The sequence below is a fragment of the Nesoenas mayeri genome (genome assembly GCF_963082525.1).
Source record: "Nesoenas mayeri genome assembly, chromosome: 5".
In the NCBI taxonomy this organism is placed as follows: Eukaryota; Metazoa; Chordata; class Aves; order Columbiformes; family Columbidae; genus Nesoenas; species Nesoenas mayeri.
Window position 1 is genome coordinate 48,094,211 of NC_137548.1, and position 61,759 is coordinate 48,155,969.

At 44.5% G+C, this 61,759-nt stretch overlaps 1 protein-coding gene across 1 annotated transcript; it reads right to left on the reverse strand.

Annotated features, from left to right (window-relative positions):
• Window positions 1–44,216: 44,216 nt before the first annotated feature.
• Window positions 44,217–45,503, reverse strand: FJX1 (four-jointed box kinase 1; the record flags this gene model as incomplete). The annotated part of the gene is made up of 1 exon (XM_080346059.1): window positions 44,217–45,503. The coding sequence occupies one exon, from the start codon at window positions 45,501–45,503 to the stop codon at window positions 44,217–44,219; it is 1,287 nt and encodes a 428-aa protein (XP_080202185.1).
• Window positions 45,504–61,759: the final 16,256 nt, after the last annotated feature.

Below are 61,759 nucleotides of genomic sequence, written 5' to 3' on the forward strand. Positions count from 1 at the left end.
ATGGCTGCCATTTCCTTGGAATGCCAGGTAGATCAGCCAGTAAAAGGAAGGTTAATGAACAGTCTTTTTTCAACACAGCTGAACAAAACCTTCTGTACATATTTAGCAAACACTTTGTGCCTTGCTAGAGCATATCTATTTATTTTAAATTCTAAGCCAGCTGCTAGTTTCTCTGCTGTGAAATAATAAACCCCTATAAAGAAGTGCTAAAGAAACATATGGCCTAAGAGCAAGTCTGCCCAGCAGGCTTGCAGTGTGATGTTGCCCAGCCATCTTAAAGTTAACACTTGAAACGCTGAAGTGCACATGTCAAACCCAGGCAGTTTAACAATCTAGAGTTCAGTGTTGGTTTAGCTGTACCTAATCCTTCCTGCTCTGCTGTACAGTAGCTGCAGCAAAAGCATGGGCTCCTGGGCTAGCAGTGAGAGACTCTCCAGCATCTTTTCCACAGTACCTATACTTCTGTGCTCTCAGCACCTCCCCACAACTACTTTCTTATCTCCTGCTTCCTTGGACATGCTTTCAGTGTATTTATCATTCTGTGACACTTAACTTTTGTTCTCCAAATTCCAGTTTATTTTCATGTACCGTTTACCCTTAGCTTCACTAAAAAGTGAGCTGCTTTCCCCCCAGTCCGTTATTTGGGAGCTACAACCTCATATGGACTCCCACTTACTTTTGGGGTTAACATAAAAATGATCAGTTAAAAAAATAAGATAATCTACCCCCATCTCAAACTTCTCAAAGAGGCAGCACTCTGGTAACTTCCCTGAACTTTGATGGTTGGAATAAGGTCCTTTTATGGCTGTGAGGAGATTTATTTTCAGAATAAACAGATCCAGAACACAGATATTGGCTGTTTCAGATTAGAGAACATGCTGAAAAATCCAGACATGGCAGCAAAAGAGATTACAGCGTAACAAGATGGAGTCATAGTTCACAAAGCTGTAAACTCAGCATCTAGCAATGCAGGTGAGTAGACTAGTTTTGGCAGTCGGTTTAACCATCCAGCCTGGGAACAGGCCCAGAATGGTGCATCATCCACTGTTTTGCCTATTAGTGCAGTGGAAGCAGTAGCAAACCAAGGGAATTTGTTTATTATAATGCATTCAGTCCTTGACACAGAATACTTTAGGTCCTGCTAACCAGGTCCAGCTCCAAGTAAGGACATAAACTCTACCATTCATCCCCTTCATTTGCTCCTTCTTTGCCTATTCTCCCCACTAAATAGGGGTTCAAGATTATTCCAAAAGGAATAATAGAAATAAATTTAAGGACTCTCTTTTATTATCATAATTGCTAATATTCAGTCAAGAAAAAGGGAGTGGGGGTGCAAGTTAAGACAGCTGGATGAATCTCTGCAAATGCTGCTGTTAGTAATTTGTTCACACCAGCAGAATTATATAGATCTAGAGCAAAAATTAAAGCATGAGTCATAGCTCCCAAAGGTTGTATCAAGTGGTAAAAGACTCTTCTAGACCTCTTCACTTGATCTTTGGTCTCACTCATTTTTGGCACACCATCCTGGCTGCAGAGCCAGAAATAAGCAAGATATATGTGTATCATCTGCTCTTGACAGTCCCTGACTTCCAGCACAGCACTGTCTTAGCATTCCTGCAGCTCAGAGTTCATGCTAGAGGACTCTTGTAGCGGCAAAAACTCAGTGACCAGCAGGCATCTGAGATAAGGTAACCATCTCAAAACCACCTCTTCCTGCAACTCATCAGCCCCTTCACCTCCTTTTTGCTGTCTCACTCAGGCAATGAAAAATCTTACAGCAGTCTGTGCAATTACACCAACAACTAGCAAATGCCTTCTTTCTGCTTTGCTATTTCATAAATGGCACTATCATGCAGTGTTTCTATGGCCTGACATATTTTCTAACTAATAACATAGCTGATTATTCTAGATCGCTTCAGCCAGATCCCATCAAGCCTCCCTTATTTTACTTAATAATTAATCTGAAATTCATGCCAGAGTTTCTGGTATAAAGCATTTTTGTAAGCAGGAATACTGAACAAGCTCCTTATTAATAAGGAATAAATACTTGGAATAGTTATGCTTAATGAAAAATGGAAGGTAGTAGTGGTAGCAGTGCTCAAGAGCTAATAACAGTGGGTTTAAATTGCAGCAAGGAATATTTAAAACAAACATTAGGAAAAGCTTTCTAATGCTCAGGGTAGTAACAGACTTGCACTGGCTTCCCAAAGAGGCTGTGGAAAACACAGGTTTGCATTACAAGGTTAGAAAAACATCTGTTGGAAACGGCAGATATAAATGATAGTGGCCTGAGGGAAGGGCAGAATTTGATGCTCCTTGGAGCGTCTTTCCATCTACATTTTTTGTGCGTTTTTTGTGTTCTGCTCTGGCAACACCAACAGGTCACTGTGGCAGTGGTTACAACCCATGGCGGATGGCCTCTCCAAGCCCCACCACAACAGCTCCTACTATCACCACAGTTGATTTATCATGTGTAAAAGCCTAAGCTACAGTCAAGAACTACTCCTCCATAGCACTGCAAAGTATGCCATGCAACAGCTTCAGCAAAAATGTGGTGGGTCAAAACCAACTCCTGAGTGAGGTTTGAGCAAGGCAGGGCAAGCCCAGCCAGCCATCCCATGGTCAGCTCTATCTGCTAAGATATGGAAAGCCCTTGAAGCCACGCTAAGCAATCTTGACACAGATTGTACAAAACACAGAAATTGTACAAAAAAGCAGCATCAGCATGGACTCAGATGTTTTACCATATGGACTGGTGGTGGGGGTCATGGGTAGTCCCAACTGTTTTTCTTGGTTCCAAGAATATAGGTATGCACCAGTGCCACATTTCACCAGGGGACTTCTATCCCCTCTGAGTGAGCTACCTCTTCACTGTGCTTTAGCAACACCATAAACAACTACAGACCCTCTCCATCACAGAGGTCCTAAAGTAGCCCTAGGACTCTCCAAGAATAACAGAGCAATTTGGCATTGTGGGTTTTTTTGTTTGGTTTTGGTTTTTGTTTGCTTTGGGGGTTATTATTATTATTATTGTTGTTGTTTATTTTGGTCTTGTTTGTTTTTAAACAGCTGTCTTATCAGCTGCTAAAAGTTGTACACAAACAAGTGCACTCCAGACAATTATAAAGGAAGTAAGAGGTTGGAAGCGACACAAGGAGCCGGGGGCCTTTGTGCAACCAGGCAGTATTTCTAAACTATTTGTTCTGCTCAGAGAATATTCATTCCCCTATACTGTGCCATATCAACTCACTTTAAATGGAATGACTTCAAATACCACTTATCTACTCTTTCTAGTCTCTGCTGTAAGATTGGGTATATAACTTCTTAATGGGAAGCATGTTAGATTCCAAAGACTCTGTAAAACATTTTTTTCTTTCTATAAGAATTTCCCTCCCAGTTCTTTTCTAGCAGCAGTAATACAAGTACTGTCTCCAACACATACTCATGACTAATATTTTAATGTCCACATTAAAAGCATGACTCACCACGGCTTTTTCTCCTCACTCAGCTAACACAAGTGACAAAGGATTGGTGTTGCCTCAGTAACGGGGTATTTTTTAAATGGGGAAAGGCAAGAGGATAAAAAAAATCAGTTCAATTTTCACTGTGTCCCTACACCTGTTGAGACAAGTATGGTCTCTGTGCCACCTTGTCTAGGATCAAAAGATTGCCAGGTGAATCAGCCTGTCTTCTCCAGGACTTGGAGTGCAGTTAGAGGGCAGGACAGATACCATGTGTATGTTAGGCACAAAAACCACTTCATGCATTTAAGATCCTGAGGCATTGACACCATGAGGTCTAACTTCCACTGCTGCGAAGAGGCACAGTGGGATATGCCAGTCTGTGGAAGTGCATCAGAGAGGGGAACTGCATGGATAAAGCACCATTGACTTGATGCAGCCAGGGCCACAGCATTATCACCTCAGGTCTTAACAAGTTTGACACAGACATATTGTCCCTGTCATTTGCTCTTCCATCACACCTTGCAGAAAAGTGCAGCCTGTGTTCCCCAAAAGGGAAAACCTGCCACAGTGTCACTGACCTCTCCTCCCTGGAGCCACCAGCCTGACCTACTTTTGCAAGAGCAGCATCAGCACTGATCCAGCTCACCACGGTTGCAGAAAAATACAGTCATCTCCTCCTCAATACAAGCACAGACTTGTCAATACTAATGGTGCTATTTTTTTCTGTGGTAAATGCATTACTGACTGTCCTAGTTTAGCCCCAGCTCCCCACCAGCCGGCAGGTAAAACCAGGTGCCACTCACTCACCCCTCCCCAACCCACGGTGGGATGGGGTGAAGAATCAGGAAACAAAAGCAAAACTCGTAGGTGGGGACAAGAGGAGTTTAACAGAACAGCAAAGAAAACCAAACAAACAAAAACAAACCCCCAAACAAACAGTAACAACCACAATAATGAAAGAACCTACAAAAGCAATGGGCATGCAGCCCAACCCGATCCGCGTGGCGGTCCCACCATATGGCAGCCCTGCTGCAGCAGCACCCACTCTACCCTGCAGCACTATGTGGACTCCCAATGCAGCTCGCACTGAAACTCTCCTGTTGCCCTATCCACAGCTTGGGCTGAAACCACTTCACCCCCTGCCCCGAGCCACTGACTTGCACCTGAATTACAAAAGCCCCAAGCCCTGTGGTCAAGAAGCTGACCCAACAGCCAGCCAGAGCCAGAAAGCCCGCCCACTGGGTTCATCTGCAATATAAATAAGCATGACCTCATACAGTGTTCAGCACCCCCTTTGTTTATTTCTGGGTCAGCCATGCTGGCAGTGGTGAAATTAACTCTACCTCAGCCATCCCAGCACATTCCACCCCTAGAAATTAATCCCATCTCAGCCAACCCAGTACATTCCACACCTTATTCTATATAATTTATGTCATACTCAGGTCTTACACTTACCCATACGTTTCAGCTAACTACTACCACCTTAAATATACACACAAACTTTTTATCCCTTAGTTCATGGCATAATCGCATTCCTTTGAAATCTTCATTGAGCCCATGACTTTGAATTTCATCTATGAGGACAGTCTCCCAGGCAAGGAAAGATGGCATGTCATTTTGGAGTGTTGTAGTGCTGCATCTGGAACACATAGCTCGTGGTCACTTTTGCAGGTCAAAGGTGTCAACCTTGCTCCAAGTTCTTGCAGCAAGCTTTGGTTCCATCATTGCTGCAATTTGTTGAGTTTTGTTGAAGTTCATTCTTCATTAACCTGAAAGATACTTACTGAATATTGTTAACCTGGTGTATAGTATGCAGCAATTAACATCATACAATTCACATCATAGGAATATTCTCATCCTAAATCAAATCTCCCTAAGGTACATGTTGGACTCTTCCATCCTTCAGCATTACCCACCAAGGGCATCCAGGTCCCTGAGCAAAAGCAATCCCACGGATGGGTTTGCCTTTGCCCAAGGCAGGAGTAACCAAGACTGTTTCCCCAACACATTCTTCATTCATGCCACAGGGATTTTATACCTCTCTACAGTGTGTGAAAACTTCAATTGGGCAGGGCCAGGTGGATTGGTAGATCCTCTGGTGTTAACTAACCAGATGGCCTTTGGTAAATTTGAATCCCAGTGTCTGAAAGTTCCACCACCCATTGCTCGTAGTATAGTCTTATTATACCATTTGATTTTTCTGGAAGCTGGTGCATGAAAGGGGATGTGATATACCCACTCAATGCCATGCTCTTTGGCCCAAGTGTCTACAAGGTTGTTCTGGAAATAAGCACCATTATCTGACTCAGTTCTCTCTGGTGTATCATAAGACTTGCTTCTCAAGGCCCAGAATACTGTTTCAGGCAGTGGCATGGGGCACAGCATATGTTTACAGCCATTTGGTGGTTGCTTCCACCATAGTAAGCATATAACGCTTGCTGTGTCAGCTTTGTGGGACTGTAATATAGTTAATTTGCCAGGCCTCCCAATATTTATACTTCAGCTATTGCCCCACATACAACATAGGCTTTAACCACTTGGCTTGCTTGACTGTAGAGCATGTTTCACAATTGTGAATAGCCTGTGCAATAGTGTTCATGGTCAAGTCCACCCCTTGATCACGAGGCCATCTATATGTTGCATCCCTTCCTCAATGATCTAAGTCATCTTGGGCACAATGAGCTATAAATAATGTGGTTTTGTGCTAGTTTGTGGCTGAGGAAAACATGAAGGCCGACTCAATGTGAGTGATAAAGCATGATTCAACTTTATTGCCCAAGGTAGCGCGTATTTATACCAAATACCATAATTATGCATACTTGTCTCTATCTAATAGGCTAAGCACTAAAAGGTTACATTCACTTACTCCACCTACTTGCAGTTAGCTAACTATGCGCATTCCGCACTCTTCTGACTCCTACTTTCTCAAGTTGTTTATCACCTCTTCAAAGGACATGCTGACCCTGCTTTAATCAGTACTTTTCCATTTCTCCTTTTCCCATGGCCTACTAGTAAAGCAATCTAAGGCCTACTTATGTCAACTAGAATGGGCTCTGCTTGTACAGTTGCTCAGTGGACTCATGTCCATGCTCCTTGAGCCAATTCCTGACAATTCCCCCCTTTTTCTTTTTGTACGAGCAGAGTTTGTCTCAACGTGCACTCAAATATTCTCTTAATACAAGATAAAGCACAGCTTAAACACAAAAGCCCAATAACTGCAATAATCACAATAGCTAACAGACTTTGCAAAAGGTCTTTGACCCATCCTCCCAGTCCCAGTCAGTTCGTCAAACTTTCTAGGCCGAAAAATGCCATATCCTTTTGAATCTTTTGGGAGTGGTCCATAAGTTGTTGAATTTCCTTATGGATTGAAATCTATTTATCTTTTAGGTCCATACAGCAGAGACCATCACATCCCTCACACCCATGTCCTTGAGCTAATAACAAAAGTCTCCTGCGACTGTATTCTGCAGTGTAAGCATGTCTTACAGAATCTACATCTAACAAAAAGTCCACTTAAAGCCTTAGAAGTTCTGTTAGTTTGCTTAACTAGTCAGCATCCTAATTTTTCTAAAGTATTTAAAGCTTTAGTTGTGCCAACACCAGATACAAGAGATCCTAAAACCCTTAACCCTGATCCTCAAAAATCTACATTATCATCACATTTTGACTCATATACACGCAAAAAGTGTTTTTCTCGTTTTCCTCTTCTGTGATCTATTATCATAGATACATTGGGCGTTAAGAGAGTTAATAATCCCAAAATACACAGTCCTCCAACAGCATTAGAAGGAATTCCTGGTCAGGCTCTATCTTCACAGATCAAGAATACACCATACAGGAGGTTTTGGGGTCACTGTCCCACATTATCAATGACATCCCTTGGATTCTTCTGTGAAGCATTACACCATCGAGTTTCATTTCTGTAGTCACCAAGGGTAGCATTAACATTTTGCAGTTTTATCCAGTCATGTTCTTGTATATTGTTCTGACACTTTTCACAAACTGGCTGGATACAAGCATCCATGGGCATAGATGCCAGCAGTTCCAGTTCCTGTGGTTCAATATCTGCTTCCGGGAGGCAATTAATCCAAAGTGCCATGTTGGTATTATTACAGTTTGTTGCAATGCCTTTGCACTGACCACTATTTTGAAACAATTGTGTGATGCTGCTGTAGTCATCAAGCGGGATGCCAACCAAGCATGTGTGGAACGGGTTTTCTGGAGATGCCATAGCTAGGCATATGGAGTCCTGGTCAGTCATGTTGGCTAAAGTACTCCACATGTTAGTCTTTGTCTGTGCAGGCATCCAAAACACAGCAGCTGCAACAATCATTGTCAGGAAGATAGCACAGGTTTCACGTTTCGTGCCAGCAACCATTGCGGCCCTTGATCTGTAAAGACACAAGCATAACCTCTCCCCCAGGTTATCAATTGATGTGGCCTTTTCCATTGACCATTAACTAGTGATTTGGCCATAACTAATGTAGGTTCTTTCTGATTTAGCATGGTTTTGGGTCATACAATACAACTAATAATCATATGGATAGACTAATAATAATAATAACAACTAATAATAATAATAATAATAACAATAACAACTAATAATAATAATAACAACTAATAATAAATACAACTTCATAACTTCATACAATACTAAGTTCACATCCATTATAACATTTAGGTTTTTTTGTTGTTTTGTTTTTGGTTTTGTTTTTTTTCCAAAGCAGAGTTTAACAATTTAAATTCTTTTCTGGTCTCAAAATTGGCAAATTAACTTACAGTACCACACTTCATCAAATTTTTTCCAAAGTTCTGCATAACAACATTAATTGCAATACAGCACTAAACCCCAGAATTCCACATTTAAGCCACATTCAAGTAAAGTATCATTTCAAGTTTTTCTTTTTTTCAGAATATTTCCTCTCAAAGTTACTCTAACCTGTAAGGATGCATCCTAAGGGGAAGCAAGGCAGAATTTTAGCAATGGAACCGGTTCCCATTATAAATATGCAAATTAAAATACTGAGCTCAGATGTGAAAACCAAATACCAAGGTCAAATATGCAGATAGATCACAGTTACACTTATTCAAGACAATATCTCAATTTTTGCATTGCACCTTTGAACCACTTACTGCTCGGCCAGGTAGCGGTGCTGCTGAGTCTCCCTGACAAAACAGGTCAGTGCGCGCTGGAGCACCTGCCGGCACTCACCCCCCCACCGCCACAGCAAGCTGAACTGGGCAAAGCTTTTATTAGTGTCTCATCTGGTGCGCTACAACTGTTATTTTAAAACCAGGATTTTTTACTTGATGTGTATACAAAAAAGCCAAATTTAGTGCACCGAGATGAGAGACAGCCTGTCACAGAGACTGCACACAGCATCTTCACCCACAAATCACTTTGATGATCCCTGGGTGACTAAGGTTCCCCATTCAAGCCTATTGCATGATCAATGTTACCCACTTACTCCATGTGGCATCAGTTGCATAATGAGTGGAGCAGACCTTCTCTTTGGACACCCAGCCCAACAGCGGCAGCTGAGGCGTCAGGAGGAGCTGTGCTTCAGTACTGACCACTTCAGAAGCAGGTCAAACCACTTCATATGCTGCTAGTATCTTTCTTTCAGTTGGAGCATAGAAGGCCTCAGATCTTCTGTATCCCCAACTCCAAAACCCCAGGGGTCGAACTCGAGTCTCCCTTGGTGCTTTCTGCCAAAGGCTCCAGGTAGGGTCATTTTCCCCAGCTGCAGTGTAGAGCACATTTTAAAAATCTTGCCCTGTCCAGGCTACCCCAAGAGCTGCAGCATGGACTATCTCCTGCTTAATTTGTTCAAAGGTTTGCTGTTGCTCAGGGCCCCACTCAAAGTCATTCTTCTTCCGGTTTACTTGATAGAGAGGGCTCACAATCTGACTGTAGCTTGGAATGTGCATTCTCCAAAAGCCCACAACCCCCAAGAAGGTCTTAGTTTCTTTTTTATTAGTTGGTGCAGACATAGCTGATATTTTTTTGACCATATCCATCAAAATTTGACAACATCTGTCCTGCCATCTTACTCCTAAAATCTGATCTCCTGTGCAGGTCCCTTGACTGTGCTTTGGTTTATAGCAAAACAGGCTTGCAGAAGAATCTGGATTGTCCTCTCACCTTTCTCAAAAACTTCCTCTGCTGTGTTGCCCAACACAGTGATGTCATCCATGTACTGCAGGTGTTCCAGAGCTTTGCTCTGCTCCAGTACAGTCTGGATCAGTCCATGGCAAATGGTGGATCTGTGTTTTCACCCCATGGGGCAATCAATTCCATGTGTGCTTGGCGCCCCTCCAGGTGAAAGCAAATGTGCTCTGCAGTCTGCTGCTAAAGGAATAGAGAAAGGTGCATTAGCAATGTCGGTTGTGGCATACCACTTGGCTGCCTTCGACTCAGTTCGTATCACAGCTCTAGCATGTCTGGCACGGCAGCACTTAATGGTGGTGTGATTTCATTCAGGCCACGGTAGTCTACTGTTAATCTCCACTCTCCACTGGACTTCCACACTGGCCATATGGGACTGTTAAAGGGTGAGTGAGTCTTACAGATCACTCCTTGGCTCTCCAGTTGACAAATCAACTTACGGATGGGAACCAGAGAGTTTCAGTTAGTGCAACATTGCTGCTGGTGCACTGTTGTGGTAGCAATTGGCACCTGCCGTTCTTTGACCCTCAGCAGTCCTACAACAGAAGAGTCTTCCGAGAGACTGGGCAAGGTATACAGCTGTTTAATGCCCTCTGTCTCCATGACTGCTATGCCAAAATCCTACCGGTACCCTTTTGGGTCCTTAAAATGTCCTCTTATGAGGCAATCTATATCAAGGATGCACAGAGCATCTGCACCAGTTACAATGGGGTGCTTTTGCCACTCCTTTCCAATCAGACTCACCTCAGCGACTAATACAGTCAAGTGTTGGGATCCCTCAGTCACTTCAGAAATGCTGATGGGTTCTGCCCCTTCATATTTTGATGGATTTAGAGTACATTGGGTCCTGGTGTCCACTAGAGCCCTGTACTTCTGTGAACCTTGTATCCCAGGCCATCAAATCCACACAGTTCAAAAAACCTGGTTATCCCTCTCCTCCATCTGGCTGGAGGCAGGTCCCCTCTAGTCCTCCTAGTCCTTGCTTCCTTTTTGCAAGAATGAATCAGAAAGCCCCTCAAGAGGGTCAGAAGCAAGATCAGCTCTTCTGCTTTATCTGGGGAACTGCCCACTGGGAACTGGGGTAACATTTTTTCCTGGCAGAATCTCCCCTTCTGGTTGTCTTTCTTTGCAACTCACATACCAGTGTCTCTAGGACTGAGGTGGGTTTCCCATCCCACCTCCTTATGTCTTCTCCATGGTCATGCTGAGAAAACTGCAGTGTGCCCTGTTTTGTGTACTCTTTAAATTCTCTCTCTTGATCAGAGGGATGCTCATTCTGAGTAGCTGAGACCCTAAGCCACACAGGTGGGGAGCAGAAATTGTCTTTGAAATGCTGGAACTCTTGGGCTAATTTTTCAGCTAACATGTCTGGCAGTTTCTCCACAGCAGAGATGCAGGCCCAAAGGGAGGAAGATAGACTTGCTTCATATTGCCAGAGCTGGCCAGCCAATTCATCCACCGTTTGTCCCTCACTTTCTTTCCAGGACATTACTGCCAATGAGCTGGCATAAGATACTGATGCACTCCACAGGACTTCCGCCACATCGGTTGTGTACACCAGATTTCATTGGAATTTGTGGGTAAATCCTTGTTATTTGGATTATTATAAATCACCTCCAGAACAGCTAATTCTCTCAAGTACTGGATACCTTTTTCCCTGGTGGTCCACTTGCCTGGGTGACAGATAACATCTTCTTTGAAGAGGTACGTTTCCTTCACACGTGACAGAAGTTGCCTCCAGAGACTGAGGGTTTGTGTCTTTCTTCCAACTGCCTTGTCAATGCCCCCTAGACAGGAATCCTAGTTGCTTGGCTTCCCTACCCTTTAATTCCAAGCTACTGGCCCTGTTATCCTATCCCAGCATCAGAGCAGCCAAGTACGATGTGCTCATTCTCCTGGCAGCTGAAATCCTTTTGCATATCCTGCAGCTCCCCCGGTGTTTGGGGAACTACACTGAAAGCAAGAGGAAGACACAGGGACAAAACAGCAGCTCCCAAGTGGCACAGCTGGGCACACCTACATGCCTAAGCACATCTTGGAAAATACATAGTAATTACAGCTGTTTTCCTGATACATTACATTAGGTGTGGTTTTGACATGTGAACTGGAAACTAGGCTTAGGTGCACTAGGAAACAGCTATGGTATATGGCACACCTGGCTTGGGGAAAAAATAAATAATCTGTGGGAACAACTGCATCCTGGTCAGACTGTAGCAGCACAGTCATGCTTTGATGTGCAGAGCCCAGGAAGGAGAGTAACGCATGAAACAGAAGTGCAGATCCAAATCTGTTCTTGACATTTCTTACTGAGAAATATTATTTCCCTGTGCTCTCACAGTGGCAATCTTGGTGCCTACTGAAGTCAAGCATGGATATGTTAGCTGCAGGAGGAAAGAGTGGATTAAAACATTAAAGCAGAAAATAAAGCAAGTTTCCACCTTGAAAATTCTGTTTGAGTGCTCAGATGTTTAAGCAAACTTTCTTCTCCCAGCTTGCAACAGAAAATGCTAAAAAGGCTCCTTCCAGGTTGAAGATTTACAAAGTTGTAATGACCACAAAGAAAAGCAGAAATTCTAGATGTGCTGAACTCCAGAAGAGATGCAGGACCCACTCTGCCCCATGGTCATAAGGTAAGACTGCTGTCCCTTGCAGATCTTTCATTAAAGAAATAAAAGGCAATATTGTTCATTGGTGGGGAGGGTTGTTAGAATCCATCCAAGTTGTAGCAGAGAAAGGAAAGTCTATGAGATTTGTAGGAAACAAAATCATAAATCTTTAGCCACCCTTTGCAGAGCTCTAATGTTAATGCTAAAAATAACTACAGTGCTTGAGACACTTCAGTATTTGGATTAATCAAGTCTTGTTGTATTAGAAGGGGGAAAAAAGCAACAGAGGAACAAAGGGGAGAAGGATTTCAGGACCTGAGCACACCAACAAGGACATGGCATCCAGAGGACAAGCTGCTATTTGTTCCTGGCTGGGGCAGGTTTTGAATAAGGATTACAGCAGGGAAAGGAAGGGGGGAAAATCAAGCAGTCACAAAAGCACATTGAGAAATGGGCCAGGCTAGGGCAGAGCTGTCAGCCTTTCTTACCCACAATATTAAATCTTAATTTGTCTAAGATCTCTTATTAAGGTCCACAAGCCAGGATAGACTATCTAGGAACTGCATGTCTTCAGTCACAACTTTCCTCTACAGCCTTTCAGATGTCTAGTGTTGCCTCACTGCTGCTGCTATACAACTTCTGCACTTGATGCAAACTGCACAAGCACTAAAGTATGTGACTCAGCAGCTCAGAAGGGCAGAAATCATCATTGCACTCCACAGAAACATGGATGCCGAAGGTTAGAGCTGGGAAAGACCTCTTGAGGTACCTTTGCCAGTCACTCTAATCTCTGGTTTATACTATTATTTTATACTGTTCAATTTATATCAAAATAAGGCAGCTAAACTTCTGGTGTTTTCCTGAAAGGAAGATTATTACTGACTTTGAGGTTTGGGACTTTTTTGTAATGTGTTATCCCAATTTGTTTTCCTTACAGTCATGAAAAGCTTTTTGTAAAAAATACTGTAATCTCAAAACCACCACTATGCTTTATTTTACAAACATGCTGTGGATTAGAAGCCACCTCTCTTCTTTTGTGGTTGTTTATAGAAAGGTAATAGTAGGCTGTGGGGTTGCCTTCTAGTTTCTTCATTCCTGATGCCTCAGTGGAAGCTTCAAAGCTACACCATTTGATACTTCAGATTTTAATTTTGTTTAGTGTTGGAAAGTAAAATGTGGGAAAGCAAGATGTGCGATTCAAGCCACCTGGATGATAAAGGAAGATCAATACTAACATGACCATTTGGACAGTCAAAGACATAATACTAACATAATAATATATAAAGGGCCTTGGACAGATGATTTTGAAGTACGTTTCTCATAATTGTAAAAAGTTATAGCCCGGACTCCTAAGAATGATATCTTGGGCCAGATAACCACCCCCAAGTGCATGGGATATGTGAATGTCCTTGGGCCTGGCCTGTGAATGAGTGGAAAAACAAGTGAGACAAACATCATATGAGTTTAGTGTGTTCTTAATAACAATTAGTGGAAAAGCACCTTTTGTAAACATCTTAGTCCAGGCCTGTACCTGTAAATCCTATAAATTGTCAATGGTGAATAAAGAAGGCGGCCTAGGTCAGCTCTCTGCTTGGCCAGGCTCTGCGCTCCTTCCTCAACAAGATCTCTGCCTCTGCGTGAATTTCTGTCTGCATCCTGGTATGCATCATTCCTAACTGCCGCAGTCCTATCATTGGTTGTCACCGAGAAGAGCCTGGCTCCATCCTTGTGACACTCACCTTTTATATATCTGTAAACATTAATGAAGTCACCCCTCAGTCTCCTCTAAACTAAAGAGCCCCAACTCCTTCAGCCTTTCCTCATATGGGAGATGCTCCACTCCCTTAATCATCTCTGTTGCCCTGGTATGCGTTGTCCCTAATCGCCACAGTTTAGCAAATTAGGATTTACGCTAGTGGTGACAATTGATGACTCTTGCTCCAATGTCAGATAGAGGATCCACCTTTTCTCCTATTTCCAGAAAGAGCTTCCAGGCAGCTTTGTCATATTCACTCCTCTAGATGACATTACTTCTAGGATTTTCTGACATTGCATGAAAAACTGAGAACAAATTCGACTTCTCTACAATGCTTCAGTATGATCCTAGCTAGAACCTGGCAAAGTCTCGATATTTCATGTGATAATCGTCCAAAACCATTTTATAATGAAAGCCAGTCCTTAAGGTGAACACTGGTATAAGTTCATTAAGCACTTGTTTGCAGTTCAGAGAAAAATAAATAAACAAACAAAACCAACAACAAACCCATGTTTACCAATTATATGTCCATAGTCAGAAAATTGAGGGGGAAAAGATGACTTTCTATCACGCACATTAGAAGCTTGCTTTCTGGGGTTTTTTTTTGATGAGCAGGATTAATTAGAGATTAATGCAACATTCAGATAGACATTAACAATACACTGCACTTAGATCAAGGAGAATGAAAGGCAAGAGCAAGCAAGCGAACACTCAAACAAACAATCACTTCTGAAATTTACTTGTGGATCTGTGAACTTGAACTTTACCCTTTCCACAATTCTCAGCCTGAAAAGTTTCCAAATAACAGGCTCTGTTCTGTAAGGAGGGGGAGCAGAGGGTACTTAGACAACACTTATTTCAACTCCACAAAGCACAACAAAGATTCTCAGTGAACAATGGGAGGCAGCGATTTTTCCACTTATTCTGTTAGCCAAGTTGCAGCAAAACGATGAATACATTAGCCTGCCTTTGTGGGACTGCTTTTGTTAAGTCAGAAGGATCAAGAAAGAATTAAAAAAAAAAAAAAAAAGCAAGCATGAATTAGAAAAAGAAAAAAAAAAGCAAGCAAGAATAGCTGCCAAGCGAACTGGGAAACCTGCTAGAATGAAAATTAAATGCAATTGCACAGGCAATTCATTTTTCTCATTGCTTTTTTGCATCCTTGTTAAAGAAGTTGGAGTATGACAGATATTCCTGGATGCTCCACAGCCACCAATAAAGTCAGAGGCTCAGCAGCTTGTGGGGGCACTCAGTCCTTGCATGTGCAGGTGGTAAATTTGCTCTCTTGAATACACGTTGAGTACCTGATAAATTAATGCTCTGAATTTCTCTTTTGATTTATCTGTAAATGGGAATATAGAGAGGTTGTAACAGTACTCATAAAGAAGCAATAAAGGATCGTGCCTGTCAGTCTGACCTCAGTGCTGGGGAAGATTATAGAACAGACCATCTTGAGCGCCATCGTGCAGCACATACAGAACAACTGGGAGATCAGGGCAAGTCAGCATGCATTTTTGAAAGGCAGGTCCTGCTTGACTAACCTGATTGCTTTCTATGGCAAGGTGACCCACTTAGTGGATGACAGAAAGGCTGTGGCTGTTGTCTATATAGATTTTAGCAAAGCCTTTGACACTATTTCCTATGGCATCCTCCTGGAGAAACTGGCTACTCATGTCTTGGACAAGTGTACTCTTTGCTTGGTAAAGAACTGGCTGGATGGACGGGCCCAAGGCATTGTGGGACACCGTCTAAGGAGACTTCCTGGGATTGAGAGCATCTCACCTCGTCATTTGGATGAGTAGTCCATGGGGTGGAAACCACTGTACTGCTCTCTCTACTACCCTGTGGACAGGACCTGAGCTCAGTGACTTGCAAGCTAAATTCTCATACAAGCCAGGCAAAACAGAAACTGAATATCTTTGGTGTGTTTCACTTATGTGGAGTGATCAGATATTATTGAGTAAGGAGGAAGCTGCAGGCTTTTGGGGATCTAGTGTGTTTTCAAGTGATGGTCTGGATGGTGATCAGCTTGTAACATCTCGTGTGGCTTACCGGGCTGGCGACATGGATCCCAAGGAACGTGGGGAGCCCATCACCACTAGGATAAGAGGCTTGTCGGAGCTGGCTGAGGGCGTTCAAAAGGCAGCTTGTATACAAGCAATGTATGAGAGAGGGCAGGAAGGAATCCCCATGGCTGCGCCGGTAAATCCGATCCACCTTCGGCCACTTATCAAAGGGCTGCTGGACACTTTAAAGGTACATGTCCAGTCCCTCAGGGAGAGAATTCAGGAGGCTATCGACTGTAACAAGCAGAACACCAGAAATCCTCCTGAACATGTATTAACCTGGCCCAAAATTCTGCACAATATATTCATCACCTACGGACGTGAAATGGGATGGGTGGACCTGGGTGGCAGCAGAGATGGGAGCAGGAGGGTCCAGAAAAGGAGCCACGAGCCTCTCCCCACATGGCTCCCCCTGCCCCAGGAACCTAAGCCCTTCCACGGTCGGTCAGACTGGTCGGTCAGACTGGACCAGCAGTGTGGGAGTGGGGCAGCCTGTGGCACCAAGCACTCACCTTAGGGGTGTCCCTAATGCTGCTGCACAAGCTTTCCACCAAGCATATACAGGAGCTGGTGGAATTGCTTGAGAGGAAAACTGAGAACAAAAAGAGAGCACGGGCAACCGCCCCTCTCCCCCCCCCCCTCCCCCCCCCCCCCCCCCCACTTAGGAGAGACGAAACCTTAACCCTTTCGTATCCTCACAAAGGGAACCAAAGGAGTCAAAAAACTAGAAGCTGTGGATAGGGACCTGGACTGCCCAACCCACTTAGTACTTTCTTGCCAATGGTCTGTTGATAAGGAACCATACATACACATCCCTGTCAGTTCAAAGCAGATAAGTTTAAAACTTCTTATTGACACAGGCACCCAAATCAGTGTTTTGAACAAGTAGCAAGCTGACAAACTCAGGTTTAAACCATTGAGGAAGGCCAGTAGGGGTAATGGGTATAGCAGAAAGGTGTCCTTTAGTTCGAACTCAGTTTTGGCTGCCTGGGGAGAAGCGGATGACGGCTGTGGAAGTGGCTGTGAGCCCTTATAAGGGAAATATATTGGTATTTGATATTTTGGCCTGTAAACAGTGGTGCTTGCCTAATGGTGAGGTTTGGAGTTTCAGGTGCCACAGGGCAGAGGCAGCTTGCATTAGGATCTTGCCATTTACCTCTGTGCCACTGCAGCTCAAGGGAATTGCTGACATTAGGATTTTGCAACTTGCTCCTGTTTTGCCGCTATCTAAAATAACCTGCACTCCACAACATTCCCTGCCAAATGCAGCAAAACATTACAGAAGTCATTAATGATCTTGAAAAAAGGTGAATAATCAGGTGTACCATTTCTCCCTATCATTCTCCAGTTTGGCCCATTTGCAAGCCTGATGGGCGGTGGCATTAACTATTGATTATCGAAAAATAAATAGCAACACTGCACCCCTAACAGCTGCCATCCCAAATATATCCTCAGTGGTGACTCCAATACAAGCAGCAGCCCATCCATGGATGGCTGTCTTAGATGTCAAAGATATGTTTTTCATTATTTCCCTAAGGAAGGAAGACAAAGCACAATTTGCTTTTACCTGGGAAGGGAAACAATACACCTTTAATCGGCTTCCTCAGGGGTACAAGCACTCTCCTACCATTGCCTACAGTGCCCTTGCTGCACTCATTGAGACTGTGAAGGTGCCCTTGGGCATTGGCATATATCAATATATAGATGACATCTTAGTGGGTGGAGACAATAAGGAACAGGTTGGCCAAGTAGCGGAGACTATCTGGAACCTATTGACAGAGAATGGATTGGATGTTCCATGTTCCAAGTGCCAAGGTCCTGGGCAGGAAGTTAAATTCCTAGGGTCTTAGTGGATAGTGGGAGCTATAGCAGTGCCTGATGATGTTCTAACTACAACAGAAAACGGACAACCGCCAAACAGCAAAGCAGATTTGCAACACCTATTGGGCACATTAGGGTACTGAAGAAAGCATATCCCAGGATTTTCAGTGATTGCCCACCCCCTATATGACCTACTCTGAAAAAACAAGAGATAGGATTGGAACTTACAGCATACAAAGGCCTTTATTGTTCTAAAAGATGAACTTAAAACCTACCAGGAATTAGGCCTACTGCATCCACAAGACCCGTTAAGGGTGGAAGGGGGGTTTGCAGAACATGCTTCCTATTGTGGCATATTCCAAAGGGGGTCAAAAGTGCCAGCCAGACCCTTGTTGTTTTCTTCAATTGCATTCAAGGAAATGGAACAACTATATTCAGAGTGGGAAAAGGGACTCCTCTCACACACCTGAGCAGTTAAGGAGGTAGAGACTGCGTAAGTCACAGGACATTATTGTGCAAGGCCCTTTTCCTCTGCTAAACTCAATCCTCAACGGGTAATCCCCGCTCTGAGGGGTTGGCACAGAAAGCAACAGTACAGAAGTGGTTTGCCTACTTGGAGGGAGTTAGTCAGTTGTTGCCATTGAAAGAGGGTTCTGTCAACATTTCAAAACTCCAACAACCTGTAAATGCTGATCCAGTCCTGCTGGGCCTGCCTTATAAGCCCTCCCAATTAAAGAAGCACCCGAGTTAACCCAGGACTCAGAGACACAAGGGGTCTGGTTTACTGATGCATCAGCCCATCAGGTAGGGACAAAGTGACAGTATAAGGCAGCAGCACTGGAGATTGTCACCGGAAAAACAATAACAGAGGAGGGTGAAGGCAGTGCTCTGTGGGAGGTTTGAGGGATTTTCTTGAGGTTGTTGTGTGGATGGGTTTCTATTAGATGGAGATTTACTCCTGAACTAGCCAAAGGAATCTCAAGGCCAGCGCGAAGGCTGAAAAACAACACCTGCTATGGGAGTGAGGCAATTCTATAATAACAGGGCCTCAACAAGATGTAAATTAACAAGACTTATTAGCAGTGAGACTCGGGCGCGTGGACAGCTCGTGAACGTGAACAATATCCAATCAGCTAATGCATGCTTGGAGTGTGGACACATGATCAGGAAATACCTGCATATACAAGGAGGCTTGTCTCTGTAATAAATGGCTTCACTTGAATTCATATTGCATTATGAGGAGTCCATGATTTTTCGCCCTTGCAGTGCTCAAGCAGGGGAGTTGCATGCTCTCTTATTAGCAGCAGAAGGAGAAGCCTCCACAATTTATACCGATTCCTATGCAACTTATAAGGGTGCAACTGAATGGATATGCCAATGGGAGTCCCACTGGTGGGAAGTGGGTCACACCAGAGTGTGGAGAGCTGAAGATTGGCAGAAACTATTTGAGACAGGCAGGTCATGGCCCTTGAGTGTCGGCTGGGTAAAAGGAGATGTAAAAGATGGAACCCCAGCTGCCAAATGGAACCAACAGGATGACCATCTAGCCCAAATTAGAGTGGCTAAAGGCATACCAAAGGAGTAGGCACATTTATCTGAATAGCTACACATTAAGCAAGGCCACTCTGGGAAAGCGGATCTGTATGATGAATGCCAGTCTCGGGGATGGCCAGTGTCCATGGGAACATGTGAAACAGTCCTTAAAGCCTGTCTACAGTGCCAGATAAGACCCAAATCAGGTCCCAGCCCAACATATCAGACAGGGCAAGGCCCTCTGGAGTACCTGATAAGTTGACTATGTCAGGCCATTAAAATCCTCTCATGGAAAGAAATACATCCTGGTGGGAGTAAAGGTGGTATCAGGATTATCAATGGCTACAGCTGTCAGCACTGCCACTGGAGCACTGGCTGAGTAGTTTAGTGTTCTGCCCACCACTGAGAATATCCAGAGTGATAACGGCACACATTTTTCAGCTGCTGTGGTTCAGGATTGGGCTAGGGGGGAAGGTATTAAGTGGGTGTTTCATACACGATATTACTCCCAAGTCAAAGAGATTGCAGAATGGACCAATGGTTTGATTAAAAACATGCCCACATCTTGCAACCCAGCTGGGACACACAGCTGGCACAAGCTGTCCTCATCATCAGTAACCACTGGGGGAGCCATGGTAGCCCCAAAATCAGGGCATTTTGCCCCAAGAGGCTGCCAACAGACAGTGACTCTATAACAGACAAAGGAAAAGACCAGCCCCCAACAACCCAAGTGGGGCCAGCCTGTCCTGGTGAAACTACCTTCCAGAGTAGAGGGAAGGTTAGCAGAGGAGGTGCCCAGAGTAGCCACAAAGCTTGTGGACCATGTTGTGAAGCCCACAGCCAGATTTGACCAGATTATAAAATGGGGTTCCCACTGAAGTCCCCCTTGGAGTGGCCTTCTTGGAGCAGCGGGTCTGTGAACTGGAGCTCTATCCTTAGACTGGAATGCCATCTAAGGAGACTTCCTGGGATTGAGAGCACCTCACCTTCTCATTTGGGTAAGTGGTTATTTACTGGATATATCCTTGAATGAGTCCTTGCCTAACCCAGGCAAGTGTGAGTCCTTGCCTAACCCAGGCAAGTGGTTATTTCTTGTGGGTACCCTGGAGTCAGGGGGCTCTGGTTTTGTTTCTTGTGAGTGTGTGCATGCACGCTGTGGATCCTCATTATTCTTATTTTGCTGTACCTCAGTAAACTCCTCAACTGATATCCAAACTTGTATTTTATGTTGTCAGAGTGCTAACTAATTGTATAAACCCTGTTTCTAGTCAGTTTATTGGCTGTACTTTTCTGGCCAGAATAAAGTCTGGTTTGGAACTTGTTGTCTGCCTAAAACTGACCTTGGGGTGCCTCCCTGACAGACAGTCACAACTGGTGTTCCCCAGGTTTCAGTATTTGGGCCAGTCCTTTCTAACATCTTTATAAATCATCTGGACAAGAGGATCAACTGCACCCTCAGTAAGTTTGCGGATGACATCAAGTTGGGCAGGAGCGTTGACCTTCTTGAGGGTAGGAAGGCTCTACAGAGGGATCTGGATGGGCTGGATCAATGACCTGAGCCCAGTTGTACGAGGTTCAACAAGGCCAAGTGCTGGGTCCTGCGCTTGGGTCACAACAACCACATGCAATGCTACAGGCCTGGGGAAGAGTGGCTGTAAAGTGGCCTGGTGGAAAAGGACCAGGAAGTGTTGGTCAACAGCTGACTGAATATGAGCCAGCAGTGTGCACAGGTGGTGAATAGCAACCTGGCTTGTATCAGAAATACTCTGTCCAGCAGGACTAGGGAAGTGATCATCCCCTTGTACTTGGCACTGGTGAGGCCCCACCTTGACTACCGTGTTCAGTTTTGGGCCCTTCACTACAAGGAAGATACTAAGATCCTGGAGTGAGTTCAAGGGAGAGCAACAAAGCTGGTGAAGAGTCTGAAGCACAAGTCTTATGAGCAGCAGCTGAGGGAACTGGGGTTGTTTAGCCTGGAGAAAAGGAGGCTTGGGGGACATCTTATCATTTTCTACAACTACTTGAAATAAGGTTGTAGCAAGGAGGGTGTCAGTCTCTTTTCCCAAGTAGGAAGCGATAGGCCAAGAAGAAACGGCCTCAAGTTGCACCAGGGAAGGTTTAGATTCCACATTGGCAAAAATTTCTTCATGGAAAGGGTTGTGAAGCAGTAGAATAGGCTGCCCAGGGAAGTAGTGGAGTCACCAACCCTGGACGTATTTAAAAGACATATACATGTGGTGCTTAGGGACATGGTTTAGTGGTAGGCTTGGCAGTGTTTGGTTAATGGTTGGACTCGATGATCTTAAGGGTCTTTTCCACCCTAAGTGATTCTATGATTCTAAGGGTTGGCTGATTTCTTCTGCTCTGAGTCTATAGGCTGCTTTCCAGATACAAGGGGCACACAGCAGATCTTAAACATCTTTTCCAATCAAAACAATTCTATGATTCTATGCATCTTTCAGGAGAGAAAAAGTGAAGTGTGAGGCACATAAGGAACATCTGAAATACTGGCTTTTTGCAGAAGCATTTTCTGATTTTATCTATGGCATTTAACAGAAGATAATTAAAATGTGGTGACACCTTGCTGGGCGGAGGCTTAGGTAACTAACCCCTCATTCAAATTCTGACATCCAAAATGTCAATCCTTGACTTGAGTGTCTGCCAACAAAATACTTTACATATCCTTTCACCCCGACTCTGGTGTGGAGACCACCTAAATCTTCACTGAACCATTCTTCTGCCTTTGCACAGGCAGGCCACACGTAAAACAAAATGAAGCAGTGCTTTCATGATCCCCTTGTCTTGCATAGCCAGCACTCTTCTAGCAAAGATCAGGCTCAGCGGTGTCATCTGCTTGACAGACCTGAAACCAGGTCCTCTTAGGAAAAGTGCTCCAACTGTCTGCCTGCTGATCCTTCTAGTCCTTCTGTGGCAGCATCTCCTTCTCTCTGCATAAGTAATAAGGTATCAGTCAGAATATAGAAAAAGAAGATTCATTGCTGTATATCCCACGCAGATATAGATCTCCTTCTTGGCATGGAAGATGAAGGATAAAGCTTATAACTATATGTTTTTTTCTAAGTATTTCTGTCTGTCATCCTCATGGATCCACATTGTGGCTTTCCTAAATCACCTTCTCAGATAGTAACTGTTCTTACACATAACAGGGGAAGCCTAGGGCCTAAATCAGAAGAGTATTATAGCAGTGATGACTCCAAAGCTCAGAGATGCAATACTTCAACTAAGGCTCTTTCCCAAAGCTAGTCACTCACAGTCATCACATCTAGCCCCTCAGAGACATCACTCTTGAGAAACTTCCACTTGTTCACATACTGAAGAGTGGGAAGTATGTCAGAGATCCTCTTTGTGTTTCTGCTCAGCTATCCAACCCACGTACTAGTGAGACTACTGGTTTTTGACATCAAGTTGCTGCTATTTTTGCTTTATATTGATACCATCCTCCACCACATTGCACCAGGGATGAAAGACAGTTACACCTTACTGGTACATTCTGCTATGAGGCACTTCGGCTCTGACCTCCACTCCCAACTGGAAACAGAGTGGTATAGATATCCTACCTAGCTGTGGTCCCAACCTTCCAGCCAGGGACATGTCAATGCACTGATGAGGGTTGTCAATCCTAGCATAGAAGTCTTCCAAAGTAAGTATGGGGCATAGACAAGGCTAACATAACTGTACTACTGGAGACAACGGGGAATGGGAAAAGAGATCATGTCCCAAGGGCACAATGTGGGTTTTTTGGATTCTGTACGGGAATGTAGCAGAAGATTTGGCGAGGAGGTTAGTTAAATGTAAATACGCTCAAGTGACTTGCACCTGTCTGTAGAAAAAGCACATATATCACACTAATTGTTTTATTGACCTTGTGTGCTTGATGAGTAGAACCTCTGTGTTAGATAACATAGGCCTGTGAGAAACTCTAGGCACCTTATCACTACATCTGAGATTCCTGCTTTGTTGTGAGAAAGAGTGGGAGGCTATGCCTGCCTGAAGCCTTGAAATACAGGTGAGCTCAGCAGGCCCAGTGATCTTCCAGCAGGGCTGAACTTACCAGCGCCTGCGTCCCTGCTTGTGTCACCTGTGCCTGGGAGCTTAGGTGCAACTTTGGAGATCCCCCAGTAGACAGGTAACTAAAATAAAACTTGCTTTTTGCAAATGCATTCGTGGCCTCTGGCTCTTCTTGCGATATGCCTATGTATGTGTACACAGATGCACCATGGCTGAGCCTAACAGCATCCCTTCTGGTGCAGGTGAATGCTTCCTTGCTGTACCATCAACTAGCGCTACCTCAAGACTTTTTCACTTCACAGTACTCATCCCACTGCTGAAGAGCCACTCTAAACTCCATTTACCAAACTGCCCCAAAACAAAACCAAATCCTTTTTCACATGTATTTTGTTTGTATTTTGTATGAACTTGCAATCAAAGAGGTTTATATACAGGTTCCATCTGACTTCAGCTTATATTCCATGATCTTCAGGAGGAACCTTTCATTAAAGAAAGACCACAGGCTACTCCCTAAAAGAATACTTCAAGTTATATTTCTTCCATTCCTCTAGATAATAGCCTTCATTTCTCAGAAACTTTAATCTGACTGATTTCCACTGAAGTCACAGTGGACCCCGGACACAACAGGAGCTGTTTTTATAAATCTTGGAGACTGAAATCCCAATTTTACATTCAAAATATGCTAGGTCATTGTCATAGATAAGTGACTTAGGGTCCTGCTTGCTGCAGAGCAGTGTTTAGATCACTTAAAGAAAAATGTGACTTAACAGTTTGATGGCAAGTTTCACTCTATTACTTACTGCCTGGAGGAAATATGCCAAGCAGAGTTGGGTGAGAGTTACTTTAGAGTAATTTATATAGGTACAGGAGATGTGAAAGGGTAGAGGGAGGCCCTCCCATTGAGTCATAAGGTTCAGAGTGGACCCCCTTGCTTTCAAAACTCCTCAGAGGTGTGTCTAGGTGTTACTACATGCAAACTTAGTCTCAGACTTGGTCAATGATTCATGTCTAAGAGACAGAGAGGGTAAGGGAATATAGGTGAGGGATTATATGTGTTTACAGCCACAGGATTATATGTGCACACCCGATTCTTTATATCACTTGGTTATGATTTCAAAGTTTCATCATTCTGCATCTCAACCTGCTTACTTCCCCTCTAGGGGTCTGGTGCGAGGTCACTAAGAAGTCTGGATCCTCAGTCTCTCAAAGTACGCTCTCAGGTGTCAAAGTTCATTTGAGATGAGGATGGGATCCCACGTCTCTTGAAGATAACTCTCAGGCATCAAAGTTTGTAGAAATAAATCATTTAATGGAGTAGTACAGCATCAGGGTCACCTTGAGCCAGGTGCTTTCCCAGAGCTGCATAGAAATCCTTGGGTTTTTATACCCTTACAGACTATTTACCTGCCCACCACATGATAGTAATATTTGAGTCTGGGGTCTCCTTGCTTCTCATTGGATTCTTTCACTGTCTTCAGAGGGATCCTTGTTTTGTCTAGCTTCAGACCTTGTTAATGGTCCAAAACTGCTTCATGCTGGCCTTCAAAGTGTTATTATCTCTGAATTAATCCTGCTTTGCTCAGCAAAGTGCAAAACAGGCCTTATCTTGCGGACAATATGATTATTTGCAGGTGCTTTGTTGTAATTAAGTAGATACAAGTTTGGTGAATATGAACAGAACTTTACAACATACAGTTTAAGGTTTCAGCAAATTTAGCTTACTAAGCAACATGAAGCAGACAGTATATTAAAAATCACACAACCTTATAATTCTGAGTCATATTTTAAATGCATTTACTTAAGCTAAATGATTAATATAAAACTTAAATTGCGCTCATCCAGTGATCTGGGACTACTAAAAGATCACTGCCCTAGTGCCACACTTGTCTAGCAGAAAGAGTTCTGCCATTCTGCTTCCTTGTGGGTTTCCTGAAAGGAGTTCTAGGCCTGACTACAGCTCAGGTCCTTACCTCCTTTGGAGTCTGTACCAAACTACTGTTGGTTTTGTTGGAGACAGTTGAGTACATCCATCACAGTCATAACAGTATGTAAGTTTCTCTCACTGTACTTTAATCTAGCAGTTGAAGAAAAAGAACCTCACTGGTAGCCTTTTTGCTAACACTGCCAGGTGGTACAACACTTAGGCTATATGCACTACCAATAACTCCAACAGCCATGACATGGCAACAGCTTTCCATTGTGGTTGGAAGCAACTTGGAGGCTAGAGGATTGATATTTTGGTATCATCAAACTCCCCTGAACCAGTTCATTCCCCTCCCTCACTAGCACAGGAGCTGAGGAGGAACTTCCCAAAGCTTGGAGCAGTGAAGGAACATGGGAGAACACAGAGAGTGCTTGCTTCTTCCACTTATTGTTCTGTTTGTTAATGAACAATGTTATTGTCAACTGAGTAATGAACTCCCAATCCTTGGAATTTCATCTGAATAACCACACCACCACCTTAAGTCTATTTCAGTAGTTAGAAAATTAACACCTTGATTTAAAAGCCTCCCACTGCTACAGAGCAGCACTTTTATTGGGCTCTCGGGAAAGCAGTCATCAAGCAACTTCTTGGGAGACATACAGTGAGATCCACCAGGGTTATGAGGACACCTTGAGCCAGCAGGCTCCTAGAGCAGCCCTGAAGCTCTCACCAAACAGGGCAAGAAGACTGACTGCACACTCAGCTACCTCCTGGAGCAACATTGCAGGAGGCTGGGGGTAGAGGGGAAAGGTGCTTAGGAAAGGCCAGGCAGGTGGCAGAGACAACCAAGGAAATCCAGTACTGCAACAATTATCAAGAGCCACATACACAATTATTGCCCTGGACTGGTGGCACCTTCCCTCACCTGTCAGTGCTCTGCCTCTGACCACCCCTGACCTTGTCTTCATGTTGTCCCCAGCTGTTCTTTTCCCTCGTGGCATCTCCACATCATATACAGTAAACAAGTGCTCCTCAGCTTTAGCATACAGAGAAGTCATGCCCTGATGGCTCCCCAAGTTTGGTCCAAGTGCGTCCTGGCAGCTCCTGCCAATGGAGCAAGCAGTTCTAAGCAACCGCTGGTTGTTTCCACGCTATTTGTGCAGCAGGGAGGTTGATTACTCAGGTTTTTCTCACTACAGTTACTGCCAGCAAAGAACCAACTGCCGGGAACACAGCGCGGATAAACTCCCACTACCTGCGGCCATGTGCAGGGCGCAACCGACACCAAGCACTGCCTGACGGGCAGGTCACGGCCCACCGGCTGCAACTGATAGCACCACTCAGGCGGCATGGCTTGACGTTACAGGCCATGGGGCACGCCTGGTGCTGCCCTGCAGGCGCCATGGCCACCGTTGAGGAGCGAGCAGCGCAGCCCATGCCTGGCAGGGGTGTCAGGCAGAACTGCCGCACCATCGGTTTGGTGCTGCAGCCCAGCAAAGGCCAACAGCCCCGCAAAACGTGCACCTTACTGGCCTGAACACGTGGTGTTTGCACACACCCCCAACCACACACGCCCATCCACACCCATTCCCCCCACAGACAGAGTTTCGCCAGCGACAGCGAATCCACTCTGAACTACCAGGGACTTGCTGTTGCTGCAGAACAAGCTGTTATCTTTAACCTGGTTATTAATTATCACTACGATTGGCATGGTAGTTATCAGTGATGTCTGACATGAACATGAGACAGTGTAGCCATATGGACTGTAAATCTTTTATTATTTACTTGAGGCAAGATCCTGCTGCAGCACTACTATCCTGTTTGCTCCTAATTGCTTATCTCTGATCAGCATGTCCTTTAGTTCTGTTCTTGCACCAGCAGAGGATGAAGACAGTGCATTCTCCAATGGGAAAATCCATCAAAGAAAACTCACAAGGAAAAACAGTTGCTAGTGGTGCCCTTTGATACTGCACTAAACACAGGTTAAGGTGATGCTATTAGCTGTGTCCCAGCTTTCCTCTGGAGATGTTTTGTTTCATTACAGTAGCCCTCGGGCATTTTATTCCATCAGATCCAACCGGCCCAGTGCTTAGGCTCCAACTGGCTCACCTTTTGTCCGTTGGCAGTGAGCAGTGGCTCCCTGGGCAGAGTTGAAACAGCAATGCCCATGGCCCAGGGCTGCCATGAGTTTCACCTCCTTGTCTCGCACAGTTGAATGTGCCCAGACCTTACTCCCACACCAGCTGTGGCAGCCAGAGCCAACCTTGCACCCAAAAATACTGACAAGAACACAGAGGGACCTTCTCATCCAGGTGAGGAGAGCACTCAGGACAGGAACTGTGCTGTGGCTTGGGCAAGGGGAGGTAAGTGCAAGTGGCTGTGAATGCTGGTGTTGGCATGTTTGAAGCAATCAGTGAATATGAATGTGGCCCTGAGCTTCACAGAATCACAAAATGGTTAGGGTTGGAAGTGACCTCTGGAGGTCATCTAGTCCAACCCACCTGCTAAAGCCAGTATACCTAGAGTAGATTGCACAGGAATGTGTCCAGGCAGGTCTTCAGTGTCTCCAGATAAGGAGAGTCCTCAGCCTGTTCCAGTGCTCTCTCACCCTCAAAAAAGTTTTTCCTTATATTCAGGTAGAACCTCCTATGCTTCAGCCTATACCCGTTGCCCCTCATCCTATCATTGGGCATCACTGAAAGGAGTCTGGTCCCATTCTCTTGACATCCACCCTTGAGATATTTATAAACATTGATGAGATTCCATCTCAGCCTTCTCCAGGCTGAACAGACCCAGCTTGCTCAGTCTCTCCTCATAAGAAAGGTGCTCTAGGCCCCTAAGTATCCTCATAGCCCACCACTGGACTCCCTCCAGTAATTCCTTGTCCTTCTTAAACTGGGGAACCCAGAACTGGATGCAGTATTCCAGATGCAGCCTCACCAGGACAGAATAGAGGGGGAGGACAACCTTCCTCGACCACACACACTCTCCTTAATGCACCCCAGCATACCATTGGCTTTCTTGGCCACAAAGGCACATTGTTGACTCATGGTCAACCTGTTGTCAACCAGAACTCCCAAGTCCTTCTCTGTAGTGCTGCTTTCCAGCAGGTCAACCTCTAAACTGTACTGGTGCCTGGGATAATTCCTTCCTAGGTGCAGGACCCTACACTTGCCCTTGTTAAACTTCATTAGGTTTTTCTCTGCCCAGTCCTCCAGCCTGTCCAGGTCTCACTGAATGGCAGCACAACCTTCTCGTGTGTCAGCCCTTCCACCCAGTTTGGTATCATCAGCAAACTTGCTGAGGGTGCACTCAGTCTCTTCATCTGGGTCATTGATGAACAAGTTGAACAGGACTGGACCTAACACTGACAGCTGGGAAACCCCACTAACTACAGGCCTCCAACCAGACTCTGCACCATTAATGACAATCCTCTGAGCTCTGCTATCCAGTCAGTTCATGATCCATTTCACGATGCATTCATCCAGGCTGCACTTCCACATTCCTTGTTGCCCTTCACAGCAGTAGCCAGGCCCAGCTCTAGTTGGGCTTTGGCCCTTCTAATTTTCTCCCTGCATAGCTTCACAACATTCTTGTATTCCTCTTGAGTAGCCTGTCTCTCCTTCCAAAGGTTATAACTTATTTTATTCCTGAGTTCCAGCTGCATCTCTCTTCAGCCAGGCTGGCCTTCTTCCTCACTGGCCCACCTTTTAGCACACAGGGACAACCTGCTCCTGCTACTCTAAGATCACCGTCTCGAAGAGAGACTAGCCTTCCTTTGTCCTTCAGGACTCTGCCAACCAGTCTCCTAAACAGATCAAAGTCTGCCCTTTCGAAGTCCAAAGTATCAGTTCTGCTGACCGCCCTCCTTACTTTTCCAAGAATGGTAAACTCAAACTGATCACTATACCCAAGGCGACCTCCAATCAACGCATTGCCCATGAATACTTCTCTGTTTACAAACAACAGGTCCAGTGGGGCTCCTTCCCTAGTTGGCGCACTGACCAGCTGTGTTAGGAAGTTGTCTTCCGTGCACTCAGGAGCTTCATAGACTGCTTCCTCTCTGCTGTGTTATATTTCCAGCAGACATCTGGTAGGTTGAAGTCCCCCACAAGAACAAGGGCTAGTGATCGGGAGACTTTTCCAAGCTGCCTTCAAAATATTTCATCTGTGTCTTCATCCTGGTTGGGTGGTCTGTAACAGACTCCCACCAGGATGTCCGCCTTCTTGCCCTTTCCCTTGATTCTCACCAATACCATATCATCACCCTCATCAAGCTCCAGCCAATCAAAATACTTCCTATTATACATGGGTGCCCCAACTCCTCTCCTTTTTTGCCTGTCCCTTCTGAAGAGTTTATAACCATCAAATGTGGTACTCCAGTTGTGAGAGTCGTCCCACCACGTTTCTGTGATGGAAACTACATCATAGTTTTTCTGCTACACAATGGTTTCCATCTCCTTCTGTTTGTTAACCATGCTGTGTATAGACACACTTCAGCTGAGCTATTGATCCCGCTGCCTTTTTCTGTTGAGAAGCCCTAATTCCTTTGTGGCCATCCTCAAGTGCTTCAATGGTTTCTAACACATCTATAACCCTCATGTTTCTCCTACTGCATGGCTCTCCGTCGCCCACCTCCACTAGGATGGCAGATTTAAGGGCCTCACTAGCACTTCCCTCACTTCCTTTCCTTAGCCAGTGATCAAATACAATAGCTTTGTTAAAGCCCATTTCAGTTAGAAAAAAGAAAGTGCCTTTCTTACTGCGGTAGCCCTTATGACTGACAAAGGAATTACGGCTCTACAACAGGGTGATTGTTAGAAACAAGGGAAGCAGTGGTCTCCACTTCTTCAGCAGATGCCCTCACTTTTCACATGACTCCAGGAGACATGGAGCTGTCTGGAAGAGAAGCTAATTTCAGCTTTCTGCTCACCCAATATCAGGCTCCTCTAGCCCCCTCCCCTATGCCACAGGCATCACTGAGCAGGTCTTTGGTGGTGTCCTGCCCACACGTACGCAGAGCTCATCCCACAAAAAAACCCAAAACCAAAACAAATCCCAAGAAGGTATTTAGCTCATGACCCAAGCTGGATTAAAGTGTGTGCTTTCAGCAGCAAGGAGCAAGTGCAGGTCATAATAATGCAATCCTGTGGGGAAAAGATAATCTGAAGCAAAGTGAGTCAATTTCAGTGCCAGTCTATGTAGGCAATGCTACAGTCTTTAGAAAAAAATAAATTAAACTATTTTAAGGGGTTCTGTGGAGGCCATAGTCCAATGTAATTACAATGGCAAATTAATGTTCCGATATGAGTATGCTGCCGCTGAAAGGAAAGGATATTAAGTCATGGGAAATACAATAGGTATGAAAAACAAGGTTGAAATTAAGTTAGGGGAACATTGTTAACCACTTTTGAAATGTATTTATTTACACCATGCCCTCTTTGTGTCCCTCTCTGGCACTATAGTGCTATTGTGAGATGACTGGTTCTTCGCACAGTTTGACACTGCCCAGCATGCTGTTAATGAAAACCAGGTGCAGTGCCTCATTTGCTGCAAGAGGAAAACACGGAGGTAGAGGTGTATTCTCCAGAAGTACCTGAGCTGTGAGCAGCTGTGTGTTCCCCTCTCCCTACCTGCTTGCCCTAGATGGATGAGCAGCTTGAACCTGCTGGGTCATTCAGCTGATGGGGATCCTCCTACAGCACACTCAGACATTAGTCTTCACGTCACTTTCCTGAGCTATTAAAAATGCCATTGCTTCTTAATCTGTGTCATACAGAAAAAAATTACATACTTGGGCCACAGCTCAAATCTGAGTGGGTTTGGGTGGGAAATGGGAATGATCTGTGCTGTTTGCATGGTGGGAGGCACATGGAGGACAGGAGGGAGAAAACTGAGTCCTGGCAGTGGAATACTGCCAAACACATGGACAACAAGTTCAGCAACCCCCTAGGGGGCAAAAGATTTGCTTTATTTCAACAAGACACTTTTGAGCTACAGGAACTTCAACTTTAAAGTCATTTTGCCCTGCCCTGATCTGTCTCTGTCTTGCCATCTATATCATAGTGCCCTCTGATGTTAAATATCCTGTTTGAAATCTAGCTGGATAAGGGGAGTATCAATAGGCTCTCAGTTTTACATCTAAGGCAACACATACTTTACATATCATTTTGTCCTGAACAAAGGAAAATTAAATACTTTGTGTGAAAAGACTTGGATTTTCAGGGAAGAAGTGGGGGGAAGGGAACAGGCTGTGCCTCCAGGTACAGACCTGTCATATAGAATCCTCAATGCAATGCACATATGAAAAGTGTTGACAGAGCAAAACAAGGCTCTGTGAGGAGCATATGAATGCCAGACTTACTTCAGCTGATAGTACTTACAGTCTAATGCAAACTAACAGAGCCATCACCAACCCTCAACAGACAAGCAAGTCATTCTCAAAAAGTAATATTAGAAAAGGCACCTACATCCCCTAAAAAACAACAACAACAACAAAGCCCAACCAATTTTTACATTTTGGACTAATCACATTCTGAACCCTGATTCTGATCTGACTTCTACCAGCAGAAAGCTAGAAAATCAGTTTTCAACCTGCAGTGGTTTAAATCAAAAGAAAGTCCTTCCTGTGTTCCCGAAACCTGGAAGTGTTGCTAATAATAGGTGGCATTTGTGATTACATTGGCTTTGATATCTAATGATCTACAGAAGTGTCACCTACATCTAATGATTTAAGATTATTACTTTTCTGTCTTAATAAAGGTATATTTATTTTCTTTTTTTCAAACTCAGTTATTCTGAAGTTGGGTTGAACAGTAATTAAATTAGGTAGTAAACAGTATTAAATGGCCTGATTTTTTGCTGCTGTGTCTCTAGGGTTTTATTTGCACAACCACAAAATGAGTAAAATGCATAAATCTGCACATTTCTTGTACGTTTTAATTTTACAGTCATTATGATCCACACTTTAAAAAGTGCAAATTCCTACACCAACAGTAAGGCAGTGGAAAAATAATTTCCTAGTTGTTTGTTTACCCACGTGGAAAACCAGGACTGAAATTTGAAATCTTTCTAAGTCATTACTGTGCCCCTAGTAAGTGTACATACCCATGCTAATATATAGTGCTGCACTGACTCCTCCAATCAAACAGTTTCAAATTTCAATTTTAAATTTCTGCTCTTGCAGGAACGGCTTTGAACCAGGTGTACTGTGTAATGTGCTCCTCCTAAGACAAGGGGAACCCAAGCACAGGATCAGGCCAGCTGGCAGGTGGTAGTGGGGGCCACTTGCTACAAGAAAGTCTGAAGATAACCCCAGAGGGGTTGGTGTCTCACAGCAGAGTAACCACCATACAAACTTGTACCGGTACATTGCAAGCCTGACATGTCTGAATCAACAGTACCTAAGAAGCAGCAGCTTGGCCCAAAAGGCTCTACCAGCAAAGAGCTTCTTCCTGGTCTCTTGTTAACAATGTATTCAAAGATGATCTCATTGACTACTAGCAAAGGAAAAAAGACACAAAGACCATAGTCTCAAGAGAAAATTTGTACTATACAGCACTGTTCGGTAAAACTGTATAGTTTTTCAGCATACTTTAAGGCTGTGTATTAACCTATCTCTCCAGGGTGGGGATCCCAAAAGACAACAGATGTAGGCATGCAAGCTATTGATGTCACATCTGTGCTCATTAAGAACAGAAAGATCTAGTGTGCCTACAGGGAAAAAGAGAAATAATTCACCTGGATACTGAGCAGTGTCTGTAGTCAGGTTATTCTATTAAATCTAGATTGCTGCCTGTATGGGTATATAGCAGAAGATTTGGTGAGGAAGTTAGTTAAATGTAAATACGCTCAAGTGACTTGCACTTGTCTGTAGAAAAAGCACATATATCACACTATTTGTTTTACTGACCTTGTGTGCTTGATGAGTAGAACCTCTGTGTTAGATAACATAGGCCTGTGAGAAACTCTAGGCACCTTATCACTACATCTGAGATTCCTGCTTTGTTGTGAGAAAGAGCGGGAGGCTATGCCTGCCTGAAGCCTTGAAATACAGGTGAGCTCAGCAGGCCCAGTGATCTTCCAGCAGGGCTGAACTTACCAGCGCCTGCGTCCCTGCTTGTGTCACCTGTGCCTGGGAGCTTAGGTGTGGCTTCGGAGATCCCCCAGTAGAGAGGTAACTAAAATAAAACTCGCTCTTTGTAATGCAATCATGGCCTCTGGCTCTTCTTGCGACATGCCTGCGTATGTGTAAACACTGGCCTTCAAGGCACATGTCCAACTCTATAAGAAATATGAGATTGACAAAGATGTTACATTAAATACAGGCTATAACCATGTTACAGATCTGTTTTACTTGTAATTATGACCCTGAAGCTTGTAATTAGAATCCCAGGACTGCATTGCATTACATTTACTTTACTATGAAGCCTGCCTGGCAATGTCGGGAGACAAGATGAGCTCTGCAATGTGGTTGTGCTGCTCCTGCAGGGGCAGAGGCATGGGAGAAGCCAAGCAGCAGGAGTGAGCTTTCTGCCAGCTCTCAGTGGCAGCATGGGAAGCCTGAGCCACTGGCTGCCAGCTCAGGGAAAGCAAGTCCCTGAGCGGCCATGAACAAGGGCCACTCCTGCCCATGGCAGATGGTGAAGGCTCCTGCTGTCCCACAGCATCAAGAGCATGTCTGAAGTGAGTGCATACTGCTGCCCACACAGCATGACTAGCAGAAGAAAACCTGTGCCCAAGTCTTGACACTCTGGCACAAGGTTTGCCTTAGCTTACCTCCACCTTCAATGCTCACCCATCACTGGCCTTGCTTTTCTGCTAAGTTAGGTGTTCTGACTCTGTCAGCACCATGCAACATGCCCTTGGCTTCACAATTCCTGTTTTCCTTTCTGTAACACAATGGCAATAAAAGACTCACTACAAGAACATTGTGATGCCTAACTCATCTTTGTAAAGTGCTCTGAAACCATCAAGAAATGCTCTGCATAAGTCCAAAGCATGAGTGTACATCTACAATATTGCCCCAGTATTTATTGTACTGCTACCTCTGAACAGTCTGTGTCATTAAGTATGAGCATTATTATTTATTATCTACCGATGTTATATATCAGCTTCTTGGCAGTTATACAGAGACGCTGTAAATGCTTTTTTTATATTTGCCCTTTCCCAATGATTTCAGGACGATGTATACACATCTGAAATGTTAGAAGCAAAAATTCTGTCATTTCTAATGCACAAAAGGCTCTATCTGGCACACCTATATTTTTCAGCTATTATGGAAACTGAGAACTGAAATGTTAGTGAGCCTTATGAGTAATTTGTACCAGGGAGGATAATTTTTAAAGTGAATACACTTTCCTTTTTGAAAATAAATTGTCTTGATGACTGTGAACAGACTGTTTCTGGAAATGAAAGAAATGCATGGATGTTATTAAATTGACAGCAGACTGAAAAATCACAATGAAGAAAGCACTTATTTGCATTTCATCATAGAATAGCATGTCATGTTCCTTACCACCCTAGCTGGTGTTTCTGGGGCACTATGTGTAACTACAGGTAGGTCTCCCCAGCCCAAAGCAGTAAAGAGGAGGTAGCACGTCCCATGAGGTGGGCAGACTAATCTGTGTATGGTATAATATGTACCATCATGTGTGAATATTAGTGATGTCTGAGAACTTGCTGCAAAGTGTGGACAGAAGCAAAAATTATCTAGATGGTAAAGAAAAGGAGTTGAGCAGTTTGAATAGGGTGAGGGGTCAATATACTTAAGTTCCCCTTCCAGAGGTGGCATTTGCTCATTACCACAGCACTCAAATGTGCCAAGGTGTCACAAATAAGGATTTAAGCATTTTAAGTGCCATTGGAACAGACAAGTTCACTGGAGTATGTTCCTTCCTGCTGGCTGGACTCTGCTGCGTCTCTTGTGGAAGCAGCCATCCCACTCCCATGTCGTGGTGCTGCCCTGTCCCAGCCTTCCCATCAGCAGGGACTGTGAACCTTGGTTGAGCAGCACTCAGCTGTAGCCTCATCTTGAGGGACACCTCTCCCTGCTTTCTGACAGATCCTTCTGCTTTTGCTCCCGAGCTTCAAGGTCGAACCCTATGTCTGAAGACCAGCCTTAGCTGCTGAAGTACTTAGAATGATTCTGGCAGGGAGAAGCACCAAGTCTGGAGCAAGGCAATAGCTTTCATTAGCAAATATAAAGAATTTAAGAATTTTTTTTTTTTTTTTTTGCTACTTGGTGTCTGCTAGAAATCATGTGTTGGGTTTTCCACTTGAGTCAGGCAGGAGCTGTGCCTGCCCTGGCTCCTTGCCCCAAGCACAGCCGGTGACATAGCACGTGTCGCCCTATAACTATAGGGCTGGCTGTGTTTGAGGCCAGCTGGAGCGCAGAGCCATGGCACAGTGCTCATGGCAGACAGTGACTGCTCCTGGAAGAACCTGGCTCCATCTCCTGCACCAGCTGCTACTCTGCCAACATGGATTACACTCAGATCAATGGGGCTAGCACAGATCTTGCAGTTTCATAGGCCACCTGTTTTGAACCTATCTAAACACACTTTATGTTGTTCTGTGACTTAAACATGTTTCCAAATAAAGGGGCGGGAGGTGAAGGAAGAGGGAGATGGTTGCACTGGTGCTGATCTTGGGGGTTTTCTTTTCCCAGGGCCAAACAAAGCCTCTCTGACACTTGCACTCATCAGTGCCCAATTCATATCAACTGCTGACACTGCATTTGCATCCATGATCTACATGCTAACCCAAACTGTCCGTACCTTCACAAAGCATCAGTACATCACCCACGAAGCAACCAGTCTTAGATCAGTATGTAACCTGTCTGTCCTATGCCTCTTTGATCAGAGACAGCGTTCCTGGTGTCACCAAAAGCACTGTTAAGACAGGTGGGATTGCTGTGCTGTTTTATAGGAAATAGACGTTGCCACATGAAACAGTCGTCTGCTCTCCCTTTGGCATAAAGGAGCTAAACCTGACAGTTTGAAAGAAGAAAAAGATGTAGCCTGTCTTGTTAGGATTCACAAGGAAAATGTCCTAAATATTATCTCTTACAAAATATATGAAGAAATAATTTTAATTACTCTATGGGAACCACTTAATTTCAAGGTGTTGTAGAGTCTACAGTACAGTTACTGCAGTGCCCTAATTGCATTGGAGAGGTCTAGAAATGTAACTGTATGGAGACCCATTATTGACAAAAAGTGCCTAATTTCTGTGCCTTGAGTAGGAGGAGCAAAATACAAGTAAAATAACTATCTAGACTATTCACTGACAACTAAATTACGTTTCTAATTGCATTTTAATCATCTGAAGTACTAATAAAGACATAAGGAAGGGAAATGGTTTCATTTTCTTCTTAAAGGAGACTTAACCTAGGAGCATCTGTATCAGCTCCAACCACTCATCTTCAGAAAGTCAGTCAGTTCATCAGCTTCATAATAAATGACAAATCAGTAATAAAACTGCCAGTCATCAGTTGCCGTCCTTCATCCTACAGCTGACAGGCACCTGAAGAGCCTGGTTAGCAGCTCTTCTGCACTGGCTTGGATGGAGTGATAAATGACTGCACTGGGGTTTATAATATAAAATTTCTGGAGCTTCAGGCTCTGTCACTGCACAACATCCCATGTAGTGTGCTGTGCTGGTCCCCAGGCTGTTTCCTTCCCCCTTTGCACTGTGCCATGCTGTTGGGAAAGGAATGACTCAATGCTATCTACTAACCACTTTAATGAGCCTTGAAAGTAATATAGCTGGATTCAGTGTGACATTCCCAGTTTAAACTTCTTTCTTATTTGCTGCTACTTTCAATAAAATCCTACAGATAATTGTTTTTATGAGCCAGAAGATGACTGCCTCATTTTTTGCATAACTTGAAATATTCCTTGATAGAGGCACAGTCATCCTGACTCTCACTGCAAGCTTTGGTTAGCTGGGATCCTTCTGGCTCTTTTAGTAAAGAAAGGAGCGAGAGCACCACTGTCACTCCCCTTTGTCATTTATGAAAGCAGGATGAAAGGTATCTTAAATAACTCTCATCATGGATATAGCCATCATCAATATTTGCATCCAAATGGCAGGCAAATTCTTGCTCTTACCCCTGCAGGGCTGTAAATCAGAAAAAAAATTTAGCCCGTTACTTGCATTTAACAAATTGCAAACAGAGTCTACGTTTGATCTCTGGTGGCTATCAAACCAGGAATATCTCTACTGAGCAGTTGACTTGATGGGTAGCTGGTGTGAAGGGAAATAATGCCATTAATAGCCTCCAGATCCTTGCATCCAGGTTCATCCATAATGTATGGCACCTGATTTGCAATGCACTGTTAAAAAATAACTCTGTCAGATGAGCAAATCCTGTGTGCTTCTAACAAAGGAAAGGAAACCATTATTTTTCCTTAGCTTGAACATACCAAAAGGCATTGAAAACTTTGGGGATCATTAAAGTGACCCAGCTACACTAAATTGACTAACTGCAGTTACTTAAACAAAAAAATTAGTGAGCAGACTCCTAGCTTGTGTACAAGAAATTATGTACAGATTAAAAAAATTAAAACCAGCAGCTTTAAACCATAGTTTATTAATGCCCTTTCCTCCACAGCAAGACACAAAAATGAAACTGGCAAGACGGGTGCATTAAAAAATTATGACTCCTCTAAATGAAACATACAATATGCAGAAATACACCCCTCTTCTTTTGTGCTGGAGTTGGAGATACTGATACAAAACGTGTTTGTTCCTTACCTCATTACCAGGTTGCATTTGTGTGTACTTGAGGTAAATATCTGTCTGTCCTCATGGCAAGGAATTTTTTAAGATCCTACCTATGAGGGAGAAGGCTTTTGGCAGAAGAGGGAGCTTAAAGAAGGGGTAGTTGGTTGAGGCTGGAATGGATTGAATTAAATATTGAGGGCAGTGACAATTATTGAACATACACAATGTTATGCAGGCTGAAATCCATCAGGTAACGAAAACATTTAATGACAAGTTTCGAAAATAAGCCTGTGCTTTCAAGATCACAAATTGTCAGTAGTCTACATAGGGGAAGGACAGGCTCCCTGTACTCAAGTGCCAAAAGCCTCATGGTACACACATTTTTCTCCTTGTTCTGTGACACTGGCTACCTAGAAAAGACCCATTTCAGAGGCTGTGGCTGGAGACCTGTCACTGAAGGTGGAGAAAGGGGTCGTAGGGGACACACTGCCTTTGCACTCATGCAATTTCCTCAAAGAATGTTTGCCATTTGCCATCCTCAAGGATTCAACAGCTTCTTGGTTCTTTTCTGGAGGGCTTTCCCCTCCGTTCCCATGTCTTTCTACACCATGAATGGTGCACATGTTAATTCACTGAACACGTCCCATTGCTGCAGACATACTTTTAAGTGCCTCAAAATCTATTTCTTTTTTGGAACTTTCATGCCTTTGACTACCTGTTTCAAATCTTGTTCTGCTGGCTTGACACCAAGGACTGGCTTGGCACTGTGTGACACTTAAAAAAGGTCAGACAACAGAGGGTAGACAAGCATGATGATCTACCAGTACATGTAACAGTGCAATTTAAATCTGCCTGTATTAACTGTATTACAATATGCTGTAACTTATTCTTCTTCCAGCTTGCATTCTGCTTGTATCTCACCTGAAATTCTCCTACCTCTGTTTCCCTGCCTGGAACAGGAACTGGAATGGTCTGTGTCTTCCGGATATCTGCTCAATTTTCCCTGCGTTGGCAGTAGCTGCATTTTCCAGTCTTCCCTTGCAGAAATGGTCTGAGTGCCACATGCACAAAACCCCACAAGAAGCGGTTGAATAACAGGATCACTCAAAACCAGCTAGTGCAATTGCAGAATCAGATCCTCTTTGTTGTTCAATTGCTGTCATTCATTCTCCAATAATCCAGTTGGTACTCTTTTCCTTGAGTGCAGTGCTGGCTTGCTTTCAGATGGGATAATTCTTCTTCCTTTGTCTGCAGAGTTCCTTTCACACCTGCACAAAGCAGCAATCCCGATCCATGTGGGCCTGTGTGGGTGCTTCTCTCCCGTAAGCTCATCCTACACCTCCACCTGGAGCAGGCAATAGCCACAGCACAAGAGGGGGTTAAGACATTACAGGTATAACACCTTGTTCCTGCCTCATATGCAAAGTACACCAAGTTAAACACTCCCTGAGGGTGGGATTGATAATGTTTGTTAAAACACCAGTTTATTCACAACAAAATCCTCTTTGCAGACACAAATCACCAGGTTGGAAAATAACTTCTGCTCAGATGAATGCACATTACTTCAGTGGGAGAGCTACATTAGCACCCAAGACAGCAAGGCAAAAGGTTTTCTAGGTCATTGAGAGTCGCAGCAGTTGTGTGGGTGTCTAGCAGGCACTGCTTACTGTGTAGGCCAGCCCAATCGCACTGGAGCTTTGTTGCGCCACCTTCAACGCAGGGAGTGCAGCTCTGAAGGAGTGATTCAATTTTATGCTGTGGTTGCAAAGCAGGAATAACATGCAAAATGGGATTGAGTCTTAATATGATCTCATATCCAAGCTAGTCCTGGACCACCAAGTAACATCAGTGAGAAAATTCTAAGCATTATTACCATTAAAAAAAATGCATCAAACTTCAAAAGGAAAACATGGTTGGTTTGTGGGTACAAAAACTATGCTGGTGATGCCAAGAACATGCTATATGCCCGATAAGTCAAAGCATAACTAACTATATTTTTGCTGTCTTTCACTGGGCCTGTGTTATTTCCAGAATCTTTAAAGAGCCTGACATGGCCTTAGATGGACAGTGAAGTATGGCAAGAGTGGTCAACTTGGATCTATCCTCAGGGCAGTTGCTTTTGTGTGAAAGGAGAGAGGACTCTCCTTCTGAGAAGAGCTTCCCAAACAGCAAGGGAAAGTCTCAAAGGGAAATCCACAATTAAAATAAATACACATTGGAAATTACTCCAAATGCAAGCAAATAAAAACAAAGGAGATTTGTGCTGCGAATACAAGTCTTCCTTTTTACACTAAGGGGAAAGTCCACTGAGTTCACCCACGTTCTGCTGTCCAGAGCTCCCTGGGGTGCAGCAGCCACTGCAAACACAACTTTGATACCCCATAGGCAGTTCTTGGAAACTGTGAATTCGTTCCTCCTTTCACACTACTAGGGCTTGAAGGTAACATCCTAGTCACTATAAACTCAAGCTGGGAGTAGTGTGCCCTATACACTTTCTCAGATGATTCCAATGAAAGAAAAAATCTGGGGGAGGCATTCTGAATTTAATCAGGGAAACATACAGAAATATGGAACTGAACAAAGTGCATTCAAATTGCAAAATCCTCTAAACACTTTTTCCTGTTTTGTTTTGTGGTGGGTTTTTTGTTTGTTTTTGTTGTTGTTGTTTTTTCTGAAGCTAGTATTATCAGTTAAGCACATGAGTTCCCATAGAGCTGAAAACCAGACCTCTTGGTTCACATCTGGGACAAAAAGCATGCTGCCAACCCCACCCATCCTTTTCAATTCTCTTCTCAGATCTGTTCAACAGTCCACATTGGACAGAGGCATGAGTGCAGCCAACATGTAAACACATATTTCACTGATAACCTGTGAAAAGGGGTGGGAAGTTAGGTGCATACTAGAAGTGTTCTGCTGAGTGAGACCTAAAGCACTACAGCCCCATTGTGATACAGGTTACACAGCCAGTTCCTCAAGCCTCAGTTAAGTGCTGCTGAGCTGTCAGCAATGCACAGGACAACCTTCTTACTCCTCACTTCCAGGTCCTAAAGTCTTATTGTTCTCAAATAAGCAATGGTCTTGCTTGCCTGTCCAATTACTTTAGCTGAAAGGGGACTCCACTGGAAGAAAGCAGTTAGAGAAGTGCTGTTGAAACTATACTACAAAAAGTTTTGCAGAGTTTCACCCACTGGTTATAGGAGAACCTAGAAGGCAGTCAAACATTAGACAGCATTTACAGCTAAAATGGCATGCAAAGTGTATACCAGATCACTAATTTACAATGAACTCTTTACCTTAAAGAAATCACATAGAAGGTAAGTTTTCCTTAATGTGATAATTCAAAGAACAGAACAGGAACTGAACAGGAACATCACAGAAGCAGATGATCTGCACCAGAAGAACAAAAGAAGTGAAATATCATAATCCATTCTCCATCTTCTTTGAATAAACACATTTCCCAGCAGGGCACAGATGCTCTAGCACAGCACCTCTTGTTTCACATCAATCTACAACTACACCATTTTTGAACACACAACCTAGGTAGTTACCAGTCACCAAATAGAAAAGCATGTTTCTTCTTGAAAGGTGTCATTATCTAGGCTCTGTCCCTAAAGACACTGGAAAGGAGATTCATTTCCATTAGCCATCAAAAACAAAGTTGTGCCATACTTATAGAAATATTTAAACAGAAATTAAACTTTAGAAGTTTGTGGCACAGCAGTTTACTCTTCACAGTGGTTTAAAATTTATGCCAGCAGTTTATTATTTACATGTATTTTCATTAGATGAATGCAACAGAGCTGCTGCATTCAAGTTACAAAGCAACACTAAGGGAGAATTAAGAATTACTCAGTTAAATCATGTATTATCATGTAAATGGCAAAGGAATGTCACATGGGATTCTATGCATTGCTCACAGAGAGAAATGCAGTGAACTATTAATATGAATTCAATAGAGAGCCTTGTCAGTTAAACAGTTGAATGAAAGCTATTCTTGAAGGCTGCTGGTACATTTTAAAATAAATACTCATACACATAGTTGCAATGTCTACTTTAGCTAACTAATCAACCATTAATTGTAACTTGTTAGTAAAGCTGTCATCTTGTCCTATTAAAAAAAAAAAAAAAAAAAAATCCAAACACCGTAATGGCCAAAGAAAATTGTCTTTATGTGAAGTTTAATCTAAATAAATATTAGCAGATGCAAGAAGTCCTGCAGGTATGAATACATGGCTCTGAGTTCAGGGGAAGTTTAGTGTTTGACATACTGAAGACAGCACCTACTTGCATAGCAGCCACTGAGCAGGTTGCTGCCTTCATCAAGATGTGCCTGTTCAGATGTAGAAGGGATTATGCTGTTGTTTGATTATAGCAGGATATATAGTGGCATTTGCAGTTTAAAGGGTAGTTTGTCCTTTATCCTTATTTTGGCTGTATTTTGAGTCACAAGTTTGGTAGGAAAAAAACTACCAATTATTTTAGTAAGATTGAAAAGCTTTCCTGTTCTTCAATTCTGCCTCAACCTCTGTTTCAAAGATAACCAAAATGGCAAGAGAGAACTGAGAACCAGCATAAACACTCAGTGGAAGTAAATGCCACCTCCAGGGATGTTCCTGGTACAGTAACACTTGACGTAACCTGTATTAAGAGGTTGGTACCCAGTCCCAGCACCCAAAGAAGCTGACGGCAGCTAAGCCCACACCATCTATATCAGTAAGCTAAAACTAGCTGCTTCAGTTTTCTCAGTGCTAGTCAAGGTTTGCTTTAAAAACACACAAAAGTGTATTCAGCTGAAGTATGCAATAGGCACATTATTTTAGCCTGTCAAAGAACTTTTGCCCTTCTAGTGACAAAACGGCTAGGAAAGAGAGAGGAAAGGGTGTCATTTGAAAGCTTAACTCTACCCCTCCTTTCCTCAGAGGGAACAAATAAAAGTTTGTTCAGTTTGGTGCAGTGAGAAGTTGGAAAGACTTGGTCTCTGTTGTCCATTAGGGAAGACAAGCAGGTGCATGCTTTCCTATCAAACCGTATGCGAACATTAAGGGCAAAGGCAGCAAATTGTTAACACGCTTTACTGAAATGTCAGTTTCTGTAGTATGTTACAGAAAAGCTTACAAACATATAGAATGTACATAAAAGGCAGACTTTGTAAAATAAAAAAGTCCTCTTTTATAAAAAATTTAAAAGTCAAAGTAAAGTGCATGAAACAGTTTTTCCTTCACTTTAACTGTTGTATCCAAGTCTTAGCACATAGCAATGTTTTTAAAAGCCGGGACATCCTCTTGCGTTGCTCATTAGTCAGTTACTTCACTGGTCAGATGAAACAACTATAGTGATGACTACAAATGCTTTAAGAATCAAAACAGTTTAACCCGCTGCATCCACAAAAAAAGAATAAGAACTAACAGAGTATGGGTTTCCTGTACACTTCCCAATCAACAAGATTTAACAATCAGTAGAAAGGTTCACTCTCATTAGAGAAAATCAGTAAGGAACAAGCTTCATGAATAGGGAGGTTAGGCTAGTTAGGGGCTCCCCTATTGTGCAATCAGTTATTGGTCTATGAATATCAACATTCATACTTAAATATGCTATTGCAAAAGGAATAAGATATAGGGAAATGTTTCCACCTGCCTCCTTTGGAAGGAAGAGGTAGCTGACCCCAATCCAGACAAAACCAACTGCTTTCCTATAGGGTCTCTTATGAGGGTAAGTGCACCAACAGAACTGAGGAAAGCACTCAAGATGCCGAATCCTCTAATTTTTTCAAGCTCTAGAACCAAAACCCCGGAGTGGAACTCGGCAATAGTTACACCGATCACACTCTGCATCTCCAGGGATCTTGACAAACGCTAATTAATTGCTCCTCTCTACAGCCCCGGCAGGCTGGTAGCCTGCTATTACCTGCACCTGAGCATCCGCTCCTGGCGGCCGCACCCTCCCCCCATCCCCGGCAGTCGTGGCGGTTACAGGTCACCGAGCACCGAGGTGGCGGGCAGGGCCCACCCTAGCCTTCGGCGGCCACCGGGGTAAGTCCCCCTCCCTCGGAGGAGAGAAAAAACGGGACACTGCGGGCAACAGGCTCTCGCCGCCACCCTCCGCCCGCCCCGGGGTCGTCAGAGCACGGCGGCCTGTGCCCGGCAGTGGGCGATGTGACGGTGCACGAAGTCGACGCGGGCCTGCAGCAGCTCGGCCTGCCGCTCCGAGAGGAAGCCGAGGCGGGCCCAGAGCGGCTCCCGCGCCCGGTAGCGGCGGCGCAGCTCGGCGGCGGCGCTGCGGCGGCGGTGCAGCTCAGCGACGCGCCGCGCCGTGCCCTCGCGGAAGACGCAGATGGAGCGGAGCAGTGACTCGTTGTACGGGTCCCACATGGCGAGGAGGCGGTAGCCGTGCACCAGCCCCGCCTCATTGTCCATGAAGACGAGCCCGCCATCAGGGGCGCGGAGCAGGTTGCTGGTGGCGCGGCCCATCACCCTTGGGTCCCACTGCAGGCTGAAGAAGTTGCTGACCAGACGGTCGAAGTTGGCCGTCAGATAATCGAAAAGGATCAGATCGCTCCACTGCACCAGCTCCACTAACTGCGACGGCGGCAGGACGCCCAGCTCCCCCGCCGACAGCGGCTGCAGCCACCGGCCGGCGCCTGCTTCGGCTCCCCAGGGCGCGGGGGCCACAACGGCAGTAAGGTTGTCCACCCAGCGGGTCAGGCTGACCACGGCACCCTCGACCCAGTGCGATCCGCGCAGCTCCTCCCGCACTGGCTCCCACTGCTGCCCGCGGGCCTCCACCAGGGCGAGGGCCATGGGCGGCAGCCGCTCCTGTATGCCCAGCACCCCGGCCAGGTGGTACGAGAGCGCCTCGCCCTGGATCTGCTCCGGGTTGATGCCGTAGCGGACGCAGGCGCGACTCCCGTCCGACAGCCGTGCCAACCGGTTGGAGCTGCGCCCGCAGCCGCCCCGCTCCAGCGAGGCCACACGGGCGGCACGCGCGGCCGACAGCCATGCCACCGCCTCCTCCTCCGCGAAGCCCGGCGGCACTTGCTCCTCCAGCTCACGGCTCCAGAAGATGCCCCGCTCCACCGGAGAGGCGGCGTCGGCTGGCGGCTGCGAGCCGGATGCAGCGAACCGCCGTTCGCCGCCCTGTTCCTCCTGGCCCGCCGCCGGTAGCGCCAGCAGCGCCCGGAAAGTTTTCTGCCCACCGCCGCCGGGCTCGTCCCGCGCCGCCGAGGAGCGCCCCCAGCCCCACCGCCCGGGGGGTAGCCCCGCGGGCGAGCGTGGCTCTAGATCCAGCTCCCGTTGAGTCGCCGCTTCCCGCCGCAGCAGCACCGTCCACAGCGCCGGCAGTGCGGCAAGCAGCAGCAGCCCCAGCACGGGTAGGGAGCCCGGCGCGGCCCGTTTCGCCCTCTTCATCCTCCTGCCGCTTCACGCCGCTGCCGCGGGACACAGCGGCACCGCAGCCCCGCCACTCGGCCGCTCGACGCGGCGCTGGCGCATGGCGCCGGATCCGGCCGGACCGGACCAGACCAGACCAGACCAGACCCCCGGGGAGCAACAGCTGCAGCAGACGATGCCCCCACAGACCTACGCTGTATGTGCCCAGCTCCAGCAGCACCCGACAGGCACAGGCAACCCGCACCACGTGGGGGATCGAGGGGGGAGGGCGGGCCTGGCCCGCCCCGCCCCCTCTTCCTGCGTGGCCCTGCGCTTAAAGCGACGACGTCCCTAGTGGCGGTGATGGCGGGGTATTCCGTTTTGGGGGTGGAAGCGTGGGGAGTGTCGTGGGGCCGGCGCTGGACGGCGGGAATGGAGACCGCTGCAGCGGAGGCGCTCGGCTGCGCCACTTCCTCCTCCCCGCTGCATGCAGCACAAAGGAGCCTACACAGCGAGAAAGAGGGAGGGGAGCGGAAGGAGGTGCGCGCGCCGGTGTAGTCGCCCCCTGTGCCGGTCCACGGGCTCCACCGGAGCCCCCGGGCGCGGTCGCACCGCCTCCTGCCCACAACCAGCACGGCAGGGTCGCGCCGCGGTCACCGGCGGATTGGTGACCCCTCCGCTCTCCACCCGGCGCTGGGGGCAGGGAGCGGGGCCCGGAGCCGGCAGCTGGTTGCACAAGAGGGTCGCCTGAAAGACAGGCGCCACTCGAGGACCAAGCCGGGATGCCGCGACTTGATGCTGAGAATCCCTGCCGGGCAGGGCTGTCTCTGACAGTGAGCAGGGCGCGGTCGTAAGACACCACAGAGTGCCACCTCCTCCGCCGCTTTCTCCCGCTTCGGCGGCGGCATGGGACAGCTGTTGCGGGGCCCGTGTGTACGAAGGGGAGCGCTGTCGGCGTTCTTGCACACCGATGTGTGCGGCCAGCTCACCCAATAGGTGTGTCACGGCGTCTACGGTGCGGACTAAATTTTCCTGGTATTTTAATCCTCCGAGAGAAAGTTTCAGGTTTGCGAAGTTTCAAGCCCCACCCCAAGGGATTTCGTGCCCAACGGAGCCACAGCCAGCACTTTTCTACAAGTTTTGTTTCTTTCAGGACGTTAGGGTGTATACTGGAAGATTAGAGGAGTATCTGTTTCTGTCTCTCATTTCCAGCTTCCTGCCTTTCCAAGGCAAGGAAGCTTAGCTCTGCACTTTCTGTATTTTACTGGAGACCTCTCTTAGGAAAGACATGTTTGTGAGCCAAGTTAAAACACCTCTCCCTTCTTCAATCAGTGCCATGGCTGTCCTCCAGAGTAGTTATTTGAGTTGGATTAGAGAAGAAAAACCACCACATACAGACTCTTAAAACATCACAGAAAAAAAATCCAACCACTCCACAGTCTTCCAGGTTGAATTGAATGCAATTTATTTTAGTATAAGAAAAAAGGAATTATCTCTTTGATAGGATTCTGTTACAAACCATTTGAACTCTCCTAATCCACCTTAACAACTTAAAAAAAGAAAGGAACCTGAATTAATTGGCTTTTCCCTCAAATTCCCCTTTAAACTGGGACTTCACAGTCTTCCTAGGGAAGCTCTGACTGTGAGATGCCAATGCCTTAAGTCCACCTTGCCTCCAGCGCGCCCTGCGGCATCGCAGTTTGCGGACGGCAGCGTTTCTCTTGCGGTCATAGTGGAGGGCGGCCCCGAGCCCGCATAGTGGGAGAGGAGCAAAGCGAGCCCTTCTCGCTCCCCTGGGGAGCCGAGCGGTCATGTCGTACCAGCTCCTCCTGCCGGTCACGCCGCCGCGCTGCAGCCGCCGCGGCTGTCACTGACCGGACCGTCCGGACGGTCGGGCCCCGTCACCCCAGCAGGGCCCAGGCCGAGGAGACCGACTTGCAGGAAGCCATTTAGTGAAGGGCTCACTGCTGGGTGGAGGGGTCTCATGGAGAGAAACAGGAGTGCCAGGCACGGAAAGGACAAGCCAGTGCATGTAAAAAATTGCGGCTGATGCTTTTTCTAACAGCAAGACCTCACATCTAATTTTGACTGTTTTAACTGGGACCATTAGTGCTCTTGGGTCTCTCATGCACAAAGGGACTTGCTGAAATCATGAGACATAGTAATTATCCTGGCTTCCCTAAGTGCAATAGAAGCTATAATTCTTCTTGTTACCTGTGAATTCAGTTCTCATGTTATTCTGACCCTGAGACCTTACTACCAGATGATGCTTTACACTTTCATCCTTTGAAACCACATGAGCTACATGGTGAACACCAGGTGTGTGACTTGGAAGTGGTGATTGCTGTAATTCATGGTGGCCAATAAGAACAGTACCGTTAGACTAAGCAGGAGGCTTTTATCCAACAGGAGGCTGAATATTTTTACCAAAGAAATGGCACAGAATTATCTCTGTTCTCTGTCATTTTCCAGTTTGAAATAGCTTTAAGAAAACTCGCAGCTTCTTGGGAAAGGACTGAAAGTAGAAAGTGAGTTTTATTCCATGCATAGGTTGAACATGTATTTTGATTTAAGTGAATTATTTGCATTTCTTTCATGATGAATTCTAGTGTGTATCCAACTGCCAGTGCCTACACTGGGAGGTCCCACTTGGAGAAGTACCATTATCATGAATAAGGACATTACATTTCTTGTAATTAAGGTGAGCATAAGCTCCAAGTTATGCATGAGATTCATTTCAATTACAGCTTGCCTCTTGTAAGCTAAGCAGTTAATCAATGGGCTATACTGTGACTACACCCTTAAATCAATAGCTGGGCAAACACCATTTCCCTGAAATACTCTGCCTCTGACTATATTATCTGGAAAAAGAACAAGCCAGAGTTTTGCTGAGCCACCCCACTGGCTTTGTCCTGCTTATAAGCTGGAATATTTTTAAAACCAGATGATTGGTAGAGGGCTAAACGTCAGCCAAGCTGATGTGCTCTTCAATTTACAGCATGTTAAACATTCCTGAAACTGTGATCACTGATATGTTTGGGTCAATCAGATGTCTTGTTACTGCTTTTTTCATTGCAATGAGCAGCTTGAAGGTAAAGGAAATACAGTCTCCAAGCTTCTCAGCCCTATACTGGAGGAGAGATGGTCACTGTCTAGACCCAGAATCTGAGCATGTAAAAATATAACAAAATAATTTCTGGTTTCCTTGCTTTGTTTCTTATATTAACTTGATATTAGCAGCCTGACAAAGCTAGGCTCATAGAATACCTAGCTGCTAGTGTTTCACACTGATTTTAGCCAAGTGAAGGCCTTGTTCTCCTCATTCCCCTCCTGACCCCTAGTACACAGCTTCCTGGTGATGTGGGGTAGTTGTAATTTCAGGCAGCAGTGATTCCTCCCACAAAGGTAGAAGGAATGGGGACTGAATAGAGATTTCAAGATTTCTTCCCTGCAGTGAAAGTTATTTCATACTCAAATCAAAAGCCAAACTCTAATGGGCTTTCACAGGGTTTGGATTACAGGAAAGCAGATGGAGACTTTACTGTTCTGGACACAGCTTGCCTGTGCTGGACATGAAGAGCCCTGCCTCTGCTAACAATCTCTGCTGGGCAGAGAAGGCTGGCTAAACAGATGCAGAGCAAGGCTCCATTTGCACCAGAGCCCCAAACTATCAACAGCTCCTAAGTGCTCTCCAGGTCAGGAGAGAGTATCCTCTTATGGCTGGAGCTGCAGCTGCCAGAGGAGATGCAGCTGCAGCCCACTGCTGGACGACAACAGCCATGTGTAGGCACTGGCTCAGGGAAGTTCTAGCCTATGGTAGCATTGCATATCTTCATCTGATATTTTCTCACAGCTCAAAGCTTCGGTACAACCCCTCAACCCCAAGTTACAGAGACATTGGCATGGAAGTTATTTTCCAGCAAAAACCTTTTTGGACTACCAAGATTAGCCCCTCCAAATCCTTCCCAGGCTCATGGAAATTTCTCTCCCTTCACTGAGTGCTGACACTTTCTCTTCATCACTGGTTTGGATGTATACCCAATGCCAGATCTAACCTCAACGACAAGTTACTGAGTATAGTGACTGCCACATTAATCTCATCAGGGCTGTGAGCTCTTTCCCTGGAAACTGCAGTGGGACAGCTTGAGCTATTGCTTTGTGGTGATCTCTGTCAATAGCACAACACATCAAGTCCTTCATTTACTCTGAATTGTGGTTCTGGATCCTGGGTGAGGTCGGAATAGAGGCTTTTTACTCCAGTCCAGCATAATTTTTCTAGATTTCACTCTTTTAAAACTTTGTATACAGCTTGTTCCCACTCTGAGTACTTCAGCTCTATCTGCACTCTCCTTCTTTATCCATCAGGTTACCGAACACCTCTGTTTCTATCCAGCATTTCCCCAGCTGTCCCTGAGCAGCTTGTTCCCAGCCCTATTTAGTAGGTTGGTTTGGCTTCTGGCAGTGAGCTGGTGCCAGTGAGCTCTCAAACTAGTGATAGCCATTTTTAATGGAACCACCTGGGATTGCTGTCAGGAGAGGAGCACTGAGCACATGGTGCAATGTGCTTGCACTGGTGGAACTGGGGTCTGCCCTGAGGATGTGAAAGCTGCTGCATACAGGCTGTAGCAAAATGATGCCCCTGCTTCCTCAGTGCTGCATGTCCCTCCACACTTTTTCTCTTTTTGTTTTGAGCTACTGGATCAGTGAAAATGTGGGCCTCAGGAGCCATCCATCAAGGCAGGATCAGCTGTCCATATCCCAGTAACCTAGACTGGCTGATTCACGGCACTCCTGCTGATCACAGGGTCTTCCTGATGCAGCCTGCCTGGTGCCAGCTTACTTAGTGAGAGTGTTTTATACTGTCCTTCTGCACTACCTGAACCTGCAGCCTCCTGGAGGAAGTGCAGCCCCTGCACAGAGCCCTTTGTCCATGTGGTCTGTGTGTTTCAATTCTTTCCTTCGCAAGGAAGTTATTTGGACTAGCTGGCTAGTGGAAAAGAGTTGAGCTTGCAAACCTGTCTTGTATAGATGCAGGGTTACCATCAAAACAATGCTACTGCTAATACAGCATGTTTCTCTTGGGGAAGGGTGTGAATTTTGGAATACACTACTGGCAGAAAGTTAGTGTGCAAAAATGTTATGTGCTTACTGTCACTACAAGTTATTTCCACACTATAGGAGAGCTTTGTACAAATATATGAGCAACGCCCATGTATATGCCTGACTATGGCTCTGTCAAGGTGGATTTATATTTCATAACCAAAAAAAGCACTCCTCATGATGAGATATTCTGGCAACCAAAGGGCCGGATTTACAACTGTTTGTGACTGAGGTAAGGCTGAAGTTAAAGTATTCTGCATTTCATAGCAGCGAGGTGAACATTAGAGACCTTGACCTGCAAGTGATTTCTGGAAGTATTTACAAACTTGTCTCCACCTAGAATAGAGAAATCTGGAACCTCTTCTATTGCTTTGATTCCATAGTTGATTTTGCAGAAAAACTGCGAGACAGAGGGACTCTACAAAGATTTTTTTTTTTTTGAATACTGAAGCACCGTGTGGAACATGAAGATAGGCGATTTCTGTACATAGAATGGATCCTATCTCCCCTGTACTCTGAGACTCTCTGTTTTTAATATCTGTGACTCTCTGCTTTTAATATCAAAGCAATAAATGAGTAAGTGCTTGAGGTCTTGTACCTGGCTCTTGAAAATAATCATAAGACTTGTCAGGTGCCTGATGATGCTCAGTTAGGGAAATTGTTCTCATTCCTGTTAAAGGTGATCTGCAAAGATGGAAAGAAATCTGCAAAGATGGAAAGAAATTTGTTCTGATGTTCTCAGGACCTCTGACAAGCAAAGTCTGCAGAACAGTCATGAAAGAAATATATTGAAATTCTAGGTCAGCAACATCCATTATACAAATACAACCCAGCCTCTCCAGACAGCTGATTCAGCTGGGAGGATTTTCCAAATAAGCAACATCAAGCATGATGACCTTGGTTTTCATGACTTGGAGTGAGATCGTTGGCTGATCTGAAATGGCAAAGCTGCAGAGTGGTGAGCAGCTCACCGAAACTTGCAGCATCCATATTAGAACAGTTCTGGGAAGTCACTGCTTCCTGCTCACCCTGAAATACAGTCCATTCTGGAGGGAAACACAGTAACCATTTGTGTCCATTGCTTTTGTTTGCTTGTTTGTTTTGTTTTGTTTTTGTTTTGTTTTGTTATATTTTTTTTAGGCCATGAAGTAAAGTGGTTGCAGACACCTCTTCAAATGAAACTGCTGAGGTGACTTAGGGAGCCAAAAGGTAATTATCACATGAGAGGATAAATAATGCAATTGCTGAGGTGACTTAGGGAGACAAAAGGTAATTATCACATGAGAGGATAAATAATGCATTGGGTACTAGTCTCTGCTTTCAAGTAGGGTTTCCTGAAGGGTCAGATACCATGGCCTACAATATTCATGTCACATATATTAATAGCTTTTCTCTTTTCCTTCCTGTGGCTGCCAGAATATGAGAGTGAAGAATATTGTTCAATACAGTCCACAGTAATTCCAGGCACCTGCCATGGTACAGCAAAACAGAAAACAGAAGGGAAAACCAAACTCAGTGTCTTTCCAGAAAAGAGAAAGTCAAAGCACCTTGATAATAGCCCATAGACCTTCTTTCCTTCTGACCTATCTTGCAAATCCAAGAAATTGTACTTGAAGATGTATCCATGACTGGGAAAGATACTGCCTTTAGGTGGAGACTCTCCATCACCTCCTTGTAAGCTGAGCCAGGGGTTAAATACCCTCACTATTAAAAATATCCTCACTTTAATGTGTTCTCCAGGCACATATACAGTCCTGTGATGGGCCCAGTTAAAAACTGAGATGGACCAGACTTGACTAGAAAAATAATGCCAGGCTAAAGGTAGAGTTAGTATTGTTACAGGAAGAAAAATAATGGTCATAAAATTTGGCTTCTACTGCAAAAACACACCCAAGACACATCTTAAACTTTTCAGCAATTCCTAACAAAGTGCAGCTTTTGAACTGCCAGTGAAACTGTTCTAATTCGTCTTAAGGTAAAAAGCCCAGCTATGCCAGTGGAAAGGCAGCTGTTCAGTTCTCTAAATGAAGCAGAGAAAAGGACCAGCTTAAGTAGCAAAACTACTTTACAGGCCCCTAACATCTTCTCTCCATTGTGTTACCTTGAGAGGCTGATGGATTCTTTCCAAGGACAGAGGAGCCCCTTCAGCTGCCCACAATGCTGGAAGGGGAAGACACAGAAGAAAGAAATATATGAATTCAATGGACCTTTGCTTTTCTTTCCCTAGTCCCTCCACTCCTTAAAGGTGTCCTCTGCCTCTGCATGAAACTGAGAGGTGAGGTACTGAGAAATGGGGAGCAGTGTATCCGTCTCTTTCCTTTCGGCCATGGGTCCTGCTAGAGAAGGTCATCTTTGCACTGTGCCTGCATGGTTCATGGTTTCTCAGCTCTGCCCATCTCTTACCCATACCAGGTGCACCAGGGAGCCTGTAGTTTGCCCACACAGGCATCCTTGGCCTGACACTCAGTCACTTAGCGCTGTACAATAGCATGATGAACCAGCAGCATACACATCAGCATATGTAGCACCCCATGCGCTCCAGGATGTGACTTCTAGCCACATATGGGGAGCAAGTGTATTACTGAGGACAGGTATGGTCCCATCTCAGGTGACAGTATAGTCTTTTGCATCAGGCCACACTGAGGCTCTCTCCTCACTTGTAGGGGCTCTTCATTCTTCCACATTCTCTAGGGTTTTGTTTTGTTCAAGTGACTCAAATGATGAGATTTCCAACCCTCCTAGCTCTTTCCAGCAGATGTCTCTTCTGGAAGCATTGGCTGTTGCTGCAATTCCTATTGTAACAGTTTTTCTACACATTCCAGCTGTTGGGATCAAGATATTGACTGATACTCTCAGTCTTCACTGAAGAAAATAGAGTCTGCCTTGTATGTAAGGACAGCCATATTGTCTGAAAGCAAGGCAGATGAGCCTGGATGTGATCTAGCTGCATTAGTCAAGCTCCCTGTCTGAGCTCAGAAGCCCTGGGTTCAGCCTGTTAGCGCAGGAAAGGTGCCACACTTTCCTGACTAGCCTAAATTAAGACTCAAGTGGACTTACTAGTTTGGGTCTCTGCAACTGCAGTGACCCCTACACAATGGTCTGCTCTGCAGTGGAGATATTCTCTGTCAGGAGCCTTCCCACTGGTGTGGTGAGAAGCAGGAAACAAAAGACACATCTGAGTCACAAAAAAAGTTGTCCTAGTTTTGAAGGTCCCAGCCCATGATTTTTCAGTGTTTGGGGTTGGTGACCTTGTGAAGTTGCCCTGCTGTGCACTCCACATCTTAATGTGACCCATTTAAATTTCTAATCCTTATTAAACACAGTGTTAACATTCAATAAATATCTTATTGATTGCTTATTTACTCATCTAGTATTTAACTAGCATTCTCTTAAGGAATGACTAAATAGTCAGAAGCAAGTGATAGTTACTGCATTTAAGAGGATTCAACTGATATAAAAGGAACGGGGAAAGTACCCTTCAGAGGTTAAGGACTGCAGGAACAGAACCTGCCCCATAGCTAAGTGTGATAAGCATTTTTATATTCAATAGGCTTTATTAAAAATACCATAATGCTTTGTTAAATAAAAATGTGTTTAAATGAAATCCAAACACCTTATCTACAAACAAGAAAGCATTTCAGTTACTGCATAGCTTAACTGGCCCAAAACAATACTTAGTTCCTCAGCCTGCAAAACCTATGGCTGGCCACTAAACAGCACAGCAGTAAGAAGCAATGCTCCATGTTGTGCTTATCATGTGCTGCACAAAGTGTGTCTTTTTTTTGGGAAAAATTAAATACAAAAGCATAAGAGTCTCTTCCTCAGCCTTTCTCATATCCAAGAGTTTAGCAAGATAGGTAATGTAGGTGTTAGTTTCTGCAACTGGCCTTAGTGCTTTTCCTTTCTGCAACATTGGGTGAGCCACTTAGCTTGCCTGTGCCTCAGTTTCTCCACTTACAGAGTGGCATGCTGTGAAGATAATTCATTCAATGATGTCTGAAGAGGTCTTTGAGTTCTTCTTGAGAGCTAGGAGGAGCTGGTAAACACTCAAGAAAGTCAATGCAGTAGAACTTTATTATTTTTGTTGTTGCTACACATTGTCATTTCACATAACTCCTGATTTGTGTAGGACTGTGTCCTTCTCATTGATCTCAAACTAAAGATCAGAAAAAAATCAAAAAAGTTTTGGGGGATAAATGAGCTTCCTCATCTTCCAGGCCAGCTACAGTTCATCCAGTCTTTATCCCTGCTTAGCTCACTGTTACCACATTTGGACTTCCCCAATATGTGAGTGAAGAGGAAGACCAGCACAGATACTACAGAAAAGAGTTCTTTTTCCTCTGGGAAACTGGCCAACATTTTTGTTTTAATTTAGCCCAGTTTCCTTGCAAATTACTTTCTGCCTAGCTGTCAAACTTTCTGTAAACAGTTTAGAAAGAGTCATAAGATAAATCCCCCAAAGAAGAGTAAAATAAACATAGTCACAAGTTACTGAAGTGAGCTCTCTCTTCCTCCTGCTCTTTGTTAGCTGTCAGAGGAGCTAATTTTCCACTGAGTCACAAAAAAACAGACCAGGGAGGTAACAGGAGACAGCATAAACAAAGTCATAATGGAGAAAATCTACATGTATTTTTTTAAGCTTTGAGATGGATTTGAACAGATAACTGAACTTCCTCAGATAACAGGGTGGCACTAAACCAATTATGTAAAATGACTTTTGGTGTTCTCTCCTCTGCCTGCTAGGCGGAAAGACAACAAGGACAAAGCCTATGTGAAGACCTTAGACTTTCTTCTGTATATTCTCTCACCAGGAGCTGCAGCTCTCAGGAGCCCACATGAGGACTTTGAGAGCTTCCTGTCTCCTGCTGCCAAAACCAAAGCAAGCACAATATTGACTAGCTTAAATATGCAGTGTGAGGATGATGCTCAGGCTGTGCTTAAGACTACAGCTGTGACATGCTCAGATGGGCTTATATTATGATTTCTGCTCAGGAAACAAAATAATATTTAATGTGCAACACCCATCTTAATTGCTTTGTTATCTTAAAATTTCAAGGTTGAATCTGATTATGGTCAAATGCTCTGTAATGTCCAAAGAAGTTAAAATGCTGTCCATGTACCACTAAGAGTTTCTTCTTAAATGCAATTTATTCCATGATTTAATGTTTTTAGTAGGGCTCACTGGTCAGAATACCAAGATAGAAGTAAGCAGCTCAGCTTTCTCAATACTTGTCTATATGAGACTTCTTCCCCACTCCAGATGAAAAGCAGTCAAGGATGCAAAAGGCACATGGAAACAAAGTGTTTAATCAATAAGGTGTTGAGCTAGAAGTCACAGAAAAAAGGGAGGTCAGGTTCTGCTGCAAACAAGCAATACAAGAATTTGGATCATACCTCCACCACATGCAGCTTACACAGGATTTGCATTTGTGGCACATGGGGTTATCACTGTGTGTGGGAAAGTCAAAATCTAAATCAATCCTCATAATGATAGCTCTACAGATTGGGATGTCAGCTTTGATATGAGATAGTGACTGCTTCTGTGCACATGTGCACTGTATCCAGAAGCCAAGGGGAGGAACCAAGAGCTAGCTGAAGCATTTCTTTGAGCTCAGAGCCTTTGACACCCTATATTTTGGATGCAGTTGACTGTGCTGACAGGGGTGTAATTAGCAAAATGATGATACAGTCTGGGGTCTGGATCTTTAAAATAAACAAAAGATGGAATCAATCTTTGGCTCCAGGAAAGCTGTTTGCCTGTAGGAGTTGCTTTTAGGCAGCCTTGGTAAGAGAAGAGTCATACTATTAAATTTCCAATATGTTTCTCTTGGTGAAAATCCAAACATTGAATTTAGCTTGGCTGGTGAGGGGGCAATTAGGTTGGCTGGTGAGGAGGTAGGAACAGAAATAATCTGTAGCCTGGTATGTACAGAAGGGAGCTCAGGGAAGAGAAGGTGTATCTGGGACTGCCACCACCTTGACTTACCCAAGTCAGGAGCCCTGCACTAGAAAGAAACTTGAACTGAGCATTTCCTATTCACAGTTTCAGTACATGGTTGTATGTCTCTAATCTTTGTGAAACTCCATCTGTTATGGATATTTTTTATGCTCTTCCTTAGGGTTTTAGATGCAACTTAAGTTTTTCCCCTCTCAAGCCATAATTTGATTTTCACAACTGGAATTCTGCTGTGCAGTGTCAGACAATATTGCTTGGATGTGTATCTTGATTTTACAAATGTTTTTATATCCCCCTTGGTATTTACCACAGGCTCTAATTTTACTTGCCTGGAAATGGGCATATTCACTAACAGCCAACGTGCTTGGAAAAGAAGATCCAGATTGTTTTACTTAGCTCTCAGTCTTTACTAGTTACTTGTTGTGCTTCTTGTTGGCCACTTGAATAGACTTCATTATGGATCCTGGCAAAGCTAGAGAGATACTATTAATGTGAACTATTCAGGTAACAGAAATCCCAGCTGTGGATCTGTTTGGAAGATCAGTTGTTGCCAACCAGTCATTCGTCTGGACTGCCCAACAAATATACCTGTAATCCTTGCTTTGCAGCAGACCCACTTTGTGCTATGCCAGAGCATATCAGCTTCTATTGAAAAGTGTCCATAGGGAAGTCAGCCTATGCTTTTTCAGAGCAGTGGCTCTTCATTGGAGCTGTAGCACGTTTCTATATGGTTACACGGTGCTTTAGTAGCGAGGCTTGGAGAGCAGAATGGCGTGGCTGATGAACATTTTCTACTTCCCTAACCACGGTTTACCCAGCTCCCTCACTCGTGCTGCTGTCATTAGCCCTCTTTTCTCCTGGGCTTTCAAGAAAGTCCAAATGAGAGACTTTCACCCTCAGGATTTTACTAGTTTGCCCTTTGTCAGAAACATTTTTTTTCCTTTTGTGTGCAAAATTTAAAAAACAAAACAAAATAAAACAAAACAAATAAAAAAATAAAACAACAAAAACAGTAACAAAAACCCCAAATCAAACCAACCCCCCCCATGATACTACTTCCAGTCATAATAAAAATAAATCATGGTAGTATGGCCAACAAGCTTTTTATTGAACTTCCATTCTTTCAGGAGTTTTCCCCGTACAGCAGCATAACCCATGACTATTAGACAGGAAGTATTAATCCAAAACCACAAGATAACACAAGTGGGCAAAACCCAGAAAAGTTGTTTGAATTTGGCACCACACTTCCCATTTTTGTCTCACAAAAAGTTCCAGAAATTACCTTGGATTTGCTTCTCCTCAAAGTCTCATGAATAGAATTTGAATAGAATAGAATGAAAAATGTTCAAAAATAGAAAAGCACTATGGAAAATGTTTGGGTTTGCATCACAATTTTACTTCAAATTTAATTTAATTTTCCCCACTTCTTAAATTATTTCCATTTTTTAAATGTAATTTCCTGATACATTACTGGCATGCACTGCTGCTTCTGATATATTATAATATGACATAATACAGTAGCTGAAACACTTTATTATTATTTTAATGTAATTTGGTAAAATGTATAATTTTAATAATTAGCAGTAGCTGTTAGTTAGAGCTAGTTAAAACCTTTTGCCATATTCCCTAGAGTATTTTATCTTATTCTTTCAATCTGTGCTGTAATGTAACAGACTGACATTTTGTGCACTGTGAATAATTTGAATGCCAGGGTGAGTCAACAGCAATGATTTGCAGAAAGCAGTGTTAATAGTGCTGTAAGAAATAGCTTAATATTAGAGGTACTTAGCTCATGTTTTCCTTCCCTATATCAGCAGACACTTTACTAAGACAATTCATTCATTACTTCTGTTTTCCAGATAGGTAACCAGAGGCTTAGACTAGTACAGGTTTCAGGACAGCATTAATATATGGGATCTGCATTTTACAGGTACTGCCATAACTTTTCCACACCATTGTTTTCTAGGAGTTTTCAGATGCAGCAGCAGCCCAGCACAAGAAGCAACACAGCATTTATACTCTACCCAGCCAAAATTTCCCCCTGAACTCTCTGGTATTCAGGAAAAGACAGTTCCTTTCACAAGGCTCAGCTTACCTCTCACACCAACCACTTCTGATCTTTTGAGAGACCCTTAATCTCACTCATCCCTGAGTGCAGAGAGCAGATTTGACTCCGGATTTTTGCAGGCTGCAAAGGTGGGATGTAGCAAAGGAAGGCCCTCTGGTGTCATGCTTTCTTCCACGTCCACTGCATGCCTGCAAAGATCTTAGTGACATGCTAGGTCTAACCATGGACTGGCACCTCTTATATGCTGAGTTTCTACTTCCTTGGAATTTGGGTCAGGCCCAAACTGAGCAATTTCTTTTGCTGTTGAGTCATTGTATTCTTGTGTGGGTGAGACCTTCTCTCAGCTATGGCTCAGACCAGGCCCTTATATATGAGTCAGCACTTCAGATGGGGCACACTGGCCTTGGCCATCTCTCTTGCAGGTGCAACCTGGGGGCAAGCAACCTTTACACCAAAAACACCCCAGGCCATAGGGATCGCTATTGTGCCAGAGGATGGCAAAGGCCTATTCCTCTCTCTGTCCTTGAGAGGACAGGTTGACTCAGAGGAATGAGATGAGATGCACAGAGGTCTCTCTCATTCACTCTCAGCTGTGCTGCTATTCTAGACACATGGACCTAAATCTGAACCACAGGCATTTACATGGCTTGATATTTTTATAGCAAGAAAAATGAGTTTCCATTTAGCCAAAAGTGGCTGGAATCCCAGGTCTAGAACTGTGCTGAGGGGTAAAGTCTGGGGGAAAAAAAAAAAAAGAAGCACAAAAGGAAATCTCCAACAAGGAAACATTAAATGCTATGGCAACAAGAGAAACAACAAATAGGGCTTAAAGACACAGGTTCAGCATTAATTTAAGTGCTGGGAAGTACAAAGAGGGAAATATCCATAGCTTATAATGCTATGTAGATGTAGACAGACAGGCTGTATCCTGCTGCAGGCTGCTGGCTTTCATCAGAATCCCTTCTGACCACTGAGCTGACATTACATGTGGAAACTGAGCTATTCTCACATTATCCCCCTCTCCTGAGCCCTCTTACCAGTCATGTGCTGTAAATACAAAGGAAGGAGCCTATCTGTGTAATTTGTTAATCCAGTGATAGGAGTTGTTGGCTGAGCTTCTGCTGCCAAACCATTCTCTTTTGAGCCACAGGCAGATTCCTCCTTTCCCCAAAGAGCAGAGATTTTTCTCCAGTGACATTTGACTTGCTCTGTGCTAACTGACAGCTCCCTGTTGAAAATGATGTATGTGTTCAGGGTATGCTGGGTTTTGTCCCAGTTCACCCTGGCCTTAGCAACAACACTTCATTGTTCTCACTTCAACTTCTAAATCCCTGGCAGACGGATAATTTCCATACGTAAATCTTCTGACTTCTATCCAGAGTACCCCAAAAGATATTTCTCTTGTTTCTTCTTTTTCCTCTGTGGATCTGAATCTCTAGCCATCGTGGCACAGAAGTTTCCCGTAAACATTTCGAGAGGATAGACAGGTAAAAAGTAGTCTGCAAAGTGCTCAGTGGCAGGCAGGGGCTTCTGGAAGGACACAGGTTTCAGCCAAGCAGATCTGAATTTAATGTGTTTGCACTTCTGCCACAAACTTCCTTTGAGATCCTTGTCAAGGCACCTACTTTCACTATGCCTTCAAGCTCTGAAGTATCAATGTTAGAGAGACCATAACCTATCTGGGCTAAGGAATCTCTCCCGTGTGCATATACAGCATCCACCATAGTGAGGCTTCAACCTGAGCTGAGACCTGGAAAAGCTACTTCCATATAAACACCAGGTGAACTTGTTGTGTAAGGTATTGACAGGCTGTTCCCTTGCAGCACACTGCATTGCAAAACTCAGCACCTGGATTTCTGTGTTCCTGGAGCTGCTACAAAGATGAGGTCATAATAACATATGCATAGTAATTTGGAAGTAATATTTGTGAAATAGACATATTTTCTTGTAAAAAAAAAAAAAAGAGCAGTTCTCCACTGTGTGTTTAACTGGTTGGTTTGGGTTGGGTTGGGTTGGGTTTTGTTTTGGGTTGGTTTGTTTATTTGTTTTTGTTTTTTTTAATTTAAAAAATGACATCACAAGACTCTGCTTCTCACCATTCAATGGCAATGACATCTGAATTTCAGGCAAGTGACTCCATCTCTTATTCAGCTGTTCTGACCGTCTCTTCCCCAGACTGAACAATTTTCTCCTCCTGTAAGGTGATATTGCATTTCCTTACTATCCTTGCCCTTACCCCAAGGCCTTTACTGTGAGCCTGTCCCAGGCTGTGAGGAGTCATAAGAAGGAGACATATGACATATGGAGGATCAAGTAATAGGATATTAAGGTGTGCAGACTGGGCTGTCCAAAGACAACTGCCATGCAGCCCTGCACCTGCCTGCTCCAACGTGTGGCAGAAAAATAAACCAAACATAGCCACTACTTGTAGCACTGACCACAGCACAGCAAAGCAAGGAAGGTCACAGCAAACCTCCCCTCTCTTTAGTGATGTTTCTGTGTCCAGGCTGCTCAAGGTTTGGAGAAAACGTGCCAGGGTGGTGGCAAGAGGGGACAAAGAGTAGCAGCAGCAGCAGTAAAGGCAGAAGATGAAAGTTCATTAGTGTAAATTCCTCCCTCTGAAGAGCAGAGTGAGGAAGCAACTCTCACCTTCAGTGTGTTTCACAGGGCAGACTAATTGTAGGGGACAGGAACAGGACAGCAGTTATTTATCTTCCTCTGATCTACCATTTGATCTGGGACTGGTTCCTTAATTTCTTCTTGTACAAGTTTTCTTTTTCTATAATGACAGGATAAGAATACCCTCCTTTGAGAAGTCTTTTGATATCCAAGGAGGAAAATCTTCATATAGAAGTTACAGATTATTAGCTTTATCAATGTTGCAGCCAGCTTCCTCTTGGACAAAGTCTCTCATTTGTACTAAGAATATAATTGCTGCATAACTCTCTCTGGTGTCACACTGAAATATATCTGCTTTCATTGTACAGAAAGAGAGTTGTGTTGCTTCATTCAAGGACTTGTTAAACTTCTCAATGTGTGTCCTGGCAAGGCGTCATGAAGAAGTACATACAAGGGTAAATGAGAATAATGACAACCTTTTTCTTTGGCTTCTGTCTCAGTGGATTTGTGTTCTCTGAGTTTCAGGAAATTCCGACTTAAAAAACCCCAACC